Raw genomic sequence first — 72,089 nt, 5'->3', positions numbered from 1 at the left:
ATGCTGAGCGTGTCTCGCTGAGCTGGAGGGCTAGGAATCATCTCACATCCGTCATGGAGGCTGGTTGTAGGGTCAATCTCGGTACTGTGGCGAATGGCCCTGTTATCACACAGCTTTACATTCGCCGCGCTGCCTCTGCTCAAAGGCAGCGAAAAACAGGGCTGGAAGACAACCAAAAATAGAGACGCCCAATTAGAACTGCTCCCGAAGCTTTGATGGAATTAGCAGTGAAAAGGGGGCTTGCATAACCCACCCTCCCAGAAAAACGACACAAAATGTGCAGACGGCATATGCAACGCTTGTCCTATTTACTCGAAAAAAAACAAGTCCTGTGTCACTTCTCTGGTGCCATGAAATAAACTAGACTAAACAAGATATCTTCCTCTCCCGTGTTATCTCTTCTGAAAATGGAGTTTTGGATTTCACACGCATTGAGTTTGACTTCTGATAATGTGTTCAGGAATTGGTGTTTAGTCTACATATATGAATGTATGCCTCCTGTCTTATATCCTCCACATCAGCAGTAGCCTGGCTGCCTATTTCAATTATGTCATATGGAAACTTTATTTCCAAGCAGTCGGTTCTTAAGCCTCCATGGTTCCCAAATATCAAACTAAAGACACCAGCAATGTTTCACCAGCAAAGCAGATTTTGAAGAATATGAAATGTGCTATGGATGCTTTTAAATGTTCAGGACCATGAATAAAAATGATGATAATAATAAAAAAAAGCTAACTAAAGCTATGCATCATAAAATGTCACCTAATCTTTTTTCCAACCGAGTCACAAACTCATGATAAACATGACATTTGTGATAAAAACTTAAAGGTGCATTATGTAATAAATCTAAAGCAACTGGCCATAAAATCCTCCTAATATGTCACAGAGACTCAGGAATAATGTTCATATAACAAACTGAACTCACCAACAACAACAGTACAGACAAAATATTTGCATTAAAAAAAATCTTTTGCAGACTGTAAATCATGTTTATGTTTTGAAATCATGTTTTGGCATGTGGCGCCACCTACCGCCGTCTACCAATCATTGCAGTCAGTAGAGTCTCAGCTGCCGAGCAACCATGGGTTGCCAGTTGCGTCAGAAAACGAAACCTAAAAGACCTCTGTAAGTCTCTAATCTCTTTAAAAAAAAAGGTTATTTCATGCCAAAATGCAAATATGAAACGATTTTACCTTTGCTAACAAGTGGACACACATTACTGAGCAGCCGAAAGCTCGACTGCTGACTCACATGGGTGTCAACAGAAGAAACAACTCAACTGAAATGCAAATAAACCCCCCCCACAAAAAAAAAAAAACCTAATGCAACAACAGGCAAGGTGTGATTTGTGAATTTCAATTAAGTTGCTGCTCCGACTGCATGGTTTTTCTCTTTTTTGTTAGCTTTTAGATGCGCCTTCAAAAAAGTTACATTAACACACCTAGAGCACTAAAATTTGTCAGTACTTTCCATGCATACAGTTTTTGTCATGATACAACTTCATTTTATGGTCTAAAAACACAACAATAATGAATAGTTTTCAATAATACTTCATGCAAACCGGATATTTTTTGGTTTGATTATTGCAGCCTGGTACAGAGTATGTGAAAGATTAGAAGAAACATGTATTTATATGCATTACTATTTTTTTTGCAATGTCATAATTTATAAAAAAAAACAAAGAAACATGCACAACTTGGGATACAGTTTTAACAATGTGCATGAAAAAAGGATAAAATATTCCGGAAATTAAAAATTAACATGGTTTTATGTAACTTGTTTTATTGGCGTCATTGATTTTTACACTTTTAATATACTCGATATATTGTCTCTTATGTGTTTTCCATTTTATGTTTGATGATCTTTTACATATTTCATTATTTTTGTTTGTTTTTTAAGGGCTTCATTAATACAATTGGATTGATAACTGCATTTAAGACTTCTCATTCAAACTTGTTTTTACAAAATATTTAAACGGCATATTTCTTGTCACTTGAGGGTGAACCTGAAACAAAGATGTTACTATTTTATTGTAGCATAACAACAGAAGCTAAGAAAGTTCCTAAACTTAATTTCCAAACAAAGGGATTCTGTTTTATGATTAATCAGTTGTGAAGTTGGTACATCTTATCCCCAATAACAACAAATAACAAGTGAGGCAATTCAAGATAATGAGGGGTTAAATGGTTTAAGTGGAGCAACTACTCTCCTGATCGCTACACCCAAAAAAAAACCAGAGAGAGGGGGGAGAAAGAGAGGAGTTGGTGATTGTTTGGAGCTCTATAATGGAGTCGGGAGGGGGGGGGGGAGCAGTCAGCGTGGAGTAAGTTGTGGGGACGAAAGAGTGCCGCTGAGCATGCCTAATCGGACAGGACAGATTTTGGTTATTGTAGAACCGAGCACGGACAATAGAAAGTGAATGAAAATGCCCCAGCTCAGAGCTGCAAGAGAGAATTTATTTCTCTTAAACTTTTTTTCAATAATGGAAGCGAGCAAGCGTGACCAAAGTTTGCATAGCTGACATGCAGGTGAGCGGCACCGCGGCTCCGACTAAGAATGCCACGGCTGTTACCCTTCAGTGCTCTGCCAAGTCTCTATTTGTCACAATTATTTCTATGATATGGCGTAAAAAGCCTATTTTTAACCCTAACCCTCGGCCGCTGTATTTGACCATCAGCCCAATGCCATCTCGTGCCTGTTGCTCTCATCTGACGCGTTCAGTCAGACCCACAGACTAATTTTTTTGTGCTTAATTCACAATTAAACCATGTGTTTGACTGCTCATCTACAGGCCAGTGTCTCAAGAAATAACCCTCATTTATTCAGGGCTCAGTCTCACAGAGCAGAAGGCTCTATTTCGCAAGAATATCCTTTACATGGAGCACAGTTCAGTCTTAAATTGGCAAAGTGAACCACTTTGTTTGGACGAGAATGTCTTATGAGAGTAAAGAAAATCTATCAAAAATATTTCCCCTGCATGATTTTACCATGATTTTTCTTTCTGTCCATCATGGCAAAACAGCCTGGCAACACCTTTGAATGCAGACATCTGTGACTATGTTTTGAAAAGGTTTATATAGAGAGAATAAGAAGAGAGACTCACTACCTGTGTCTTAATTCAGGGGCAAGGACGCATAGACTATGGGGGCTGAACTATAATGAGAGGTCTAAGCAGGATTTGTGTGTCCCGTTATTGCCGTCGCCTATAGCAACAGAGTTGCAGCTGGACACGGCCGATAACGCGACACCAAAAGCAGTTTTAAAGCCATTTGTTTCTGCAGTGCATGACTTTTGCTCATTTATCTTGTTGCTGACATTTTTATTCCGTCCCTCTTTGTTCTTCATGAACAAAAATAATGTGTTGTTTGTAACGCTGTGTCCCTGACTGAGGGAGAGGGAGTGAGAAAGGACCCCCCCCCCCCCCCCACACGCACACACACACACACACACACACACACACACACACACACACACACTGCTGGGTTTAGGGGTCACACTCCAACCTGTTTGCAGCCGTCTCACTTTACCAGCGCCATGTTGCCTTCATCTGCCTCGACATCACAGTAATCACGTTTTTGTGCGCAGCGTGGCTCAATTAATTCAGTGATTAATGCAAATGAAAACACTCTTGTATTGTAATAATAATTGCAAATATAGTCTTGTGAATTCCACTTGGGGGAAATCTGCGTCAACGTATACCATTGCATTATATGCAGAGCCGGACAGTAACGGAGTACATTTACTTGAGTACAGTACAATTTTGAGGGATCTGTACTTTACTTGAGTATCATTTTTGGGGAGTACTCATGACTTAACTCAAGGCCATTTGAGAGGCAAATATTTACTCTGCACTCCAATACATTTCTATCCATATCTGTAAGTACTTGTGGATGCAAAAAATCCATTAAAACTCTAGCAGAGGTTTGTCAGAGCGTTGCCATTGTGCTATTGCCTTGTGGGCAAGTGAGAAATGTTAAATAAAGTAATGTAAAAGGTAAAAAAGGTGAAAATGACTTGATTTTACTTTCAATTCCTTTTACATTCTTCAAGGTATTAACATTAACATTTGTCATAACTCCATGTAGGACATTTCTATATGTAAATGTAAGCACTGTGGCAGTACTGCAATATTTCGAAAATGTACTCTTGATACTCAAGTACTTTTAAAAACAAGTACTTCAGTACTTTTACTTAAGTAGACATCTGACTGTAGTACTTTTACTTGTACTTGAGTAAAATTTAGCAAGGGGTATCTGTACTTTTACTCAAGTAATGAAGTCTGTCCGCCTCTGATTATATGTTACAAACAACCGACAGTTACACTACGCAATAACATCATAATCTAAAAACCTGCACGTACAAACGCCTGCATGAACGCAAACTCGCGTTGTGTTGCCTGCTCTCAGCAGTAATTTAGCAGTCTCTGCGATGTGATCTGACAGGGCCAACATGATGGGCTAATGACTGGGTTGACAAGCGTGATCAATGTATTATTATTATTTATTTATTTTTTGGCTCTTTCAGAACGTGTGCACGTGCACATGCGTGCGCACGCAGACGATCAGAGAAGATGTTAATTACTGCGATGGAGAGATTGAGCGAGAGAAAGCCTGTCACGTTAGTCCCCAGGTGGCATTGACAATAGAAGGCGATTTACCTGAAGGATATGAGAGAAATAATTATGCCTTCGAAAAAAAAAGAGGGAGGGAAAAGGATGTCAGAGCTTGCACATCAATGTCCTGTTCTTGACGTGGATGTTAACCTCTGTTACAGTTTGCACTACCGCTGCATTTTGCGAAACACGGAATGAAACTGCTTGCACTTTAATTTTGAGAGAGAGAAAGAGAGAAAAGGTTTTAAAAGCATAAACTTGCAGGATTTTTACTCTAATTCAACAGCTTCAGAGTCATTGTGATGGTTAAATGGCTTGTGCAGGGAGATTGGAGGCACTCCGGAGTCTCAGATCTTGCAAGAAATGGCACTACACATGGCTATAACCATATAATGACAAAATAAGTGTGACCAAATAGTGCCACAGAAAGGATTTTACTTCACTAAACCGTCCCATAGTTGTGTACTTTCTGTCTCTCTTATCGTACACATCACAGAGACCTACTGAAACGTGAAGGAGACCTGCCGAAACACAAAATAAAAAAAAAGAGGCAGGCGACTCGAGATGAATCGCAAGATCAAATGAGATAAGATGAAACGAACGAAACGCCCATTGATTCTGTAAAAACCCCTCCAAAAAAATGTACTGATGTCTTCACGAGTGAGACGACAAGAACAATATAACGCGTCAGCAAGAGATGACAGCAACACAACGCTGTTGAGAATGTTGAACGTTTTTAGCTTCTTAACAACAGGGCCAGAGTCTCCAAGGAGCTCACAGGGCCTTATCTGCAAATCACGTCCTGTCCCTCTAATCACCGCCGATGTGATAACTGAATTATCGGTTTCCTCTGATCTTTCCATCTGATTTAAAAAAAAAAAAAAAAAAAAAAAAACTGCACCGCTTCCTCCTCTCCGGGGCACAATTCAACTCCAGTAAACCGCCATTTCCCCGGCCTTACATCTGCACCCCAGCTCCGATCGTATCTCCACAGTTTAGCGAGGGGAACAGGAGAGAGATCACAGAGTCAATTGGCTGTCATGAGACATTGGTTTGGAGCCAGCCATGAAAACCAATGATTGTAATGTATGTCATGGCTCATAAGCAGCACAAATTTGAATACTGTGCTAAAAGGGCCAGAGGAGATCTAAGCAGGAGAGACGGGGACATTCAAGTCAAGTCATTTGTGATCACGGAGATCGGGACTTTGATTAAAACACTTTTGCTATAACAAAAAAAAAAAAAACACATCTCAGCATTTCACTACATGCTATGTAACACAATTTAGTTATTTGACATTTGATAAGGGTCATTTTTGTTTTGGTACTTCTGCACTGAATATTTTCATATTAAATAAATCGGGATATACGCAGATTGTATACAGAACATGCAGAATGTACATGACATCGTAGATTTGTGTTTTTAAGGCATTGTGCAACACTGACTGAATGGAATAACAATGTCTTTAATATTGTAAGTTTACTCAAAGAGATGAGGACAAAATGATGCAAGAGTTAATTCAGGTAAGTTATCAGTCTTGGGGAAAAAGGCAGGTTCACAAAGGTATTAATAACGCAGAGCCAGAAAAACCCTGTTACCGTTAATTTAAAAAGGAGTCATATACAACAAAGTAACATGGGAACGTTTACCAAGGAACTGGAAAAACAAACTGACAGGAACTAAAAGGAAAAAACAGACTTAAAAGAAGGGGAAGATAATGAAACACACGTGAAACCAATTAAGAACTGGTGTTCAGGGTAATCAGGGAAAACGCAAGGGCAGAAGGAAAAGTCATGACAGACAAAGAAATGTATGACAAATTAAACGTAAACAAAAACCACCCAAAAGTACAGAACAAATGAAAATCCAAAGTCCAAGAAAATAAAACAATGTCCAATTTAGGAAAAAAGCTAATCATGACATCACTGCTCTGTGTTTACTTTATTGTATCTTATTTTATTTTAGAACAAACCACTGTTAAGAATCATGAACATCAACATGGCACTTGGTGGAGATAAAAAAATAAATAAAAAATGCTACAGTTGAGCTACAGCGCTCCACCTTTTTCATCCTCTATAAAGGAAAGACGCGGAGTGATATCAGATAAGCAGTTAATTAATCATGAATGATTTAAGGGCCCTGCAGAGGGAGGTTGTCAAACACTTTTTCTTCATCTCCTTTTTTTCGTTTGTTCACTTTTTCAGGAAAATACAGACATGGTGAACTTGAAGGTGAACAGGAAATTGTCTGAAAGATAAATAAAGAGAACGGGGGCAGTCCAAGGCTGGAGGGGAATTGGACTCGTAACCAGAGGGTTGCCGGTTCAAACCCCTGCTGGGTCAAGGGCTGGAGCGAAGCACCCAATCCCCATTGCTCATTGTTAATTTGACACTCTATAGTGTGTCCACTGTAGCAAGGATAAATGGGAGGGTTGTGTCAAGGTCGTTGGACCTAAAACTCTCTGCCAAATCAAATATGCAGAACAGGATATTCCCCCGATGCATACATCATAATATTTATTTCAATGGAATGTGCTCAATGCTAACATGAACGCAGAATAACATTAAAAACTAAAAACAGTCCCAACAGCACACATACCCTCCCCCCCTCCTTTGATCCGAAACTTTTAATAAACACAGGCAGGGATTGACTTCAGTGGCAGCAAGCTGCTCTCATCACTTTGCCGCGCCAAAGCTCTTTCTGTCAGCAGAACATCTGAGGCACCCAGCACAGAGGAGAATTACATCAGCTCTGAAGATGAAGCTTTTCTGTCAGATAGTCCATGACGGAGTCTCAGAGTGGTCCCAGAGTGCTCCGTGGGTGACCTCAGACTGATTCAGTGAAAGTAAGTAAAATCGCACTTGAATGAAAAATTGAAAAGTTGCACTGGCAGTGTGTGGGAACAGTCTGTGGCAAATTAGGGCAACAAATCACACATCAAGTAAAAATCAGCTTTGTAAATAGTCAGCTTTTTTGGATTCCATGCCCTGTAAGATCTATTTCATTTTGAAAATCGTTCAAATATTCAGCCTACAGATATTATTCATGAGCCCAATGTGTGATCTCTCCCTGTTAAAAAGACAGTTTCTCTCATTTGGAGAAGTTTTTACATCTTTCCAACTGCTGCGACCGTTTTGTAATTGAGTACAGTCATCCATCCATGCCCATACAGCATCCATTCATACTGATTTATCTATGAGGGTGGGCGGATGGGCGGACAAATGGGGGAAGCACACCTTTCCGAAGTGGACATTGTCCAGATTACACTCTTAGAAATAAGGGTTCCAAACGGGTTCTTCTACAAGGGCTGAGGTTCTACCTGGAACCATTTGCTTCTTTTCCGAAGAAAGGGTTTTTCAAGGGTTCTTGGTAACACTAATGGTTCCAGTAAGAACCATTTTGATCCAGAGAACACTTAAAAACCCCTTTCCTGAATAAAGGGGTTTAAAAGGGTTCTTGGTGGGAACCCTCCAAAAGGGTTCCAGGTAGAACCTTTTTATAAACCTGGAACCCTTTTGGAGAGCCAAAAAGGGTTCTCCTATGAGGACAATTTCTAAGAGTGTAGATCCAGGTGGAAGAGAGTGCAGAGGAAAGAGGTTCCAGTGAGGGTGACGGGACCTGACCGTGACTACAACTGTTGCCTTATAGCAAAAAGGATTGGTTGTACGTTCCCCACATGTGTGCGTGGGCTTTCTCCGGGTACTCCGGTTACCTCCTCCAGTCCAAAAACATACATAGGTTAACTGGTGTGAATGTGAGAGTAAATGGTTGTTCATCTCATGCATGTTGGCCCTGAAATGGACTGGTAACCTGTCCAGGGTGTACCCCCGCCGGCCCCAGTGGCCCCTGTGACCCTCATATGGAGGATAGAGTGGTAAATTAATGAATATCCCATAAAGCTGCTATAACACAGGCATGTCCAAGTAATGTAAAATACTTACATGGGGGGGGGGGGGGTCACCTCATACAAAAACTGTACACAATCTATACCCGTGCTGCGTAAAGAATGATCAGAATGTGTTCTTTGTCGAGCAGATGGTTGCAATTCTGCCAGCACTAACTGGCGCTAAGTGATTATGTGCAACGATAAGTTGCGTCTCAGTTGAAAGCCTATCATTAGGGCTTTAATTGGAGCAGTAGCCAGGGTTGGTGACACAGTCTGCCACAGATTCCTATACCCATGGGGGGGGAGGGGGTTGGGGGTCTCACACTGTGTCTTTTTCTGTCAGTCACGTGGTGCACATGTGTAGCATATGAATTTATTTTTTCCCTTTCGTGTAAAGCTTGTTATACACAAACTCAGCGACACACACACACGCACACACACAGAGAGAGTCTTTCTCACATGCAAACACACAGATGGCAGTGTCAACGACTGGGGGCAAGCAGCGTCGCCTTGTGTGGTCGTGGTGTCTAGACTAAGCGCGTCCTTGACGGCATTCACAAATGAGATGGCTGGCAAGAGGGCAATGACGACTCTCATGAACTAAAGCACTGTTTATTGGACTCGAGAGAATGAGAAACTCATGCAAAGTATTTTGCTCGTTACACAACCGCAAAATGCACGGTCACTGTGACGGACAGAGACCGGCGTCTCCGTACAGCAGAGACAGTGACTCACACAAAGACAAAAAATGAGAAGAGTAAACTGTTCTGTGCGTTTGACCCGTGTATAAGAACAGTGCTACCATCCACACAAAGGACAAGTGGATAGTGGGCTCTGCAGTGACTGGCCTAGTTTTTGTGGATGCAGGTGGATTAATAAAACATGGCCGGGAATAGATGTAGCACCCGAGGCCTGATTGAAAAGTCAGAGGAGGACATGGTTGCCTTGTGAAATTTTCTGTGTCTTTGCTTAGGACTTACAGGTAGAGTAGACCTATATATAACATATGTACCGTCAAGTGTTAACAAGACAAAAAATTTTATAAATTAAATGTACCACTTAAACATCACAGTCGTTTATCAAGCAAAAAAAAAGACCTAATCTTAAACAAATCACTTGTTCAGTTCACTTCACTTAATTTCGACCTTCTTTGCTTCTCCCACACTTTCTCTGCACGTCTCTTTAAGTTGACTTTGAATGCACAAGGCACCAGCAAGCATCCTTATTAAAAGAATATAGAGTTAAACTGAATGCCATCAATACCATTAAACTGTAAAAGTCAATCAGCGTCCTTAGGGCCTAGCAACTGACCGCTGCTAGAACAACGCTGTTAGAATGTGCCTGCACAGCACAGTGTCACACTGTGTCGGGGCAGGGAGGCACAGCTGTCTTTATATCAGATTAACATAAACAAAAAGCATATTGCAAACAGTGGATCACTCTGTTTGACCCATCAAAGAGGAATTTAAACGGGTATAGAAAGTGTGCTTCTTAAACAGTCACTCTAGTCACACCTTTCCCACATGCAAGTGCACTTTGTTTTATTTAAATTTACATTTAAGTGGACTCGCTGACATGTCAGTAAAAAACGGACTTTCTGCGTTTTTTTCCCTGGAACCGTTCTTGAAAAGGCCCCGATTCCACACTTCACGTAGACTTAAAGAATGTGACCTCTGAACGTCCAAATGCAGTATGTGATAACATGAAGTTAACCTAATACCTTATTGAAACAAATCTGACTGATGGACGTCATTTCAGACAGCTTGGGTGTGCCTCCTCCGCTGGACCGAGCTATCCAAACACCTCGAGCTGTTTGAATTAATGATGGACGCACAGTAACCAACGGGAGAAAATGAAGATGGATGACCTGGCTATGGAAAACATTCCTCGGTCAAAAGTCACACTCACATGCTACCTCTAACTCACTCAACCCAAAAACCCTACGCACTAGATTGAATGTATGGAAGTCAGTGTTGGAAAGTTAAAGCTTATTCTTGTCGCAAAGCTCATATGTTTTAAACGCAATTGTACGTAATGCGATCACGATCATCATCATCCCCATGATGCCATTACTGCTGCTGTTCTGCGACGATATCTCAGAGTCATCTTGTGTCCTATTACATTTCCACATAGGGAAGGTCATGGCAACATGTGTAGACGTGTTCTGCTCTCCTCTTTGACGTGGAAAAATAAATGTATCAGCAATATGTGCAAGGTTGCAATTTCCAGTAATTTGTTAGGGAAAAGGACGTACAGCTCAGGACTCCATGGGGAGAAGTCAGCCTTCACTTGTTCTCCTTTTGCCTCTCCTCTTTCTTTTTTTTTCTATTTTGTCTCCGTCTTCTTTTTCTTTTTGCCTGTATAGCTATATGACCCTCACTAAATGCACTATGGACAATTACCAATCTGAAGCCTGATGATAGGAAACCCAGAAATGTTCCATTGTGTATATATTTCTGCTCTCCAAATGGCTATGCTATTGCTGTAATTGCTTTGCTTTTAGTACAGTGCTTCATATTTACAGTGTACCCTCTGGTCTAAATGAATAAATATTGTTAAAATTCTGTATAATTTTACTGTTGAGGACTATTAGTGTGAATCATAACAGTTAGCTGTCAGGGTATGCATTACAAGATTTTCTTTATGTCTAATTTTTGTAACGAATACTTTTTTCCTGAGAGCAAAAACTGCACATCTTCTGTCTCCTTATATGGCTCCACTCAGCTATGAGTCTCCCTCTTGCAAACACACCCTCATGTGTTCCTTCATCATCATAAATACCTCCCTATGACGGGAATGGGCGAGTATATCATGGGCTGCTTGAGTTGTGACCAAATGGGTGAGGTTTTCTTGATAGTGCAATGGATATTCAGTGGAAAGGAAATTATAATAAAATCGAGGCTATTTTGTTGACACATCTGCCGTGGGTTACTACGCGATGGCTGCTCTGACAATGATGACATATTGACAAAAGCTCCACAGAATACTCTATCGCTTCGCTACAGGCTTGGGGCAAGAGATTTCTGCTTTGGGGTTTCGTCGGGGGAAATCTAGACAGGGTTGATGACGCCTCCGGGCCTCTTGGATGAGGATGGATGGGGACATTTTGCTGTCAGTGGTGAGGAGGCCTATCTAGTTCTGTCAGAAGTCCATGTGGGAAAGAGGAGACACATGGGACCTGATCTCAATCGGCAAATGTAGTCCTCCTTACTTGATTTCCTCATCATCCTCATCTGTGGCTTTTTTTTTGTGTCGAGGAGTGGTTTTCTCGTGGCTGCCTGTAGTCGTTAAAGAAATTGACCATTCGTCAATCATCAATTGTTTTGTAGAAAGGGATTTCTCACTGCTTTTCCACAGGAGGTATAGGTGCAAATAGTCATGGGAGCCAGTTTAGATGATTGGGGAAAAACCTAAAAGAGGTCTGTATCAGATGGTCATCGATTTACCTGTCTTTCTCTGCCTGTTTGTGTTGTTCAGGGCTGACAGACGCACGACAGGGGCTGGAATGCAAAGCACTGTCCACAGGGTCCCATATCAGTCAATGTGACCTTCTTGGGCACAGATTGTTCTCCACGACTTCACCCTCCTGCATCTCCCACCCCGCACAGCCTACAGTGCTGACTGGCTGAATGTGGACTCTCAGCACCCACGGCGTTGATGTAATCACTGTTCATTATCTGGATGTCTTTTGAAAAGATAATACAGCTAATACAATAATGTGGAGTACTCGAGCTTGTCAGAGTACAGTACATTTACCACCCACTGGCATGACATTGAGTTGCTGAGCCACTCCTCTGTGAACCATTAAACTCAGTCCTCGAGTGTCTTAGGGAAGAGGGCGAAACAAGCAGCGGATTTAATAAACGAATACGGCTGTCTGGGGAATTCGTGTCTGGAATGTTTTCATTTTGTCCAACTGAGGACTGGTTCGCTAATTGGGTTACGTGGCCTCAGCGAGGAAGCTGTCAAGCTTCAGAGGTTTTTATTTGTTGCGTGGCCGTCAGATTACAGCCCAGGGCGCTGACCCTTGGTGTGACGCCCCCATGAGGCCCTTTAAGGGTACAGCTGTGTGAGGAATCAGTGCAGAAGCCCTACTTTCACAGGATATCCCAGGTTGTGGTGGCAAGGTGACAGAAGCAGGAAGAGGTCACACAGCTTATTATGAGACGGTTTTACAGTTTATGCTTCTCTAATCTGCTTGTTATGGATCAAAGATCCAGTGTTATTGTTTTAAATATTCAAACATCCTGATCGTTTTCTGGACTGCAAATACATACACACTCATAAATACATAGAGTTAATTCAGATTGAACAAGCGTAGTTCTGTTCAATCACAAAGCGGTTCTGAAAACTATCTTGGTTGTACTGTCACTATGCCGCTGTCTTTGTCCCTTGTGTCCCCTTCTGGTACACGATCTGTCCTCACGTCCTCCTTCACAACACATCCATGAACCTTCTCTGTGGTCTTCCTCTTCTCCTCCTGCCAAGCAGCTCCACCTTCAACAACCTTTGTCCAACATATTCACCTTCCCTCCTCTGCACATGACTAAAACATCTCAACCTTGCCTCTCTTACTTAATTTCCAAACCGTTCAACCTGAGCCTGTCCATCCTGGTCACTCCCAACGTAAATCTCAGTATCTTCAGCTCTGTCACCTCCAGCTCCACCTCCTGTCTTTTAGACAGTGCCATAGCAGGCCTCACTACCACCTTTCCTTTCACTTTTGATGCTACCCTTCTGTCACACATCCCATCGTCTCCACCCTGCCTGCACTCACCTCTTTTGTCCACTGCTTTGGATGGTTGACCGCAGGTATTTCGAGCCACTTCCACAGCCTCTTCTTCTTACATCTTCACCGCACTACCTGACTCACTGTTATACGCACACAAGGGATTCTGTCTTTCTCCTACCAACCTTCATTCCTCTTTTCTCCAGTGCATACCTCCACCCACGTCACGAAACTAATGTACATTTGTTAATTATGCTGCATTTGCTATATGGAAATGTTTGCCCGTGAGCTTAAAAATTGAATGAGTCAAGGATAATGATATAGCTTAACATTGATTTTTTTTTTTTTGGTTCTACTGACTTTGAACAAAGTCCGTAGAGCTGCTGTAATTATGAAGCCACCCTACAGGCCCAAATGTTGGGATTTTACCAGATGTGGTCCACCTGCTGGGATGAGGACAGTGACTTATGGCCAACAGGTCAGAGCATCTTTCTTCCTGTCCCTTGCCTTGTAAAGATACAAACCACCGGGGTAGAGACAGGACACATACCACAGCTACTAATGGCATACACATGGCCAGCTACTGACAACACAGCGGATGTGTTTGCATCTGTGAATATGATATCAAAAAAACACATAAAAAATATTTAAGACGCCAGATGTTGAGCATTATATTCAGAGCAACACCCTTTGTGTAGATGTTAGTGTGGTGCCTCCCTCTTTTTTGGACCCATAATGACAGTGTTATGTAGAGCATGCTCAGTCAAACAATTTAAAGAATGATGACTATTTCTCATGTGAATTATATAAAACGAGCATTTGTGTGGGTATATATATGTGTGCGTAATGCTGTGTGTCTGTCTAAAGGCAACTTCAGTGGTGGTGGCTTCCTGGGGGAATTGAAATTAATGAGTGTAATCAGAAGCACACAGTGAGCCAGGCAAGGGCAATTAATACAAGCAAGGCGAGTGGAGCTGCTGGTTTGCTTGGCCAGGCATGGCTGGAGCCGAAGAGATGAAGGATTAAGATGCAACCACAGGCAATCTCCACAGCTTTTCCATACACAGATGTCCATGGAGGGAAGGCACTGGGAGTCTGGCATCAGAACGCGTCCACCAAATGACCACTTGGTCAGTATGGCCCAAAATGAGCTGGCAGCATTCAGATAACACCATCTTCCCTGTTTAGTAAGCCAGCCAAGAGAAGGCCCTCATCGAGGGCCCCGCACTTCATACAAAAAGGGACTCGCTGTGCAAAGCTGCACAGTGGAGCCTCTATGTTAGAGAGACTGAAACAGAGGAACATAAAGAGATAAACAGAGAGGGAGAGTAGGGGGAAGGGTATTGTGTGCAAGCTCAACTCAAGAACATTTCAAAGTGAGGGAAGTTTTTGTTACTCTCATGTTTGTCTGACTGAAACATCCTTTGATGCAATGCATTCCTTCAAGCATACATTTTGGCTTCAGCGTAAATAAACACATTGAGCCCGACTGCCTGCAGAAAGCGCTCTGCTCGTTTCTGTAATTGATGCTAAATGAGAGTGTCACCGCCCAGGATCTTTTCACTCAGCCCTCGCTTTGTTGCCTTGAATGGCGTTCGGCACCCCAACAGTCTTGCATTTCTCCTGTTTACATGAGATAATGATGCATGTGTAAGAATACACCGTCAGGTCAAGAGAGGGGGCCGGTACGAACCGTGATGACTGCCTTGTTGGTCCAAACCAATTTGCGTTAAAAACGAACCAATGATGTCAGCTCGGACATAATCAAGAGACATGCCATAGAAGCAATCTGTGATGTACACAGAGAATAAGGGCCCCAGCCCTGTAATGTGGTCATGTACCAAAAAAAAAAAGAGAGGCCAAACCTGGTTCTCAACATAAAACAATGCTGTTGAACTCCCTTAATCTCTGTGTAATGTCCTTAAAATGCAAATGTTATTACCTTACTACTTGATGATTTGGAGTCTATAGATCTTTTCAGGAAATGACTGCAGCTTTTTGAGAAGTGACCGGACAAGATATAACAATTTTGTCATCAGGTAAACAATAATTGATAGATATTGAAATTGTCTAGGTAATGACCTCACAGTAAACAACATTGCACCTCCCTGCTCTGCAAAAGATAAAGTACAAGATTGGAAAAATGTGGATTGCTCACTTCATACCGTTGACCTCATTCCCTCCTCCAAGAGGCTTGTTGTTGTTTAAATGCAGTTTTAGTGTGTAGTGCATTATAAAACCCTGCCGAGTTGGAGGGCAAGTCCAACAAAATACCAAAACAACTCTGTCAATCTATGATTGAATTCTCCTCCTAACACGTTTTGTCAGCAGGAGAAATATCATTGCCCATTGATTGATTCTCCTCCCGTGCATAAATCGTAGCCTTTATTGTCCAGAAAGTGCAGACCGTGGAGAGAGTATTGTGTTAAAGCCGTCTCTGACACCATCAGAGTACCAATAAATTACTGACACTTCAATAACTTGTGAAATACGTGCTCTTGCGCCTATGAGAGGCAACAGTTTAAGCGTGTCACTCTTTTTAGAAGCCCATTACTTTAATGGAGAACAGCTCAAACTTGAAAAATTTACAGTTTTACTTGCGGCTGTGGCCAGAGAGAAATTGTCCGGTAACATCAAGTCACTCATATTACTCAAAGGAATTGATTAGTTTACTCACGTAATAAGTTTTAAAAGGATTTTTACCCCCCTTCTTTTGTTGGACTGGGATCAAAGTCTTTCTATATCTAGTGTAGCATGTCTGCCCTCTTCTGGCCTGATGTTGTCATAAGGTCAAATAACGTTGGCTTATTCACACACGGTGTATGATTGGTACAAAGACATGAGTGCTCAGACATATTTGTGGTAGCGTTGAGTAAAAGTGAAAAAGCTAAAAGTGAAAAGTCTAACCAAGATGGGATTATTACTGATTTTGAATGAAAATGTCTGGAACACTTAAAGGAAATCCACGACAAAACCATGGGTGTCCGATTGACCCACTTTTAGAATGACTGTAGACATTTCGAAAGTTTGGCGTTAATGGCTCTGTGGAGCTATTAGACTGTCAGAGAGTGAAAAAGGGCTGTAGCGTGAAGCGTTTAATAACATCATCTTTGATAAGTAATGAAGCCGTTTCTCTGTGTGTGCAAAACTAACTTTCAATGGGTCAAAATCAAAGGAAGAAGTGGAAAAATATGGATTGCAATTAAAGCAGCAGCCTCCATGGTTCACCACCAAAAACGCTATTTCAAAGAGCCACTGATCTACGTTTTCACATGTTTCTTTATGAGAAACACACTACCTTATTAAGGAAGGGTAAGAAAAAAGGGAGGTGGTGGTGGTGGTGGTGGTGGGGGGTGTCTCTTCCGAGGCAAAAACCATCCCCAGACGCTGCTGCAGTGGCAGTTCTTAACCCGTGCGTCAGAGCTGCGCTCGTGGCCAAAAACCGCTTATTAAAACACAGAGAAGCCAAGTGCCATAAAGACAGACGGCAAGTAGCTTGTTATTATTCTTTCTGAGAGGTGAACAGGCTGAGATCAATAGCTACAGTGGTTTTACCTCGCCACAACTATGGCCGCGCAGCTCCGACCCATACAGTCACAGATATTAACTATTCCAGGGGCCTTTGAAAGTGGCTGCCAAGAATAATTTCCCACATGTAACATTTCCCACTAAAGCCACGTAGTTATACTGGCACAGTCTGTACTCGACCAGACCCTGTGTGCCCAGACCGGGATGACAGAGTGGAATCAACGGAAAACCAGAGGCACTCGATGAAAGAATGAGTCCACTTGGAGCTTGTGAAATTGTGCTGCAGATTAATTATTTAGTTTTGTCACATTAATGGGGCTGTAGAGGGAATCTGGTTAAATTCTGTATTTGGTAAATTAAACATAACCAAACATATCAGTCAGAGAGAAAGGGAAAGTGGATTTGAGGACAGAGTTTGTTTTTGGGGGGCTCTCTGTGGCTATCATCATTATCAACATAATACATTTTCTTGTTTCTCTGCACTCTCTACACACAACACTGGTCTGTCCATCTTGGAAGAGCGATCCCTCTTCTGTGGCTGATTTGGGAGTTATTCCTTGCCCAGAAATGGGATCTAAGGAATGAGGAAGTCATTACATGTAATATATGCTCTTATTTCCCCTCAGCCTTTGTCCTGCAGACTGCAGAGCAGATGATGCTGGACCTTCACTGCTGTACTGTCCCGCATGTGATGAGGAATGGAAACCTGCTTCTCTACAAATGTCAAAACACAGGCTCCGATTCCATACATATAGTGTGCAAGTAATATGATATTGTCACCATGAAATAATAAGACTTTCATGTCTAATATGATGAAGGATTTCATCATAACTACAGCTACTGAATATGCCTATATTGATACGAGATGTGTGGGAAGTTGTTAGTCCATATTGACACAAGAAATTAAAATGTTAGCAATGCTATAATGATCATACAGTACAGTTTAATTATTTTTCAATCACTTTATTGAAAAGCATCCAGAAAATAAGCTGTTGCATTGGCTTTGTTAAAAACCTGTTTGTTCTACCGTTTCATCTTGAAAACATGACTGCTGTAAATAATATAATATAAAATATGTATAATATGCCAGGTTTCTAACTTTTAGCCAAATCATTCCAATCCAAATGTGAATTATCAATATCTGTCAAAATAAGAAGATAAATAAAAAAATATATATTCATAAGACCTGCATTTATTTCAATAAGACTTCACAAGTGCCCTTAAAATACTTGCCGACCCCACTGTAAATGTGTAAAACCCATGAACTGGCAAAAAACCCAAAATGACTTAAAGCTGCAGAGTGTAACTTTTTAATATAAATAAATGTCCATTACATTCAAGACATTGCCAAATGAGTTCACACCACGATGATTGAACCTGTCAACTACACAACTCTGGCCATGTTTCCGAATTTAACTGTTTTAAATTTAGTGATGCCTGGCAACATTCCAAAAACTGTAGTCAGGAAGTGATTTGTTTTACGTGCCAACTGAAGCCTGAAGCACAAAATCAGCATAGTGCTACTAAAGTGAGACGGCTGCAAAAGGTTGGAGTGTGACTGAAAATGCCTTGAAACACCCACAAAAAAAAGTAAAAAGTAAAAAGTAAAAAAAAAAGATAACTGCTCATTTCAACTGTGTAATCAAAGTAGTGTTTTAGTAATTACTCAGAAGTCCTCAGAAGGGCAACAGAAGTTATATTTCTGGAGCTTTTAAGAAAGAAAAACATTATAGAAAGGGTATATCTATGTCAGATACTTTGATAAAGCAGAAGTATTTTATATAATCTTTGTATTTAATATGGTATTTATTTACAAGAGCATGTCTGTATTTATATTTTATCTTACAAAAGGCACAGGCCAACAAAGCACAATAGCTTTGCATCACAACACAGTATATTTAAAGCAAGATAAATGATTCCACCACAAGAAGCTGCAGCTGCTGAAGAGAAAAACAATTATGTCACCAATATAATATAGAAAAAAAGTATTTTTGCGAGTAGCTCAACCCAGCCTGTGGAAAAATGTTTCTGGGAAAATGGGATTTGGGGAATTTTGATGAGTAACGAGTGCGAGTGTCATCAGCTGCAGAGAAATTGCAGTTCACGGGAGTTGTAAGTCAATGTCGGTGCTTCCGCCTCTGTCCCACCCAGAGCATCCTGTCCTCTGATCTTCAGGTTGACAAACTTGATCTTCCAGGTGTTATTTTCCAGTGGGGAGCGGATAAGGCCAAATATTTGCTCAAATATTCCCAGGCATACTCCATCTCTGTGGATAGTCCCAGCCACGGCCACCAGCACCAAGCCATGAGGGGAAGCAAGGGTCCTGAGGCCACGGGGCTCCAGATTAGGGCTGAGTAGGAGGTGTTCGTCCTTGGTCAAGGCTAGGAGACGAAGGCTAACCAGTTCAGGACCACTGAACTCGTCCATCTGTTCACCGTCAGCTCTGACAAAGAGAGACACAGCTCTCTGTCATCATTGCTTGGGTTGGTTACTTCAGTTAAATGCAACTATGCGTTTATTTTTTATGTGGTTATTACACTAATGAAGCAGATCAGATCTGATGCTAGTTTTGTCTGTCAGTCAGCGGGTCAGGAGGAATTAGCATACTATGTTGTTTTGAGCAAAAATTGGTTGTTGGTTGGAGCACTTGAGTGATAAACTTTCAGTGTTCCAATACTTCAGCAAACGTGGTCTTATGAACAACTGAGCAAAGCTCAAGGTGAACCCTCTATGTTGACGGTTGATTTAAATTTACCTCCAATCTTACCTGGAGAGCAGACGTAGCTTCACATCTGGCCAGAAGTGTTGCGGTCCCCAGTCTTGAGGTTGCTGGCCTACTGAGGTGTTCTGACTGTTGAGGAGCGGGAAGAACCACCGACAGAACTGCTGGCCGAGGACCTGTGGGTCAAATCCCACCTCATCCTGCAAGTCCGAGGTATCAGATACTGACGCTGCGGGCTGTTTCTCTCTGGCGTTATCCCTCTCTCCTTTATTAACCACAGACTGAAAGAAATGATAAGATGATAAATAGACAGCCATGGACTTCACATATCGTCCAAAATACAACACAAGCACACATTCAAACAAGTTAAACTCATTTTCTTTTTTTTCTTTTCATTTGAGGAATGAGCTCCGTCTCTGGATATTAACTCCCTGCACGCCTCAAAACAGCCAGTCACTAACACGGTCAGATCTCAGTCAAACAACAGGTGAGATTTAATTCCTTAGGTAGCAACATTTGTTAAATGTTGTTAAATGACAACACATCTTTGATATTATGCGATACAGAGGAAATTTGATTCCCGGTTGAAAAACCACAAAGGTATTTGTGTTTGATACCAGCCCAAGCCATGAGGTGATAGTAGTCAATAAGCACTACAATGAACATGTTTCAGAATTAAGTGGCATAACACAGGAATGTAGTTGTACCGCCCATTCTTTCCATGCCAAGTGCCACAGTTTTGCTGGCAATTACCCCAAAAAGTTCAGGTTATGTGACTTAGCCATTTGTGTCTGTACCTTCCCTGACGACCAAAGCTCCAGTGTCCTCTTCACCAACTGGTGTTTCTCACTGTTGGGGGCCATCGCCACACCCTCTTTGGCCAGATGCTTAAAAATGAGGTCACGATGAACCTTCTTCCTTCTCAGAAATTCCTCAGCACTTTTACTGAAAGACAGAATGGTTTCCATAGCCTCTGTACGAACAGATGAAGAGAAGGCCAACATGTGTTAGACAGTTCATTATCTAATCACATCATTTAAGCAAAAGCAGAAGTGAAGTTTACGTTTCGAACAACTTGGAGACAAGTGGGAATGTATCTTAATTTGCTGATAAACGTACATCTTGTGTACAAGTTTAAAAAAAAAAAAGCATAATCTTCATAATAATCATCATAATACAGGGTCAAGCAAGTACAGCTTTGTACTCAGTTACTTTCGATATGGAAATGCTAATACATGGACAATTTGACTACGTAAGGAAATCGAATGTAGCTGAATAAACAAACGTACCTGTGGTGCTTTCCACAACTATCATCCTATTCGTGACCGTGTCACTAAGCGAATACACGTCGGCTTTGGACATGAGCTTTAGTATCGCCGAACAGCCAGCGCGCTCTGTTTCTGACAGTCCTGACATATTTTATGCCAGTTTACAGAGCTCTTCATCCATTCGACGTCCTACTTGAAAATGGTCCGTACGGGAACAAGAACCAGTCTAAAAATGTTCCGCGCGATGGGCCCGTGTTGCCTTTATGGCTGTAAGAAATGTCGACGTCTACACATAAAATGATACGAATGCACATGTTTGGTCCACGTCTTTTCTCTACTGACTCACGTGTTTAGAACTCGTTGTTGAATCGCATTATGTAAAATCTGGAGGAAGAAAAAAAATCAAAACAATATTAAGTAAGAGGTGGCGTAGACGTAAAAGTAGACGTGCTGTCGTGTCTCACAAGATAAACACTAATAATGGTAAATAAATGCGGAATTCAAAATGTGTCAGCTTTTTAAAAGCGGAATACAGTTTACAAGTGGGGTAATTCCCGTTCGCGACCCATAAATAGTATGTAATGTTAGCTGGGGTCACGTGTTCTCGTTTGCTAAAATTACGAGGGACGGTGAAGGCACCATCAGGCGAAGGAGGCAGCAGCAGTGAGGCAGATAACATGGATGAGTCTGCGCAGTGGTGATGACACTGTGCTGTTGTCAATGCAGCAGATTACTTTACCTGCATGTAAACGACCTTCTGCTCGCTAACGGGTTCATTCAAGCAGACTTCCAGTCGGCGTTAGACTCGCTTGACTAATACTTCGTAATTAACAGGACGAAGAGGGGTCTATTCCGATGTATTGAGCGAGTCTAACTCAGAAAGGTAACGTAACGTTATTTTTTTTGTATATATATATATTTGTGAACACAGTAACACTTGCATTAAGCAACGTTGTGCCACAGTTTAGCTCGGACAGCGTTTGGTTAACACCATCGTCAAATTGTTGTGTAATAATTTAATTATTACCAGTTTGTTGTATCGCTATTCACTGAAGTCCCATGCTGAACTGTGTAAAAACGTGGGTAATGTTTGGCACGCTTGCTACTTGGCATAAAATTAGACTCATTCTGTAACAATATATGTCATAACTAGCTTTTACTCTCTCAAATAAATGATGTTTGGGAATTAGCATGCAGATATGTGAGATATAGCCCTCGTTTAAACTTCAGAAAAGGAGAGAAATTGTTTTGGAATGTGGACAAAACCTTGGACCTTCCTTGACCTTTGTTTGCACACGGATATCAACATCAGGAATGCTTTGTTTAGCACTTTATGACTCTTACATTATAAATGCACCACATTTTCAAACAAGGAAATGTTTAGAAATTAGCAAGAAGGAAGTAAAACTAACATTAATAAAGACTGAACATTTGAAAATTAAAAAGGGGAGTGGTTTTTGACTGGAAGAACACATTAAGCAAAAAATATCACAGAATAAATAAGGAAGTGAATGGCTCTGACACTTTACACAGCTTCACCTTCTTTTACATTTACCACAGTCGCAGTATGACAGCACATTACAAAATAAATATGATGACGCTGTAACACAAATATTTACAAACCAGTAACGATGGAGGCATGTTGCACAAATCAATGTCTAAATTGCACAACATATTGCTCCACAAACGCGATTCAAACTGCTCTTGCAAACCATGATATACCCAAGTATCAGTCAGGTTTCTAAATAAATATTCAACCCTTTCCAACTGCAGATGGAGGAATCCGTAGACAAAGCTCTGGGTCGAGTGACAGTGTACTCCATCCAAGGCTGCCCACACTGCTTGCAGGCTAAAGCCACCCTTAAGAAATTGGAAGTGCCAGTATGTGATGTGGATCTGGGCCGGCATCCAGAGCTGAGAGCCACAGTGAAAAAGTTAACGGGACGCAGCACGGTCCCTCAGATCTTCTTCAACGACATACACGTGGGAGGCAACGATGATCTTCAGAAACTGGTAAGAAACATGTAAGCGCTGTTCAAGAGAAATCATTACTAACCAGACCTTTATAACCTTGTCCGCTGTGATGATCTGTCTCACTTCATTAGGCTCCTGAGGAGCTTCAGAGGTTGGTAAGTGTGGTTAAGGAAGTGCCTCTTCCAGCAGATGCTCCACCATTGCCAGAGGGGGATCAGTCGGAGGATGAGGCTGGGGATACTGATGGAGGTAAATAAGCAAGTACTAAGTTCATATTACTTTTTCCGTATTACTTAGTGGGAACAGTCACAAACGGTGCAGGAAAACATTTCATCTGCAGTGAGAAATGTCAAGAATACACAGTTAGTAGTGTGCTGAACTTATTTTTCCCAATGTTAGTTTGGGAACTAATTCAGTGTCAGATTAGTTTGGTCTGCTCTGAAGTGTGTGTGGCCTGTAGTTTAAATCCAAAATAGGAGTAAACCTGAGTCAGGAGGGCTTCTTATCTTTGTAAGGAGATAAACCAAAAGCAGTGACTGGTTTTATTGTAAAGTGGGCTTATACAGTATATGGACAGCATTTACATCTCTTGTTGCCCATGTCAACACAGAGAGTTGATGCGAGGGAACTTGATTCTCTGGTTGAAGCACCAGGTTACCTCAGAGTATCTCATTATCCTGCATGTGATCCCTAAGCTCCCTTCTTTGTAAACAGCCAAACTTTCCCCTGGGGGCCAGACACATACACGGCAGTTCCTTGGAGGAATATTACAATGCACTGTTGAGATGAGACTTATTATGAGAAACAGCATCATTAATTCGAGGAAGTCAAGATCAAGTAATAAGGGGGGGGATTTAAATTCTGTAATTGCGCGGTTGCAACATAACCTGTAATTTCAGCACCGACTGCCACACGAACTTGCCAGTGGGTGTTAAAGAGGAGCAGCTATGTTCTGGAAGTCTGGATGTATCGTGTCGTATGATTTTGCAAGTTTAAAAAATATTTGTTTTTTGGGTACGATTTATAGTTCAGCCTTGCTGTTAATGTTAATTTGTTCTGAGATATGATTTATTTAATCCTGCAGTGAAGCTCATTATTTGTTTTTATTAATGCATGATTATGTTTAATATTGGCGTGACCAGTTTGACACAGTTAAAGAACAGTGCGCTTGTCCATCAGTGTAGAAAATGAGCTAAACTATGTTTTACAAAACACAAAATACAAAGCAGGTGACAAGTTAATCCTTTGTCCACAAACCAGAGGCATATTTGTGCACATGCTAGACTGGATATTTCTACACTTTTGTTGTTTGCACAGGGGTGTGAACGTGTGTTTCTCTGTTTGTACATGTGCGGCTTGGCATATCCCTGCCCTCAAAGAGTTTATGTGTGAGAAAGATGAACTGGCCGACCTGGTAGCAGACCTCAAACATGGCAGCGTGATTGGCTGTCAAAGGAAGGGGCTGACTTTGTACAAAAAGAGCTTCTCAGGTGCTGATTTGGTTAAATGGCTGGAGAAAGACAAAGGCATGGGTAAGTAAGGATGTGAAGGACTCTGGACTCGTGATTCATTCAAAGTATAGTCAAACCAAAATGTGTGCTCTACTGACACTGTGGCCATATGTGTGGTAGCCGTGGCCGAGGCCTGTAGCACTGGTCAGGCGTTGTTGGAGAAGAAGTACATGGTCAGTGTGCATGGCAGTGGGCATCAGGATGGCAGTTTTGGAGAAGGGAAAGACTCCATGGACACACTGTACAGGCTGCTGGAGGATGACCCTCATTCAGCCCTCAACGCAGGACAAACTGCAAGTTGCACTCCATTACAGGGTAGGTCAGGACTGAACCAGGCTTTGATCATACACACATCACACTCCGGGATCACGCTTCAGGAAGTGTCCTTGAACTTCCTCTAACCTGCACCTCTTCTTGGCTGTTGGCCTTTTGGTTGGCTTGGGGTTGTGTAAAACGGCAGTGAAGGTTGTGGTGGTAAGAGCTGAAATGGGGTTCATGATATATAGATGCAGTTTGAGCTTGCAAGCTAATCTTGTAAATGTATGCAATATTTAAAACTGCAATTCCCTAAATTTTAAGAAGTGTGGGTGTTACCGAATTGACCCCTAATCCTAACCCATATATATATATTTAAATGCATGTAGTATTGGCACAAAATATTAGCCTATAGGTTTTGGGTGAAATTCAGAATCTGGCCAGTTGGGAAAAAAAGGCTTAAGCTTGAAAATACATATCGTCAAGCCCTATTTCACAACCAGTTCTGCTTTGCTGCCGCTGTGGTGCGGTCTGTTGTCAGATTAATGTTATTTTACTTAATCCTCGGTATGTGTTTTTCTTTCGTGGTGTTTATCGAGGCACATTTTCTGGCTCTGTGTTGTATTTGTAAACTGACTGTTTAACGTCTTCAGTGGCTAACTAACAAGCTAATCTGAGCTGTAGTTACAAGCACTGCTTTACTCCAGTGTGTTTGTGTGTCGTTATGCCCTCTTGCAATTTTTGTGCAATGCTCTTATTTTGTCACAGGAAACATGTCCTAATAATGTGCCTCCCTTCCTCTTTCTGTCCCCTCTCAGCTAGCGAGCTATCGTTGCTTTTACGGGAGATGATTTTGAAGCTGTTCTCTGAGCATCTCTCTGCCGATGGCAAGGTAATGACCTCACTGACTATGGAGGACTTCTGACTCAGATTTGCCGTTCTGTGTGTGTTTCCCCAGATCTGTGACATGGTTCTATGTTATATAAGTCTAAAACACTGGCATTAGTGAAGAATCTGTGTGTGTGTGTGTGTGTGTGCCCCCCACAGTCTGTGGACTACAAGGGCATGTCGGCGAACCCTGCGTTCGAGCGCTACTGTGAGCTAGCCATTCAGCTGCAGAGGGTGGAGCTTCTTTCATTGAGCAGAGAGGAGAAGCTGGCGTTCTTCATCAACATCTACAATGCCTTGGTCATCCACGGGGCCCTACGCCTCGGCGTCCCCACCAACATATGGCAAAGATACAGAGTAGGAACTGCATGCAGAGATGTCGCAAATTATTGTTCTGCAAAAAGCATTTAAAGAAAACTGCACAAAAAACAACTTTTTTTTTGTTCATTTTTGTAGTTCTTCAACTATGTGAGCTACCTGATCGGAGGAGAGGTTTTCACATTACAGGACATCGAGAACGGTGTTCTGAGAGGGAACAGAAAAGGTCTTGCGCAGTTTTGCAGGCCCTTTTCCAAAACAGACCCACGACTACAAGTATACAGACTCTCTCTTAACTTGTGAACTGGTAACTGAACATCTTAACTCATCCTTTAAATCTATTAAAACTACTAAATTGAACTTCTCTTGTTGTCCACCAGATGGCTCTCCCTCACGTTGAGCCCCTCATTCACTTCGCGTTGAACTGCGGTGCAAAGGGCTGCCCACCGATTAAAACGTACACACCACAGGTGAGCACACTTCACAACAGCTATATCAATATCTACTAAGAGCTTGAAAGGTCTTAAATCAAGTGTGATCTGTCCGAATCTTCTCAGGACATTGACAGCCAGCTCCGCACGGCAGCTGAAGCCTTCCTCGAGAACGACGACGGCTGCGTGGTGGATTCCGGGAAAGGGGAAGTGAGACTCAGCCAGTTATTCAAGTGGTACAAAGCTGACTTCGGAAGCACAGATGAGAACGTATGTTTAAATTGGACTGTTTTATCTGTCTACAAAAAAATACACATTTTAAATCACTGTTTTCGTTTTTTATCCTCCATCTAGCTGCTGAACTGGGTGCTGGAGCACATGAGCGACTCGCCTAAGAAGACGAGCCTGCAGGGCGTCCTGTCTGCAGGGAAAACCAAAGTCACCTTCCTCCCTTATGACTGGAGCTCCAACAGCACCCACTGAGCTCAAACAAACACGTTGACGCTACTTTTTCTTGCATCTGTCCACTTCCTGCTGAGCCGCGTCTACATAAAAACCCACATGGACGGCAATGGGCGTGTTTCGCCAAATACAGCCTCATGCAAAGGTCCCCAGCCTCATGCAAATGTTTTAATGCAAAACCTTTAATCCAAAGAGGAAGGGGCGTGTTTACACTATACCACCGACCACACCCGTCTTGCTGTATTTCAAGATACTGTAAACCCCCACAAGCCATCTTTGGAAGTCGTCTAAAATATAAAAGTTTTTAGTTTTACTGGCTTCATGTTTTGCCGATTTCAGAAAAACGGGATGTTTACAGACGTTTTGTACTGCGACAGCACGTTTATATAATTTGATTTAAAAACACACTTTAAGTGTATTGACTTTGCTTATAATGATTATATAAAACAAACAACAACGTAATTAGTAATTGAGTAATTATTTGAAAAAGTTTCAATCCACTAATATGTTTTTCAGCAACTCAGGGTCAATAGATGATCATGATCCACACGTCCACTCAAGAAAACAGTTTTGGAGCTGCTTCTGTGGAGTGTTTTCACATTTGATCCAAACACACCACCACCCCAAGCCATATCGAAACATTTGAAACTTGCAAACCCCACTAATGCAAGTGTAGTGGACTGCAGATTCTGCACAAAGCTGGTCCGTTATTCCAGCAGCGCTTTCAGTGGCAATGAGGAGAACATGTTTCCCTGTAGAATGAGCATCTTTGTGTTTTTGTAGTATCGAGGCCCTGAGACTTTAAATGACAGCTACTGTGTTCTTGTGTAAAGAGACACAGACAGATGTGGTGTTCAGGCTTCTGCACGTTTTCCTTCTGTCCCTTTGTGTTTTGTTGTTTCTTTGTCTCGCGTCAGTTCGTCGTTAGTTTTGATCCAGGTCTTCCATTTTAAAAGACAAAAGAGGTACAACTGTGATTTTTGCAGTTATTTGTAAAAAAAAAAAGAGAGAGTTATGGAAATATTTAAATGCACTAGAAAACTTGATATCTTATTTGTACCATGTCACTATGAGAAATGTTCACTGTTGGAAAATATTGTTTATGCCAGCATGTGTGCAAAAAAAAAAAACATCCAGTCTTAAAAAATATTTATAACCTCATCATAAGACATGAGTACAATTAAACAGCATTTTGTCGGTATATTTATTTTCCACTTAATCAGGTTACAGTGCCCTTTCTACTTTTTTCACCTTGAAGTTTAAAGTCATTCTCTGTCCTCAAAACATCCATCCAAAGATGAATCCATAATTTGCTGCATCATGCTTTGTCAGCATGTTTTTTTTTTCCATCAGTTGTAAGGAGTGTGTGACTTGGACAAACTACCGTAAAAGGGGTTGTTTTGTTTCCACAATTTTGGATTTGATCTCAGGTTAAAAGACAATGTGAAAGGGAACAATATCCAAGTCATCAGTTGTTGTAAGCATGCGTCACAACTGAAATGCATTTGCTGCATGTTAAAATGTGAAAGTCTCATGTCTTCTCTGCACATTTTCTTTAAACACACACCATCCGTGTCATTGCAACCTTACCTCATGTTCTAGGAAAATCTGATGCAAAATTTTATCGAGAGATATATTTACTCTGTTTACCTCTTTCCTGGTGATATTTCAGCAATATGTTTATGAGTGGTAAATAATATGCAATGCTAAATAAAATAAAGTCTATATCTATTCTGTCGGCCTGCTTTCTCTTTTATACTCCATTGTGTGCAACAATAGCATGATTATCATCCATGACAGTAGACAGAATGATTTGTTTATTCAAACAAATTTAATCACATCATTTCTTAAGAAAAATAGATGAGGAATCATTACCTTTACAAATCCAGGCTATTAACATTTGTACATATAAATAATCAGGTTGAAGTGCACAGTCCCGTAAAAAGACGACAGTAAAAAGTTATCAAACAGATCAACCATCTTAGAAATATATACATAACAAGAGGACCAATGTTAAATATTCTACACAATAAAATACATGACAATGGAGTTACACTGAGTAACAATCATACACTTTGAAATTCAAAGTAAAGTGGTGCTGTGTTAGTTTTAATCTTAACCTACAGTGTGACACTGATTCAGTCTTGGCACTAATACAATGGCGACACGTATGCTGTACAGAGAATTTACGCTACGCCATGAAAGCAGATTAACATGATTTCAGCTTTAATCAGTCTAAAAATTCAGATAACGCTATGAGCAGAAGACGAGTTGTCGGTAAAAAAAAAGAGAGAGATGTGCCTGACCTCAAATAACACACATGTAGCTCATCTTACAGTGCAGAAAGTTGCTGTTATGTGACCATGATTTAAAGTAAATTTCATGTGGGAAAGAACAAAACCACCACATATCCAGTTATTGACATGTCTAATAAACATTGTAAAACACCCTCTTTCGAAAAAACAAAACATGATTTATCTGGAAGACTACACTTTCTCTGTGCTGCTCAACTGTCAATTCATTACTGTGATTTTTTTTATCTTTACAATATTTCATACCGTTAACACTGGCCATAATGTATTTCATGTAAAACCCTTACTGTTAAGTGCAGAGGAGACTTTGTCACCGAGTCTTTACCAGTGAGGCACGAGGAAAACACTGGTTGGAACATTTTGCTCAGCTTTAACTAAGTGTGGATAAACCCAGGTCGCTGTGACGATGCATTTGGGTGCATGCGGCCATGCTCTTTTAGCAGTGTGAATGCAAACGCATTGAAGGATTTGGGTTAATACCTAAGTTTTGTCTCCTTCCAACTATTCAGGAAATATGACAATATGTCAAGTTTAACAAATGCTTATCACTACAACACAGGCATTCTGTAGTTTCACAAAAAATTAATATTGGTTATTGTGATGTTATATCACAGCTGTACATGAATAACTAATACGTTTTTCTATGACGTTTTGGCCAAATTCATTTAAAAAGTCTGAATATTGATTATTATTATCATTATTATTATTATTAGAGCAACACAATGTGAATTTCAACCTTCTATTAATGTCTACAAGAATATGATGATGATACATCAGCTTATAACAAGGTGAATGGCACCCATTGTGTTACTTTAATTACTTCCATCACCCATATTTGAATGTACTAATTTTGACACACCCATACTTGTGATGTTTTGAAGGAAATCAATGTTAAACATTAGTTTAAGCTGTCGAAAGTATTGTTTCTGAAGTTTTATAAATGAATACATTGCTCCAGTTAACCATATTTGGCACGTGTCCTTCCTTTGTTGAAAAACAGGTGTTCAAGAAGTGAATAAAAGTACTGTACGTGTTTTCTTTTATGAAGGCTTCCAGTGTTCTTTTGTGTTCCTGAGCCAGGTGACGAGTGTCAGGGTCAATCCAGCTTCAGCTCCTCTTCATGCACTACTAACCTAAAAAAAAGAAGATTATCCAGTGATTCAATGGTTCAGAGGTATTCATATAATTCGTTGATATACATTTACATTTTATAATCAGTGACTTGTTGTACTTACTATCATCATCTGAATCAAAGCCGAAGAGTGAAGAGCAGTTTTTAAGAGCTTGGTGTTTTGTCAATTCCTCCAAGCTGCTAAAGAAGGACAAACATTTGTCACATCGATGTCTGATCTTCGTCTGGGAGGTCGCGTTAACAACTCCCCGCTCCTTCTCTGGCTCAGTGTCCTTTTTCTTACTGTTCCAGTAAACATTCTTCCTCGGCGCCGCCTCCTCAGTGGACCTCCTCTTGCGCATTGAGAGCACTGATTCATCCAGATAAGTGGAGGGTGGCGGCCGGATGAAGGGGGCTTTGACAAAAGTTGCGTAGGCAGGATCTTCGGGTTTGAAGGTTTTGTGCTCGGTTATGTGTGGCTCTCCCAGTTTCTGCTGGACACCCTCAGCCAAAGTAGACAAACCTTCAAGCTCTTTGACATCCAAAGTGTCCACCGGGGCAGGTATTCTTTTTCGAGGCTTCTTGTCTGGAGAGGTTGCTGCAGCACCGCGAGAGGTAGTGGTGGCACTGACTGACACCTCTTCCTCGTATCCATTGATGGATGTGCTGTCCTCTAAGGGCTCATAATAGACTGTTTTGGACAGGTCGTCACCACTGATTTGATTATTTACATCACAATGCTGCTCGACAATTTTGCTCATTTCCCCATGTTCCTCAAGATTTAAGGCCTCAGCATGACGAGGGGTGGGACTGTCTCTCTGCTCCTTTTTATTCTGCAGCCACAACTCCTCAACCTTTACTCTCTGCTTCCACGGAGCGTCTGCACTTTGGTTTTTCTGTCTACTCGCTGCCAATTCGAGCTCCTCTTTTTGAGGTGCTGGGATGTAGTGTCTCCACTCATGGTCATAGAGGCCAAGAAGGGTGGAGAAGAGCTTTTCACAGTCAGTGAAGGGACACTGGGGTCTGAAGGGCTCATGAGTCCTGATATGGTCCTTTAATTCCTGCTGAGCCATGAAACGCTGGTTGCAGTCTAGATGGTAGCAGAAATGCTGGAGAGGATCATCATGGAACTTCATGTGGTCTTTATAATTCTGGAAAAACTGAAACTGCCTGTTGGAGGAAAGCACAATCAATATAATAAGTTAAAAATTATTTATTACAGGAAAAAAAACATGGATGTGCATTTGTACTACCATGTATGAGTTCTTCATTACAACCACAACTGACAAGTTGTGCAACTGCCTTGTCACTACTCACACATGCATTTTTATTCCACCATTCACATAATTCAATTTGTTTTGAATTACAGATAGCTATTTGTTATTTGCTTTGACTAATAGATTTTTTTTTCTTTTTAGGATGCACTATTTTTTTTCTATTGGTAGTTCAAAGTTAGTCAGTCACATCATTCATATGAAAATAAGCATGTTAGGCTGTGATGCCTGCTTTGTTGTACATCTTACCGGAGGCAGAGGGTGCACTTGTGCTTGGCCCAAACAAACGTCTTCTCCAGCACCTTCTCTTCCTTAATATGGCATTTGATTGCATGCTTCAGTAGTGTGGAACTGGTCCTCAAAAATACTCTATCACAGGTCTCCGAAGGACACAAGTGATACGTGATGTCCGAACTGTAGCCATTTTCGCCCACTGGGTTCTTTTCCCCCTCTTCCTCTTGACCGTCCCTCTCAATCACAGTTGGACTTTTTATAATCACCAGGCCATCTGTGATGACTACCTGCTCATCCTGGAATTCCACCTTCTTAAAAATATTTGAATTTGGACTCTTGCACTTTTTGTGAAGCACAGATGTCTTTTTGATGAGGGTACGGATATTTCTGATGATTCGTTCTTCCCTCTTGAGACTGGAAACTTTAATTTTGCCTCCAGTTTTACGTTCAGGAATTTCCTCTCTAACAATAGAAGTCTGATTTTCAACCTGGGGCTGATTCTGATTTTCCACTTTAACTACTACTCCATTTGCAAGTGGGGTGTCCTCGGTGCTGGGCTTCTGATCAGTGGGCTTTTCTTTGTACATTTCATCAAAGTGGTCCAGAACATGCTTTTTGGCAAAAGAAAACTGTTTAAAGCGTCTTCCACACAGTATACATCTTAGTCTTTTACTCTTGAGGTGTGAAAGAGCGTGCCTCATAATATTCAAGCCTTTATAGTCTTTACGGCAGATGTTGCAATGGTGCGTCATATGGGCAAACTGTCGAGTGCGAAGTAGTCTGTCCTTCCAAGTTCTCTTGGTTTTTGGCTGGAGAATAAAAAAATACACAGAAATTAGACAATTTAGACATTAAAAAGTCAACAGAAGAGCTAATAAACCCCCGAACATGATGCATCAGAACAATTATCCGCTTTCATTACTGGTAGGAAATTACATTCATTATCAGATCACTTGGATTATAGAATAAAAACTGACCTCAGTATTTGAGACTTCTGTTTCCATGGGGTGTTCCTGTTCTGCATCTCCATTAATCTCATCTGGTGCTGAGGATTCTTGCAATTCTTCACCGTCAGGATTTCTAAAGTTAAGAGAGTAGCAGTGTTGCAGTTCTATTGGACAGTCAATTAGCTCCAAGAGTGGTCCATCGAGCTCAGGATCCCCTTCAACAGCAGGAATCTTACTCGGAGGACCTTCATTAAGCTTAGAGTCCAGCTGTGTTTCAGAATCCTCTTGTGTGTGTTCACTGTCGCTGATCATGTCAGTATCTTTCACAGGTCCACTTTCATTTCCAAGGTCTCTTAATGACTCAAGCTGATTCTCTTTTTCTTCACTCTTTGGTTTAAGTTCATTTTCCAGATGAGGCATATCCAGCTCTTTGTCTTCTGTGTCAGTTTTCTCCTCAAAACCAGATTCATCTCCAGAAAGGACAATTTCATTATCAGGGTAAGAGAATTCCACTCTGACTAAAGGCTTCCTTCCCCGTTTCTTTCCTTTAACTTTGACCAACTTCTCTAGGACCGTCTGTACCTGCTCCAGCTTTGGAAGGCCTTGTAACCACCGTCTCTTCCGACCCTTCCTTTTCAAAATTTGGCTCTTCACACATCTAGACAAATACTCTCTCTTGCGGTTAAGAGGGAGCTTTACAGATGCAGAACTGTCCATTTTAGTTTGACTGCGTCTTAGTGAATACGTGGGCTTGTTCGCCGGCAAGGTGGATTGTAGATTGTATTTAAACTCTGGGTCATCACCAGGTTCTGCCTCATCATCAGACAAAGCATGTTTTCTCTTTCGCAGCCTTCTCCGCCATTTTCTCCTCTTCAAAGGAGCATTATTTGACGGAGAAACACACTTCCTTGCCTCTTCATCTACAATCTGCTCTTCTGGAGGGTCTTGGTTCACAAAAGTAACTTCAGTGCACTGGGGAACACTGACATCTTGGGTGCATGGCTCATTCAAACAATTTGTTGACAGCTCTTGACTGTATACATTCTCTTCTTCTATCATCTCATTTAGAACAGCAGCCTTCAGGACGCTGTCACTTATCAACTCCAAGCAATGGGACCTGATGGCGAGGATGTTCCAAAACTCAGGGTCAAAGCACAGGCGCTGCTTCAACATCTGGAAAACAAATACATAAAGCGTTATGTACAGGCTCATAAATACCACATATTCTACGATGCTCAAGACATTCCCCCCTTATCTAACCTGCAAAATATGAACTCGAACATTGGTCCGAACATGGCTGCTGTGGGGATGCTGGTCCTGGTCCGGATGCATGTAAAGAATGCAGACAGTTCGGTAAGCCTCCAGGCTGCGTTCTTGACAGAAGACCAGCAGAGCACACGCTCGACAGATCTCCAGATCATGTGGTAGAAGGAAGGCGATAGTCTTGCAGACCAACGATCGGGTAACAGAATCCGCCTGCATGTCACACAGGTGCAAAGCCCTGGCACAAAGCTCAACACAGACCTCAATTCCATCACCACCACCCTGTACAAAAAAAAAAAAAAAAAAAAAATATTATTTCTTGAACATGAATCTATACCCGGTACAATAAAACAAAACATCTTAATCCAGTCAGGGACTCCTTGTATTTCTAAATTCTGTCAAGTTTTTTTTAATTGGCAATTACTCTGTATAATATGTAATAAAGTCTGTTTGGCAAACAGCAAATGTATAATTTTAAAATGTATTCTTAAAAATGTGCAAAAAGGGAATGGGGTTTCTGATGGAAGGTACGAGATTCTGAATAAGATTCCTTTTAGTACAAAATATTACCAACTTGACAAACTATGTTTCAGATGCAAGCTTAAAAAGTGCACTGAATCATTATTAATCCCTTTATTTGTAAGAAGCACAACGGGGAAAAAGATGAGAGAGAGCGTTACATCTCACCTCTGTGGTGACCAGTTTGATGAAAGGAAAGATGGCTCTGACATTGGTAGCAGAGGAGGCCAATGTTAAGCACTCGGCCAGGAAGCCTTGTCTTGAGGAATGAGCCCTAAGATGCAGCCTGCTCCAGATAAACACCAGATCCCTACAGGAAGACAGTGAGTCAAATACATTGTGTTATGTTATATTGTCATGAAACAAAAACAGTTAGTACAATCAGCATATTTCAAATCTTTTCTCACAGGATGCACCAACCATGCCCTGTGCCTACTGTACAAGCCTCTGGGGTTGCTGCAGTTGGTCAGGTCTAGGTTCAGCAAAATTAAGTGCCCAAAGAATGAGGTCAGCTGACTACCTCGCCATACTCAATGACCAGATTATTCCATCAATGGATTTTTCTTTCTTCCCTGATGGCTAGGGCATATTCCAAGATGACAATGCCAGGATTCATTGGGCTCAAATTGTGAAAGAGTGGTTCGGGGAGCATGAGACATCATTTTCACACATGGATTGGCCACCACAGAGCCCAGACCTAAATCCCATTGAGAATCTTTGGGATGTGCTGGAGAAGGCTTTGCTCAGTGTTCCGACTCTCCCATAATCAATATAAGGTCTTGGTGAAAAATGAATGTAACACTGGACTGAAATAAATGTTGTGACATTGCAGAAGCTTATCAAAACAATGCCACAGTGAATGAGTGCCGTAATCAAAGATAAAGGCGGCCCAACGAAATATGTGTACGAGTGTGTGACCCTTTTTTTAGGTGGCAATTTTTTGGGGGCCATGGAGTGTATAAACATGATGTCTGAAAAATATACTTACCAGATGTAATACATGTCTCCATTGTGTAGATACTGGGTAAGGAAAGCTTTACACATTGACAACAGGAGCTCATCTTTTTCCACACGCTCCGTGTTGCAGATGATCTCAACTGCATCACGACTATCTATCACTGCCATCTGAGGAAGACATGCAGAGGCACACATGAAAAAAAAAAAAACACACACTAGAAGCTAAATTAAAATGTATTACAAGTGATGAAAGCTACCAGAAATAGGTGAAAATATGTTACATGTGTATTGTTAAATGTTATTAGTGTCGATATATTATTACAGAATGTATTTATTTTAATAGTAAGGCAATACTAGCCTTATTATTAAAATAAATACATTCTGTAACATATGCATTTACAATTTCCACTACAGTTGTTACTGGTGGATTTGTATATTTCAATTATTTATATTCATCTCATCCTCTGCTATGTTAAAGTACAACCACATTCATTTATACTATCTCCCTTATTTTTTTCCATGAAGGCTAATCCCCTTTGCTTTGTTTGTGCTGCTGATCTTCTCCTCCTACCTCCTTGTGAAGATGCTCATGAAGAGAGGCCTTGTAGAGGCAGGTCAGGTAGGCCTGATGGAAGAACAGGTGCTTGCCAGCCTCACCATTTTCCAGGCAGCTTTTAGAAAGGGCCATAGCCTCCTGTAGTTTTTCACAGGCCTGCAGATAACGAACCCGCAGCTCCAAGAATACAGGCAACTCTGAGCTTAGGTATTCCTCAACTACAGGGGGGAATAATGTGTTAATATATATATCAAGTTATTGGAGTATTAATGCACAAATCTAAAAATATTTAATATAGGCACTATACTATGTTTGTAAAAGACACTTTCAAAATCACTTGTATCTAAGGAAACAAAAAATATTTTAATGCATTTCTGCTCTTCTGTGGAACACACAGGAACATGTTTTTGAAATTAAGATGTAACAAAACCAAAACAGACAACAAAAACAACTGCAGGGAGCATGACATGATCCAGGAAACTGAAATATGGGACAAATGATCGGAGTCTCCAGTAAATGTCATGTTTATAGAAAAGATCAGCATTCAAACAACAGTACAGAACAAAACAGTAGCAGCTTCACTACCAATTTTAACAATGCCTTCTATTATATATGATAATGAGCTCACCGTCTTTTGATTGCAAGTCTACCTCCTTCAAGATTCTTTGCAACACTGGATTCTCCCATGGTCCTCCTGCTTTGATGACCAGTTTCACTTGCTGAAAGTAGCCATTTCTGTGCCTCAGGAGCTGAGAGTGACACTCCTGCAAAGAGTAGTAAAATTGATTTACAAGACTTTCCTTTAAATAAATAAATAAAGAAAAAGGTGCAACTTTGAATATTAAGACACTAAGGTCCAAAATGACCAAGTGAAACAAAGCAAACAATAAAGTACTTTTATTTAGACTAGAACTGTGTGGAAAAGTTCATAATCGTTAACACTGAGCACATTTAATGGTAGACAGCAGCTAGGTCTTTTACGGTCTGTGAAAGAAGCGAGCAAAGGATAAGATGATGGGTCAGTTTTGTCACCTGAAAGGAATCAAGGATGTCTTTTAAAGGGTCTTCCACAAATTCTTCTTTGCTAAAAAACAGCATCAGTTCAAAAAAGCTCCTGTAAGACAATGAGGAGGGAAAAAACAGTTAATCAAAAACAACAGTGAGAAAAAACATAAGGGTGTTTAGTGACATTTACAGGTCCATTATTTACAAATTTGTGTCTTGAATTTATGCTTAATCTGAATATTTTTTTCATACTAAAATTATTTCCCCACATTTATGTTAATGGAAATGAAAGGTTTAAAGGTGAGGTTCATAGCTCTTGCTTTCTAGTAACAGTTACTCAGATAAGAGTGGTGAATATAGGATGAATATCACATATTCAGTATCTAAATTCCAAGTTAAGTACTTACAAGGCCAAACTACTGAGAACATAGTGGATGTGCTGACAGTCATCAGGGAAGGCAGCAGTGGCTTTGGTGAAACTGCACAACGCTGTACGCAGCACCATCAGTTGAGGGAGAGGAACTTGCCATTGCCCTGTGTACTCCTCAACCAGCTGTGGAACAAGAACACAGAACACCACAAAACAATAATGTTACTTTAATAATACAACAAGAATTACTGGTCGTGGGCAGGAATGCAGGTGTGTGGAGAGGTAGTGGTAGGTGGAATGCAAGGTAACTACGTGGTATTCATATTCCTTATCATACCTACTGTAGCGTATCTGTTGTGATAGTAGCCCAACCCTACGTGTACTCATTTGTATGTTTTATATTTATACAAAGACTCAATCCTACTTGTAATCATGCATACATGTTTTTTTTATGTATACAAAGTGATGTCCATATATGTAACTGTGGTATCTTGAACCTATGATGACCTTTGAGTTTATCCTTAGAGGATTAGTACCTTTGATGATTACATGCTATAATATTATACTGCTAGTCAACTCAGTGCCAAGGGAAGTTAAAGTGATCTTATAACTGCTGGAGCAACTCGCTTGAATAGACGGTACCAGATACTGGTGAGGATGTCGTGCTTCGTGGATCCGTGAGATACAACAATCAGTAACCAGTAATCAGTAATCAGTAACAATCTTAACCAATAATTGGAAAAGCCCTCAATCTTTCTAAAACGCAATGTGGTAATGTATTTCTTTGAGCTCTTCATCATATCAGGCCTGTATTATCTATGTTGGTCCTACAATGGGACTCACTGGCTTTTAATGACTGTTGTCATTGGAAATACATGCTACATAAAACAAGGTTGTGGTTCAAATTTGGTTTAACTCATAAACAGAAAATTCAGTCTCACGGCTCTTTAAACGTGCACTTAGTTATCTTCAGACAAACACGTTATATTATCTGATGGCGAAACATCTCGGGGGTATTAGGCTGACGTCTGAGAGACAATATTGGAGCGCAAAGCATAGAGAATTGTACTCACCGCGTAACTGAGCGTTAACAATAACAGTAGCATACATACAGTTGTAAGTATTCATCTCGTTGATTAGCTTAGCTCAACAGAGTAGCTATAACGCTGTGCATTATCAAACGCACAGCATTATCAAACGCCAGGTATGCCGCTCTGATAACACAATTAATGCTTCGACTAACTTAGCAAGGAGCCCCGTTTATGTTTTCAACTTTCTGCTAACCACTTATATTGTATTTCTAGTGTGCTATGGCATAGCTGGTGCTAGCGACACAACTGCATTAATAACGCTAGTCTGGATGCTAATGCTAACCAGCTAAGCTAGACGCGTCAGCTACAAACAAACCGAATGGGTCAAATACGCAACAAAATGGGGTGTAACTTACCTCACAAAATTCAGAGCAATAGTTTTTGCTCTTCAGCGACGACTCGTCGATGCAATGTCTACTGCACAACGAGTCTAGGGCTGATTCAAGTCCCTCTGTATCTACATCGCTTTCGCTGTCCGCCATACTGATTGCTGTATCCAGCGCATAGTCAAAGTTGCCAGGTTGGTATTGAAGCATCCACCGACCGCCCGCAACAAAATACAACCAACCTGGCAACACTGCAATTGCAAACACGTTTAATAAAATTTAAACGGTTAATTGGAACAAAAAACACTGAAACGACAATTTAAAGGTAAAACCCAGTGGCTGATTAAAGGTGAATTATTTTACAAAGCAACACCGAGGAAAATGTAATGGTCACACGGTACAAGATACTTGGTTTGAGGCAAACAAATAAATAAATAAACAAAAACATTATTTAAAGAATTAACCAATTAAACTATTCATTTACATGGTTTTCTATTTATTTATTTATTTGAACTGCTTTCGTTCAAAAACAGTGTAATTGTGTAATATGTCTTGACAACTGTGTTGACACTTAATGGAGACATTAGCCCCCTTTTTTGATTGGTTTCAAGAGGGTGCAAAAATATAAGAAAAAGGATTTACCACCAAGATTGAATGACAATTCCTAATCCAAACAGTAAGTATCACCATACCTTAAAATTGAAATGGATGGACCAATAAGTAACTTATTGAATGACTGTATATATCATAATTCTATGGATTAATGTTCATTATTTTATGGGATGAAAAAGTACAATTGAGTTTGAGATTTATTTGTGCATCAGGTGTTAATTTAAATATCCACAATGTTGTTGTTTTTCTCTATTTTATAAAAATGACAATCTTACAAGTAAATTTGAATCTATAATTTGCTTTAACTTTCCGACTCAGTGAGCCAAAACCACCAGGATGAATTTGGGATGAACCTTTCCTCCAAGAACAGCACAGTATCTTAAAAGCCAGAAAAAGAAAGATGGCTTTGCCTGGTCTGTGTCTGGCATACAGTATCTGCATGGATGTTCCCTAGGGAGCGTTCACTCACTTTTGCTGCAGTTGTAGCTTGTGCACCTTGGAGACGGATTTGGCAGCAGCCCTTCAGAGCACAGTAAGTTTGTGATGTAACATCACTGCATGCACATGGACACTGCAGCTTACATGTTGTATAGATGGGCTGACAGTTTGGTTCCTGGCAGTGATTTTAGTGGAAATGGGATACATAGAGAGTATAGGTTGGAATTTAAGGGGTATGATTCTTTAGATTTTCAAAAAAAGACAGAGATATGATATGAATGATGTAAATATTTACCTAACAGCCATTTCCTAAAACATATGATAAGCATGACTTACAACAGGCTTTATGTGCACTGGGTAAACAAGAACATTTTCACTATCACATTATATATCACAGTATATGTGATCAAAACAATCAAACGAACAGCACCTCCATGGGTTTCTTTGTTGTGTCTGTGAAAGAAAGCAGTTAGATTCATTACAGCAACCAACAGGCTGCAGTTTTTTCTGCTAGCCACAGGGGGGTGCCATCACATCAGACTGAGGTTTGTTCATTCAACAGCAGAATGTTAGCAGAGTGATTAACACCATGTGATTCCAAAAGCCAGTAACGCATTCAGATTATCAATGGATTGTCTTTTATTGCTGTGACTCTCTTTACATGCACATAGCAGGTGTGCTGTTCTCATCTCAAAACACCAAATAAACACTTGGAATAGCAGCAATGACTCGGAGAGAAAGGGGGGGTCATCGTTCAGATGTGGAATGTTTATTAGTGATGATTAAGACAGAAAGACAAAGAAACAGCATACAAATACTGGACATACTTTCAGAGATGTATGTAGTGCTGCACTCTGCGTATTATTTCCTTAGCATACAGTACACCCTCTCAATTGACTCATCCATATTTTCATCAATTTATCATGTGCCCTCTTGGAGGCAGTAAAGAAACAGTAGTTCTATTCCAAGTACTTGAGTGGGAGTAATGTAATGAGGATTTCTCCACCAGTGGTTTATCACAGCCATTAACCAAATGCTGGCTATAGTGTGGGAATGAGATGGGATGGTGTGTCAATGGTAATGGTTTCAAGACAAATACAATAGTACATACTCAAACTTAAAAACTGAAAACATATTTAAATGAACGTAATGACTTGTGCAAACATATCAATTTGAGAGGCTTCACAGAACCTGTAAACTTTACAACTTCTTCAACGATTAGATGCGTTTGTTCTGCATGTTTTTTTTACATTTCAGTGTTCACAATGGTATGAATTTGGCCCCGGATCATAAAACATTTCCCTCACACTTAAGGCATTCTTATATGGTGCCATCCATCTTTTTTCAGTATTTATACTGTATGATAATGTGAGGTTTATGAAAAGGAAGTGAAAACTTACCACTTTTCAAATTGTCAAACCATTATTTTAGCTTCAACAAGCAACATTTTATTTTTATTTTATAAGGTATTTGTTGACATGGTTTGCAGTTCTGAATACATGCCACATCCAAAAAAAACCGACCTCGGTTAAAATGATCACGGTGACAGTCAGTCAGGTAGAAGTCACGCAACCCAACCCATAACGTCATACGAAGAAAACTTAATGCTGTGGTATTTCACACACGTCCAGCCTGCAGATTTTTAGCAACATAGAGGGGAGGACATTAGAAGGAAGAGACATAATAGACTGCACTCTTTAGACCTTTAAATGGAGCTGTTCACAAAAAGGTCAGCAATGGCCTTTATCAAAACCCCAACTTGTCAGTGTCCCTTCACATTTGCACACCACTTAACATCAATGAGATCTCAGGCTGTTCTATTAATAGCAGGACCTGGATTTCAATGTGGAACTTAACTGCAAAGCTCATTTCAGAGCTAGTGCCATTTAGGTTGTTGAAATGCCTGGTGGAGTGTCTGGAAAGCAGAGTCAGTCCTTTCCTGTATGAGATTATTCTCTCTCAGGCCCATTATAGTCATTATTTTTTGACCACCAGCCATTTACCTGTACCCTCCCCTTTATGTGTTTACTTGTTGCCATGTATAATTGCGACCCATCAGAGGTAATGGCTGCACCTTACTAGTCTTTGGAAGGCTTTTTTAAAGTCTTCATTAAAGATGGTGTAGATGAGGGGGTTGATCAGTGAGTTGAGATATCCCAGCCATGTCAGAAAGTCAGCCATCTCCATGGAAGTGCTGCACGAACTGCAGGTGTTCACAATCACCTCTTTGACAAAAAAGGGCAACCAACAGATGACAAAGGCCCCTATTATCAACCCCAGGGTGGAAGCTGCTTTGCGTTCACGTGAGCCAGAGATCCGAGGTCCTTGGTAAAACTGGCTCCGACGTGATTCACTACGCGACTCTTGCCGGCGCTTCTTGCAGTGGAAAGTCTTCGCTGAGACACGCACCCGTTCCCGTGGAGGTTCCTCAGTTGAAGGTTCAGAGATAGACTTTTCTGGTGGGTTTATGGGGTCTGGACTTTTAGGCCCCCCATCGCCATCACCGTCTCCCGCAGGGTAGGATGAAGGGATCACGCTCCCATTGGTCATGCACGAGTGACGGCTGGCTCGGCTGGCCTCCCTGCGCATATAAAGGGTCTGAGCAGCCCGGTAGATTTTGTAGTAGAGGATGAGGATGAGCAGCAGGGGTATGTAAAACGCTCCAAGGGTAGAGTACAAGGTGAAGGCTATGTGATGGTGCATGATGATGCACTGGTCTTTGTGGTCTGCATCCCCGCTGTAGTACCGCCACAGAAGAGGGGGAAGTGAGATGAGTATGGACAAAAACCACACCACCGCTACCATCGCTCCAGCCCTGGCACCCGTGCGTTTGCGCGAATACTCCACCGCGTCAGTAATGGCCCTGTAACGGTCAATGGCAATCGTAGCAAGGTGTAGAATGGAGCACGTGCAACAGGTGATATCCACGCTCAGCCAGATGGTACACACCACCTGGCCCATGACCCATCGCTCTTTTTGGATGTACACAATACTGAAGGGCATGACCAGCACGGCCACCAGCAGGTCAGTCACTGCTAATGAGCAGATGAGGTAGTTGGCTGGATGGTGCAACTTGCGGGTCACTGCGATAGCCGTGATCACCAGGCAGTTGAAGAACGTTGTCAGGATGGCGAGCACAGACAGGGTCAGTGTAAGCAGTGTCTTACTGGGAGGAAGCTTATTGGACTCCAAAGAGTCGTAACCACTGCTGCTTGTGGCAAACACCTCATCAGTGGAATTGAGGAAATCCATTCTGCAGTTAGAAGGTAAAGACAATGGTGCATTAGAATCTGAAACAAATCTTGGGAAATTGAGCTGTCAAAAATGACTTCATTAGGAGACAATTTCTTGTGAAACTGTGCATATTGTTTGTTTTTTAATCAGTTCTTAATCTGACATGGAATTTAAAAAAATATCCTGCGTGTTGTTCTTTGGTGTCTTTGTGGTTTGTCCAAGTGGATGAAAGAAAAGTTTGACTTCAAAATGTGCTCTTTAGTGATAACCTTATTTGTTCAAGGTCTTATGGAGGGAAATGGCTGACAGCCACTGATATGTTTTCTTCACATTTGCACACAAAAGTTTACCTGACTCGGCTGTAGCTTTAGAGTGGCGGCATCCAGTTGGTTCAGTGTGCAGCAGAGAGCCTGCTTTGATCTGTCCTTCCTGCCAGCTCTGCCATCACATTACCCCGTCACTCACCAACACCTAGAGAGAGTGACAGAGAGAGGGAGCGAGAGAGAGTGAAATCGCAAAAGAGAAAGAGAAAGGAGACATGAAAAAAAAATCCACCAAGGACAAGTGTGGTTATACAACAGTAAAGAAATCACTGCAGATGCAGTTATAGTCATTACTTTCATGTCTTACTGTATTTCACTTAATTCATGTAAAGTCCACCCTTCCATATCCACATAATGTATAATTATTATCGATGAATTGATCGACTGATTAGTTTAAATTGAAATGCTCAGGTATGGCTGTCATGGCAGCTTTCATTCACTCGCATTGCATTACTTAGTATCCTGAAGACATGTGTGGGAGCTGTTGCTATAGAAACACATGAACTACAGTAGTTTTACTTAATGCGTTGATGGAGCAGAGGCAGCCAAACTCTGACCATCAGGTCCCTACGGACATTGTCCAATACCCAGATGGTATCTCCAGAGGTAGGTGAGTACGTGAACAGTTCACTTAACCCTCCGACATGGCAAAGTGCCTGTTGATATAAATCATAGTGAATACACTTCACTTATCAAATCAGTTTGCAGCATTGGACCCCAGGTAACCATTATTCATAGTTAATTGTACATTACAATGAAAAGCTCTCAGCGTTATTTGTAAAAATCTAATGTGAAATGATTGCGTTTGCACTAACATTATACCGTTGACCCTCTTATGTAATACGCAGTTGAAATTTAAGAGCAGTGCAGAGGCATATGATGTGTATTCATTCAAGGTGTGGGCACTGGTCATCCCTTTGCCAGACTGATTCATTGTTTACTGTTTAATTTATTTTTTATTATTTCTAGTGTGTATGACACATTTACTGGCACAAACTGACCTATTTGGATTGCGACCGTGAAGTAAATCAATAAAAAAGCTATTAGTTTCTTTATAACTGTGATTCTAGTGTTTAAGAGAGGAAAAAAAAAATCCTGTTCTAATGTGTTCTAATCCAGTTCTATTCCTCTTTCCTTTTTACTCGTGGATCAATATGGAAGAAAATGGTACTTAATATGCAGATTACTTTGCACAGATAGATAGATGATAATTGCAGCTCCAGTCCTCTTGCACTCTGTTACTGCACTGACAGGTTCTCTGATATGCATTTGAAAAACAGTTATATCTGACAATGTTTTGCAGATCTAAATATATACAGTTCTTAGATATGGGTGTACAGTACATACAGTATATACATACAGGGCGTACGTGCCGTATGACTAAAGGCATGCATGTCGTATGTCAGTGTGAGTTAATAGATAAAGCAGGTTGTGTTGGCGTGCAGTTGTATACCACAAAGAAATAATCTGTTTTTGTCTTGAAATGCTCTAAAACATAGGCCAAATGCTCAAGGCCATCTGAAGATAAGCTCCAGTGAGTCAGGGGGAATGTGCTCTCTGCTTTATTCAGAAACAAAACCCAAAGCCCTCATGTAAATTTCCGTAAAACTGGGAAAACAGCTTTATTCGCTGAGCCACATTGTTTTTTAATTGCACTGCAAGTTGTGTTCCATGTAACGCGTTTATCAATCTACTGTACATCTACAGTATTGGCATATTTTGATTTGCACCCAAATTCAAGGTTATTACGTGAACGGCGGCAGATTTAGGCTAACAAAGCAGACAAAATATTTCAGTATTTCCTCAGCTGTCAGAGATGAGCATAGGTTATTCTGTACACAGGCAGGCAAACTTGACTCTATTTGCCAAACAATGTCAGTCTATCTTTCCGCTCATCATACAAGAAGAGTGCAGCTGCATGTGTAACGTGGAGTAGTACAATGTGTGAAATACAAACAGGCTGGTCCAGGAAGGACATCACGATGCCAAGTGTGGGCTTTGTACGTGTGTGAGGGAGGAGAGTATGGAGCTAATTGTGTAAGTGACAACTCACATTGCTAAAAAAAAAAAAAAAAAAAATGACTATCAACTGTGGAGACGAGCACAAGTGTTCATCTGTTTTCATCTGCTGTCTATTTTATTTGGTGGAGAGAGAGAAAAAAACAATCCAAAAAGCTCAAATTCTTCCACGTTCTAATAATAAAGCCACAAAGTACTTTTTTGTCTTTTCTTACTGAGCAGAAAAAAACATTTTAGTGACTGTTAAAACAAAGGTAAGTGGTTAGTTTTTTGTTTTCTTTAAATCATTATGTAAGTTTTTTTGCTTTTTTTAAATATGCCGTGAAAAAAAATACTGTTGAGTGACATTTTGAGTCATACCCACTGATCCTCTATCATGAAAGGGCGATATCGTGTCCATTGCTATGAGTGGGCCGATCGACTGTCCTGTTCACTTTGCAGCAGTCGCTGGTTTAACTTATTGACCCGCGTTCTTCTTTCAAGCTTGACTGGATCACTTCATGCACACACATTGCCCTTAACCATCTATTTTATCTACCTGCCGCACACAGACAGATATATTAACTGGTGAGATGCCCAGTGGGGACTAGCTTTGATGGAACTGGCACTCGCTGACCAAGTCAAAACATGACGGGCAGATGTGATGCGTCCCCTGTTTGTATCCACTTACCTAGAGGTTTGTACATAAAAGGAACATCTAAAACATTGAGTAGGCCTGTGTGTGACGTTCTGTCAGGGTTTGCTCTTGTGATGTTTTTGGTATTCAGTGCATGTAAAAAGCCATAATGTATGTACAGTATACGTAGGTTTCTGCTGCTGGATCTGGTTTCCTGCTGGGTAGCCGCTGGTTGTGATTGTAATACGTGCCACGAGAGTTTCAGTGTTGACAAGACAAGAGGATAGAATATGGTCCCTGGGCAATACTACTACTTCATCATCTCATGCTACAGTGACTCACTATTACAGTACTCAAAGGATGGACTGGGGCTTTCTGGCATGCCGTGGTGTCGATTTCCATTGGCGAAGACAGCTGTTGACTGGCAAAGTCATTAAGTTTGAGGTAACTGACAAAGGCCGATGGCCCCTTCAAAAGTCTGAGTGCAGAAAAAAGAGATGTTTCTCCATTGATTGGTAAATGGTTTGGATTTATATAGCGTCTTTCTAGCATTAATGACCATTTGAAGGTGCTTTACAGTACAGTTTTGCCATTCACACCCAGCAACGTGAGGTTAAAGGCCACATTACACTTCTCCGACTGCTAATGCGTTATCCGACTGCGTACTACGCACTGCAATTTCCCCCCTGATCAGTAGGGGTCGCTACGCAAGGTTGCTGTGCTTTTGGCTACAGCGAGCAATGGCGTCCGAGAGCGAAAGACTTGTTGTTGTTGTTGCAACTGAATAACATTGAAACAGTGGCCGTTTCTCACTTTTCTGTGTCGCGGAACGCAGTTTTAAGATAATTTGACGCAAGAAATTGGCCATTTAGAGTCTAAACATGTGCTGTGTGTATTAAGATATGACGTATTTATAGTTTGGCAGCGACGTTGTTGGCGGTGATCAGCTCCGCCTCTGTGGACGCTCGAGGCTCACTGTGGCCGGCACAGAGCAGCGTTATCTCGGCCTGTCCTGAGGACCAATCGCAACCCTTGCCATCCCCGTTGTCCCTTGACGGAGTGACGGACATTTCGCAGAGGCTCTGCGTAACCTCCATAGAGCACTTTACGCAGGAGTATAAATTGGGCTTAAGTGTCTTTTATGTAGACGAACCCACAACCTTTGAGTTGAAAGACGACTTACTCTGACTTCAAAGTGAGCAATGCAAGACAAGGCTAATTCATTCATTCTAATGTGTTTTACAGAAATCAAAGAAACACCAGATTTTAAGAGAGAAAGTACATATAAACACTTGGCCTAACTTGGATACTAAGCTGTGTTTGTGCTGAATGAAACTTAAGTAAATCCAAGACTCGTAACTAATACACATGTTATGTTGCTCCCCATCTGTTCAGCACAGCAGTTATTCTCAAAAAGGCATCTGTTGTTGTGTTTGTCCATCTCTGATATCACTTCTGCAGCCATTGTTTGTCTGACATCTTTAAACTCAGCTCATCCAAGCTTTCAATAATTTCACGACGTGCTGACTTCACTCCACACACACACACACACACACACGCAACTAAAACTGACCAACCGGACATAGAAGGCAGACATAACAAAAACACCATGAATCACTTACTCATCCCAACTGGTGACGACACTGACACATGTCTCCGAATAGCTTGTGACACCACAATGTGGGAAAACAGCTTACATTACTGACTCGTTGCCACATCGCCGCTGTTTGTACGAGGGTTCAGCGTTGCAGGGGAAAGTGGTGGGGAGCTCGTTTACAAATTAGAACATTTACACAAAGACATGGACTTCACTTGGACTACACGGATCAGAAAGCAAACAAAACACTCTGTCAGAGCAGAGTTCAGTCTCGTCCTGTTCCAGATGATGACAGCAAGATTTCAATCACTGTTAAACGGTCATTTTTTTTCCCCCAGTTGCGCAGCAGTAATATATCGGGAATACGTCAGTGGCACAAGTCGGAGTGAGGAGGCTGAACTTTTAATGGGGGGTTTTGGAGGATCGGATCGGGGGTGAAGCAGATGTAGCCCAGACTGGAGCTGGGTGGGAGAGATCTTAATCGCTTTCTGTCGTGCACTTAAAATTACCCTTTTACCCTGCACCTTACTATACATATTGACTGTCAATGTTACAGGGAACTTGTTGTTCTTGTTGACTCGACTTTATTGACAGTCGATGTGAAAAATGAGAAGCCATTAATGCCCTAATAGGGAACATTGAATCGGGCTGCAGAGGTGAAGTCAGACCTCATAATCACCATCTGTTGCCATTCTGACACAAGACGACAACATCGACAGCCAATGTTCGTAATGGCACGCGATGCTTCATCAATCACCAGTACAGCTAGAGCTGGGCAATATGGCCAAAAAGTAAAAAATAAAATCTAATCTAATTCGTTTTCTCGTGCACAACATACACATACACAACATATATGCAGTCTATACTAAATTATACTGCAAACATTATTAGTATTCCTTCATCTCCCTGCCCTACAATAATTGAACTACAATTTAAAGTTTGTACCAGTTAAATCTATTAGCATTCCCAAAACAGATTACGCTTTCCCTTATTCTCCTCGATAATGGGAATAAGTCCATTAAAGCGTTCGTCTAGTGAGCAAGCAATTGCAGAGATTCTCCTATTTTAATCCACATCGACAAAACAGGTGTGCTACTAAAAGCTCTGGTTTAGTTTGTGAGTTGTGAAAACGCTTGGGTGACTGTTCGAGGTGACTGGCATCGACGGCTTTCTGAATGCATTTTCCGACGATTCCGATTGAATTCCTTTGAAAGCAGCGCGACTGCTATTGTGTTTGCTTTGCGGTCTTTAATGAGGAAAGTGCTGCATCAACGCACATTATCATTAAACATTCCGATCCACACTTTACCTGGATTAAAACACAGAGCCCTACATATCTGGGGGCTGCAAAAGCCCAAAAGCCCTGTGCACGTGGGAGATGGTAGTGTTCTCTCCACAGTATTGTGTTATTACCGGAGAACGCTCCGGCTGCTCGCGCTATCGTTCTCCTGACTCTTGACTGGGTGATTGCAGGATTCTTATACTTTCCAGAGATTTCTCGCTCAGATATCGTCGTTTTCCCTTAGTGGAGGGGATTTTGAAAGAGAAGGTGAAGGGGGAGCAGAGTGCTGCCTGAAATAGGTGCCGATTGGCAGGCTTAAATGTGCGCTCTGCATCCGGCTGGGATGCACTGTGCCCACAAAGATGAAAAAGTAATTCTCTATCGCTCTACATCAGTGAACATCCTGACAACAGCTCGGTCCCAGCAATCCTGTGTCCTCATCTAAATAACTTGGTTACTCAGGGAAACAGCTGAGTGCATCTTATACTGTATTTTATATAGCTGAGTATATTATTGCATATAAAGATAGACTTTTAGATTTGCTTAGAAAGTAAAACATCTATAAGCTATTGCATTGATTGGTTGTGTATTTTTTTAAATTTTAACAAATTAAGGCACTCCAAAATAAACAGTCCCTGCTACTTCGTGTCTCCTCGCGGTGGTGCTGCTCAAATGCATAGACTTCATGCACTTTGTTCTCTATGTTGGGATTAAATAGAGAAATCCTGCACCTTTAACTTCTCACAAATGTTTTGTTTTCTTCACTTAGACATATATTGTGATGTATATGATTGTCTTGCAATGCATTAATTATCACAGAATTGCTGTATCGCGATATTATTGGTATTGGACCATAGATTTGAGTAATTCATACATCTTGTACAAATGTGCTCTGACAAAAAGCCGCTGCTTCCATTAAGGTAAATTAATTAATTAATTTGCAAAAAATTATCTACAAATCAAGTTAATCCAGAGCAGGTGAATTAAATGTAATGTGTGTATCCTTGCTTTTTTTCATGTCATGCAGCTGATGTACATTTTGCATAATTTATGTTTATTTATGTCAACAGTGAGGGGTGTACATCTTTACACAAGCAACATACACGCATGCAAATGTGTTTAATCAGGTGTTCAAGTGAGCTTGACAGCCCATACCTTTTGTTTGTGAGATAAAAAGAAAAAAAATCTGGATTTTTCTGACACACGGTTCTGCGTTTTACTTCATTTACTTCAAAGAAATGTGTTTGCCAACAGTAATTGTCACAAAAAACGCTGAAACCACAGAGAACCATATGGTAATATTAATTAATTAAAGCTCACTATTTAAATATTTAAAATGTGTAGTTTGATGCTATTATTATTGGCATGGTGCCAACATGTTACAGCTAAATGTGTTGCTTTAATGGAAAGGTAACCTCATAACAAGTTAAATTTTAAAGAGGGGACTCAGATAAATGGATATTCTTAGCCTTTAATTGAGTTCTGACTCTGATTTCCGCATATTTTTTTGTGAAATTTAAAAGTCTCTGTCGGAAAACAATTAGCAATCAGATTACTCAATTTAAAATGCCGTTAGCTTTAAACGAAAAACTAACAAACAATCCCCAATCATACACTCATGTAGACATAATCAGCCACATGAATTAAATTAACATGCAACTCATGCATAGTTCCTCAAACCTACAGGAGCTAATAGCTTCTGCCTTTGGTGACTTATTTCCACAAGAGTTGCCCTGTTATGAGGGCACCTTCGTGTAAACGGTAATAACATTGAACCAGGTGGATACGTGCGTTGTCATCTGTATAAAAATGTAAATTAAATTATTGTATCTTGTTTTGATATGCCGCCGAAGCTCTCAACGGAAGCAGATGAATGATTGGAACCTGCAAGGTGAGTCCGCAACAGCCTTCAGCTATTGGAAAATTCCTAAGAATGATTTTTACATAACTGCAGGGGTTGACCAAATCACAAATTACCAATTTGATTACAGCTTTCTGGCTTTCAGAGCTCATGTCCAGCAGGTATTAAGCTCTGGAACAAACTCCCGAGTCCATTAGTCTTTGCTCGGCTCATCACAAGCTGTGCCCGCAGCAGATGCACTGAGAATGTTTGGATGATGAAATGTTAGATGAAAAGCCACTGTCAGCTGGGGTGAGGGGTTCAGAAGTGGAAGGTATTTGCTCGGGCACCACATTACGGCAGCATGTGTGGACTCATGATGAAGAGAAGCATACGTTACTAATTTGTTTAAAATGTGAAAGCTGAATTAGACAACTTTAAAAAAAGAAATCACTATCCACGTTTATATTTATTCCCAAGAAGCCTTTGGAATAATTAGTGATAACACAATGTCAGTCAATGGATGTTTCTTGTTAATGTGACCAATCCAGCCCTTTCTGACCAGAAGCTTAATTTTCCAGTTATTGAATGATGTCAGACAGCAATCTTACAAAATATCAATAATCGACTTCTCTTCACTTGTGTCTTCCATTTTCTGTCAATGATGTGCACGTTTTGACAGCTTCACAGCACAAACCCAGATAATCTATAGCAGCTGTGCACATGACATGAAGTTCTAATTCACAAATACATATGAATATGAATACAGCAGTGCAACATTATCCTGTCAGCATCTCCAACCCTCCCACACAGTACAACGTTAACAGCTACAAAAGTACCTGGGATGAAGTCACTGCACATTCTGATGAGATAAGTAATGGACAAGTGCTGTACAATCAAGTATCTGTCTCTTTTTTTCCCCAAAAGTAAATGTGGCTCAGTTGATGGAATAAAATTGGGTTCTCCACTTTCAACATCAGATAATCTACTCCTCTTTTACAGAACTGTTCAGTTCTCAATTGTCAAATATCCAGACAAAATATCCCCAACACGATATCAGTTACATGAAACTTGAAAGACCTTTCAATTGGAAGTGGACCCACTGTGTAAGTTGTGCAGAGAGAGGGAGGAACAATGCTTCACATTCTGGGAGGATGCAAGATTGCACTCAGCCAGGGAAGATACAGGTGGTGTCATGATAAGGTTCTCACAGCACTGGCAGACATATTGGAGTGGGAGAGACAAAAAAAAAAAACCCAACAGACCCACGAGACACCGGATACATCTATCCAGTTCATCAGGGAGGGACAGAAACTGTCTAGAACGTGAAAGGCCTCCTTAAGAAGGCACGATCATGGGAGGTGAGGGTGGATCTGGGCAGGAAGCAGGAAACAACATAGCGGGACCTTGTCCATTATGGAGGATGCTAGGACTTTAAGGAAGGGAGAGGACGATGGGGACATGCAGGACACTGGAGGAGGCCTCCTGCTGGCTCTGGACTAAGAGGGAGGAGTCGAGCTGGAAGCCAGGGGAAGACGGGCAGTGACATGGCCATCACTGCTGAGGCCGTTGTGGTTAAGGAATCGAAAACACCCAGTGAAACCCGGGTATCACCCAATGACATCTTCTCCTGGCTGAAAGTTACAATCACTGATGTGTGATTGGAAGTGAAGAATCTTCAGTAGATGTATTCAGCAGAAACCACAACTCTATCTAACATGAAACTACACTCTTAGAAATAAGGATTCCAAATTTGTTCTTCTATAAGGGCTGAGGTTCTATCTGGAACCATTGGCGTCTGAAAAACCCTTTCCCGAAGAAAGGGTTTTTCAAAGGTTCTTGGTAACACTAATGGTTGAAATAAGAACCATTTAGATCCATAGAACCCCCTTTCCTGAATGAAGGGTTTTAAAAAGGTTATTGGTGGAACCCTCCAAAAGGGTATAAAGGTTCCACCTGGAGCCAAAAAGGGTTCTCCTATGAGGGCAAGCCGAAGAACCTTATATGGTTCTACTTAGCACTTTTATTTCTAAGAGTGTACAGCATGCATAGGGTATTAAAAGACCTTTTCATTTGTTGGAAGTTTAATTTGGAAGTTTTTTTCCAGCCTGAAGAGCAACAAGCTTCTGGGAAAGCCATTATGAAATTCACATTAAAACCTTCAAATACAGCAGTGCAGACTTTTTTTGGACGTAAACGTTCAAGGCTGGACTTGCTACAACGTCCCCTTGAGCCCTCTCTTGATTCCCTATTCATCAAGCAACAGCCTAACAAATTAGCTTTGATCTATGAACTCTTTCACACGTTCAAAATAATTAAGCGTTCAGTGTTTTTTTGCGTTAATAGCAAGCGACGCAGACACCAGTACAAACATAAATGTAATCAAAAGGGCCTCAAAGAGTCGGCCGTTTTTCGTCTTCCTTTGAAACACTAAACTAATATTTTAGAAGAAAACATGAGCACAGACAGAGTTGTTTTCATAATTAAAATCAGTTCCCTTCAAAAATCAATTGAAATATTTCAAACCTTGACTTCCAAAGACGTCAGATTTATGATAATGCAATTACTTGGACATTCTGTGCACATCCTATTCGAGTGACTATACATACAGGCACATGCTGCATACATGCAGAGTGAAGTATATACATTACCCAGCTGATAAATCTATTCGACAAATATATGTTGTGTTTTTACTTTGGCACCTTTGTAACTTAGGTTTGAAGATAGCTACGATTAACTGTCTGTGCCTGAGAAACTGCGGCAGAAAACGCAGCCTTGAAGAGACAAATAGTGAGTCCTGAGGGCAGCCACTTTGTGTGAGTTATTTGGTTCTGACGCTGATCTATTATTGATAGATACATCAGAGCAAAACAGATGGAATAGCAGTCACAGGATGTAAATACTGAGACCGATGTTTGTTCTTGCAACAGCTCGGACATGTTAATCACATGGTGTTGGACATCACTGACTGTTGTGGCACAGAGAGATTTGTTTTCTCAGATCAGGCTGTGGCGACTTTGTAATGTCACATTATTGCAGTTTCTCAGCAGTAATTGCAGAGCCACAAAATCCACAAATCCTTGATTTTTCGGTTTAGTTTGATGTTACTGCCCAAGCATAAATAACTATGACTATGATTGTATGGATTTGTTGGCTGCTAATGTTTGACTTAATGAGTTACTTATTGTTTGCGTTATATATAAGACATAATGTATGGTTGAGGAGCTCTTTTTTCTTTGTTGGTGATGTAGGGAGTCTGAATTTGTCCTCTTTGACTTTCAGGCCTCTTTATAGGATTAAACTTTGTTGGCAGAACCTATGGTGCAGTCCGTGAACGGCATGGGTCCAGTCCCATCCTCAAGACACACCTTGCATCTTAAGCAAGATGAACAATAGGCTACGACTGGTTTTGTGGGATGTGGGGGACATCGGAGGCCCTTGGTGTCGCTCTTAGGGTTTTGGACTTTTATTCATGTTCCACGAAGAGTCAATTTCACATAAAAAGCCAAAGGGAGAGAGAGCGAGAGACCATCTAGACATAGGCCACTATTAGATGTGCCTCAGTGATGGATGATCTCTTCAGGTCGACTTCAGCCCCTACAGGTTAGACAGAGTACCAGACTAATTCACCTTTACATGGTGAGTTATTGTATAATCCTAGAATTCATTTCTAACAAACAAGACAACAGCCGAATCAAATGGTCGTCCTCCATCTGTCTTATTCTGTATCTCTGTGTGTCTCTGACTGACGTGCAGAGGAGATTCCCTTTGGGCAGTGCTTGTATGTTTGTTTTACGCTGTCTTGGGTTTGAAGACCTCTCAAATGTGTTCAAAGAAAAAAAAAAACAATGAGATCTGTCGAGCATTCTCATACTTCTGGCAACTATCACTGGCATAAATGTGCTTTTTATGCTCATCAGTCATGGACTGGTGACAAATAATTCAACAGTGGTTCCTAAAGGCTATGGGCCTTTCTTTTTTTCTAACGCAGCAGAAACACATTCTTATTGAATGTTCTCTACCGAACAGGCAGAGAGTGAGAGTTAGAGAAGAGTCTGCTCTTTTTATAGAAAGTAAACAAGTAGTAAATATGATTGTTACCATCTATAACATGTCTCTGATGAGCTGTGCACTGTATGTCTGCTTTTTTTTCCCTTTTTTGGTAGTCAGGGCTTAACCAGAGTGAAATAAAAAGGCAAAATGTCATAGGTTTTTTTTGGGGGGGGGGGGGGGGGGGGGTGGCTGTACTTGAAGAGCTTTTTTAGACTCACTGCATTTATCCTAATGAAATTATACAATGAAGTAAAGACAGCTCTGTCACAGGAAAGGACAAACAAATTTAAGAGTAGCAAGGGATCACGGGCAAAGGGTGTGGGGGGGATCCCATTCAATCAAAGCTCTCTACTTTAAAGTGGTGGTATTACTTGTCAGAATGGGTGGTGCAAATAGCTGACAAAAGTCTTACCTAAATCGGTAGTATGAAAACACAAACAGTCGGCTTAAGTAACAATAAACGCTGAGCTGTTCGGAGTTGCCATATACTGACCGTCTAAGCTATAGAAATGAGAAACCTTCTGACATTTAAACAGATTTTTATAATCACATCAATAAACCTTTAAAAATAAGGTTCCCTTAAAGCGCCCCTAGGACTAAAGTTCAAATTAACGCTGTTTTTTGGCCTCGTTACCTCGTTTATGAAGCCCTGAAGTTTCGAAACAAACAGTTGAGAACGCTGTGTTGTATTGTAATCTCGGGCTCAGCGAGATCTCTGAAAAAACCCGTTCTCGTTATGTAACCAGCATTACTCCTGAACAGCAGATACTCCGGGCACATCCGGTTGCGTAAATTGAACCGCAGAAGAAGAAGAACGTCTGTTGTGGAGAAGCCCTTTTTAAACATTGTGTTTAAACAATGTTTTGATAATGAGTAGCAGTGCATCCACCGTTCCAGAAGGGGGAGCTGCGCTTCTGAGAGCTGGTGTGCTGATTACTTCACTTACAGGTTGGCCAATCACAAGACAGTTGTGAAAGCTGTCGTTGGCTGGCCAATCACAACACAGTCTGTCTTCTGGGGGTGAGATTTCAGTCTGAAACAGCGCGACTGACGAGAGCTTCAGTTAGGAGAGATTTCTATTGGCTCGTTTCCAGCAATAAAAACAAGTTAATGTATGTAAGTAGACTTACATATATGTGCCCAGGTCAAAATATAAACACTGGGGTGATCGAGCCTTTGCTGTTGCTGCTCCCAGGCTCTGGAATAAACTCCCTGTTGAGATGCGTCTTATCTCTGACCTGGGCCTCTTCAAATCAAGGCTAAAAACCTATTTATTTAGGATGGCTTTTAATACCGAGTAGTATGGTGACACTTTTTATCTTTTGTCTTCTTATCTTTTATCTGATTCTATCTTATTTTATTTTGCACTATTTTATTGTTTTTATTGTTTTTAATTACTTTTATGTGTTTCCTCTTTATTTATTTATTTCTTGTAAAGCACTTTGGATCACCGAAAGGATTGTTGTAAAGGGCTGTATAAATAAAGTACATTTACATTTACATTTACATTTACATATATGTGCGATAGGACCAATCTATGGGAGCTTTAAAATAAATTATTTATTCCACTTATACCTGCCTCACTAAAGACCACCTGTCAGATCAACTGGAGCACTGTCTTCCCTCTTTGTAAACATTGAACTTCCAATACAACGCTGAGATCCCTGAGGCTATAAACAAAACAAATTTACCTGTGCACACCAGTCTGGTCCAGGGTCAAAACAGTTGTTAAATATCTAAAAGCAAACATGTCCACAGTATTGTGTTTACTCATTGGCTGTCTAGGGTTGTAAAGTTACCAAAGAATCCGTGGCGTGCTGCTGCTGCTCTCTCTGTCTCGTATCCCTTTGGCATATTTGGCTATAAAACCTGCTGCCTGGTGTTAACTGAAGTCACGTCTCACAACTTGTTCACCTTCCCATTTATTTGGAGATGTGCAAATATTGATGTAGAATGCACATTCAAAGTTGTGTGGATGCTTTTATCTTTTATCACTTGGACCATCGTAATGCACTCTGCGAGAATTAGGGGAGAGAGAGGTGTTTTTTTTTGCGAATGCCTGATGTTTGTATCTGATTTTACCGTTTGGGTGAACCCATTTGTATATTTTTGTTTTCCATTTGCTGTCACTAAATGGAAATAATCTTCACTCCATGTAAGAGGAAAGGAAAATGCAGGAAAATTACCTACAGTTGAAAAGGCAGTACATCTTCCTCTGTCTAATGTTTAATCGTGTTTCTTTACAATTCGTCACAGCCAAGCCCTTTTGGTTTAATGGTCCACACCTAAAGCAAAGCAGGTGCATTTAGCATGACACAGTTACTGAAACATGAACCCGGTCTCAGAGTATATCATGAATACAAATGATGGAGTTACAGTTACAGTTTCCTTATAGATAAATGTAAGGATGGTGCAACCTTAATATAAAAGCTCACTTGGCTGAGAGCGCAGGATGAGTGACACTATATGCTTCCTGCTCCTTGGCCTCATATCATCACCAACCATGAGGTGTCCTTCATTTGACTCTGTCACTCACCACTGGGGTCCATTTTTTTCCCCAAGATAATTCCCCTGGTGTAATGAAGAAGTAAGCAAACCAAGTGTGGAGACCTCCTTCAATACTTCATGCCGTTTAATGAAAAGGGTTTTCCGATGCTGCCCCATTTCTGCAAGGAAAACGCTGGCCTTCGAGTACATCAATTAAAAATCCTCCTTATGCTGTTATGTCTGTGCAGTGAGGCGACGTGTGGACCGGCCCACAATCCTGACAATTACACATATATTTACATTCAGTGTCAGCACTGAGTGTCAATGCAGAGAACGCCGTGCCCTTTAAGGTAGGAGGATGTTGGGTGGTGGATGTTCATGCAGAAGAGTGTCCAGTGACAGACCAGCAATTACTAAGTTTTCTAAGGATGTCAACCTAAATCAAGTGTTTTTTATGCTATACATGGAACCAAAACCATATCCTCCACAAGTGTGCATGAATTAGTGATAATGGTGAAACAGCAGATTGTAACAAACCGAGGACTCCTCTGCTCAACCCTTCCTCTTGAAGTCAAGTGCATCAGGCAACTACTGAGGCCTTCTTATTCCAGTAAGGATGTCATTCTTCTTCATTTTGGTCATAAGTGTTTCCCTCAAAACTGTAAACGAATGTTGTGGCTGGTTTGTCTGTTTGGAAGGACATTGCCTTACCTACACACAAAAGACTTATTCTTAGGTATATAAACATGCATAGGTAGTATATTTCATGTTCTGCCAATGAACCTACACTGGAACTTTAATTGTAGCTTTAACCATACCATACAGTGCATTCCAAATGGTCTTTTGTTACAGTAAGGTTGCACAATGGGCACACACTGTATGTTCAGTCATGCGAATGCAAAAAAGCCCGCAAATCACTCATCCCTGTGATTCCTTCATTGTGTATTCTATCACACCAATACAGTCAGGCAAACACACACACACACACACACACACACACACACACTTGAGATACAATGCTCTCCCTCCCTTCATAATTTCTACCACACACACCCTCATTCTTGATCACATTCGATATGAAGCTGTGGCCGGGGCGACCACAGCTTCCCACAGTAAGTGGAACGGTCTGGTCACACAAACACTGTCAATGCAGCACAACTCATCCCCCACCTGGATTCCAGCACAGGTCAAATCAGGAAACATGTTGCTTACTTTAAGCAAAGTCTACACATCCAGATGTCAATTCCATTGTGCAGGCAGATGCATCATGCATCAAGCCCGTGGACATAATGGACATTCCTCAACACACACACACACATATGCAGCCACTGGTTATACTTGGCTCATACACACACACACTGCTGACCCTCCAGAGGAGCGGGGGAATCTCCCTCATCACGACACTATTTCTGTGAGCCAAGGTCTGCTCAGGATCCAGGCGATAGCCAGTCAATACATTGACTGTCATTCTACACAATCCACTACACAGCAGGTACACATCCACTCACCCCCCCCCACACACACACAGAGCCCATCACTCCCACACCCTTATCATAATTAAAACCACCCCTTCATGGTGACTGTGCCTTGTATTTAAAAGGGGAAAACAGTTATTTGCATGTTCATTTAAATGCACAGAATAAACATTTCAGCCCATACTTTATTATTTTATATCAATGAAAGTAGTTATGTCCAGCACCAAGGTGGAGCTTTAACTGCCTATAGATCTAAAATGCACCTTAATTAAGGTATTTTTTCTTTTTTTCCCCCCCAAAAACCAATTAAGCTGTCAACAGCTTATTTACGCCCATGTCAAGTAAAAACCCAATTCCCACATCTCCTATGCAGCCTCTGTCTGGTCTAACTACTTCCAATATTCGGTTCACGGATTCATAACTGCATGTCACTCTCTATATACCTGCAAATAAATGCAGAAAATCAACTTACCCGGCGTCCACTGCAGAGATGAGATGACAGACCAGAACCAGGCGCAGGGAGCGAGAGCGAGAGAGAAGGATATTACATTCCCCACTAGAGCCAATTCACTCACAGCCCAGCGACGTTCGCACCGACACCCGTTTTCTGTATCGATGAAAAAAAAGAAGAGGAGAGAGTGGTGGTGGTGGCGGTGGGCGCGCAAAGACGGGAGCGCGCTTCCCTGGCCATGCACAGACTGAGCTTTAGAGAGGTGCGTCAGTAAGGAGGCGGTGTGAAGAAAAGATAAGATAATAACAGCTCTCTCCAGTAATCACAGCTAATAAGGAGACAATGTTCTGCTGCCAGCCAGCTGACTGTGGCATTATCTGTAAAACTTCATCAGATTAAAAAAAAAAAAAAAAAAAAAAAGTGCGTCTGCGCTTCACTGTGTTTCAAAAAAGGGAGTTTTCTATAAGGAGCAGGTATATATAGTAACAGTCAATGCGTAAATTGCAAACTCCTGCAAACAAAAGTAATGTGGATTTGTTTTCATCATAAAGGAATATTTAATACATGAGAGTTATGAATATGACTTTTAATTGTGGTTTATTTCTAAGGATAAATACACTCTTAGAAATTAAAAGTAGAGCCTAAGTAGAACCATATAAGGTTCTTCGGCTTGTCCTCACAGGAGAACCCTTTTTGGCTCCAGGTAGAACCTCTGTATAAAGGTTCCACCTGGAACCCTTTTGGAGGGTTCCACCAATAACACTTTTAAAACCCCTTATTCAGGAAAGGGGTTTAAAGGGGTTCTCTGGATCAAAATGGTTCTTACTGGAACCATTAGTGTTACCAAGAACCAAGTTTTTCAGAAGCAAAACCTCAGCCCTTGTAGAAGGACCCTTTTGGAACCCTTATTTCTAACAATAGGTTTGTAGGAGGTGAGGGACATCCAGTCATCTAATCTTTTAGATTAGATGACTTTATCCTCCATACATGAAGGTCGTGGTGTTCGCTGGTGCCAATCCCAGCTGACATAGGGCGAAATGCAGGGTACACCCTGGACTGGTCCATCACAGGGACACATACTGTATAACAGCCATCCACTCCCACACTCGCACCTAGGGTGAATTTAGAGTGTCCAATTTGCCTAATCCCCAAATCTGCATGTTTATGGACTGTGGGAGGAAAGTGGAGAACCCGCAGAAAATCCATACACACACGGGGAGAACAAGCAAAGTCCATGCAGAGAGACCCAGGTCTTGTTTGCTGCAAAGGCAAGAGTGCTAACCAGGATGTGAGGGCGATTAAATCAAATTAAATCTCTCCCAAAACACTTTATACCAAGAAGTCCTGAAGGAAGAAGATCTAGAAAAGTCTCTGTTCGTACCAGATGTTATTGTGAGAAGAAAAGAAACATTAAAAAAGGAATGTATGCATGAGTCAGTCTGAAGTTTGGGAAATGCTGTATTTCAAACACTACACGTTTCTCACATTAACAGTTACTTCACAGTTTCACAGTAACACCGAAAGTGTAAAACGTGTATAGGTTTCACGCAGAGGTGAGAGAAAGGTTCATTTAAGAGTTGAAACAAGTGGGAAGTTATACCAGAAAATGCTTTTATGTAAAAAAAATTTAAATTAAAATAATAATAGCCAGTTGATGTCGTTTACTTGGGGGTTTGGATGATGGTCATAATTATAGGGACTTGGAAAACACTGGTTATGAAATGAGCTGGCTCGTGATGTCTAGTTGGAGGTGTTGTGTTACATTTTCCATCAATCTCACCTCCCTCTGAGCACCGCGCGGCTCTCTCCGCTGCGTATTCGGCTGGATGTTATGTAAATGCGCAGTCACTTTGTTTCCACTAAGGAATCGCCGACTGATGTTTAGATTCCCGTTTAGCAGCGAGGATTGGTTCGAGCTGAGCTGCGGCGGTGAAACGCGGACAGTCGGATGAGATGTGTGGGCTCGTTGCAGTCAAGACTGACAAGACAGATGCCCAAAAAAATCCAACATAAAAAAAAAAAAAAAAATGACTGATTCATGGTGGGTTGGATAAAAAGATGGTGTGGTGAGCATCTGGTTATGTAACTGACATATTCTTTGAGACATGCTGCTGAAAAGTGTCAGATTAAAAAAAAAAAAACCTTTGGAACATAGTTTGATTTAATAAAACTAATATCTCAAGGCCAAAAAGGGAAATAAATGGGTTTTGAGTGGTAGGTTTTTTTTCTGCAGTGCGGTCACATGCCTTGGTTGCAGAGATAAAGCAATATGACGTCTCCTGCCTACTACAACACTTCAGTGAATCCCAAGCCCATATTAGTCACTGGGAAGAAAATGGCTGATACAAATCCTCAGTTTAATTAAGTATCGACAGAGTTCAAACTATTACACGAGGATATAGAGTGTTCAGTATCCTCTTACGCGCTGACAACCTTAACGTGACACTGTATCGTGGAAATGGACGAAAAAACACTGAATTCACTGAATGTCTTGTCAGTCAAAGAGATTTATTTCCAAATGTGTCTGTTAATTTGTTTTGTTTAGTTGTAGAGTTTTTCTTAACGGTGCCATATGTAAGAATGTGGCCAAAAGCTGGTTACTACATTCAAATTCAAAATGCCGAGGTTTTTTAGGTTTCGTTTTATGACGTAACTGGCAACCTATGGTTGCTCGGCAGCTGAGACTCTACCGACTGCAATGATTGGTAGACGGCGGTAGGTGGCGCCACATGCCAAAACATGATTTCAAAACATAAACATGATTTGCAGTCTGCAAAATATTTTTTTTTTAATGCAAATATTTTGTCTGTACTGTTGTTGTTGGTGAGTTCAGTTTGTTATATGAACATTATTCCTGAGTCTCTGTGACATATTAGGAGGATTTTATGGCCAGTTGCTTTAGATTTATTACATAATGCACCTTTAACATTTAATATTGACATTTTGTCCATGAGCAGATGTTGCATTGGTGTACTGCATGCCAACTCCGTGGCACTGTGTTGTGAATGTGCAATAATAATTCAATTCTATTCTGTTCTATTGTAAACACAGAATAAAACAAAAGGGAAAAGTCTGCCTTCCTGGAAAAACATCTGCTCCAGTTGTTCTTGTTCTCCTCCTCGTTGACGACCGTGGGTGGTAAGAGCTCTCGTGTTTCCTGGCAGAATCATGTTGACTAACTCTAAGAAGACACAATACTTCACAGCAGGATTTTTTTTATTTTTGGTTTGTCTCTGTGTCAAACGTGTCTTTTTTTACGAAACGATGGGAGCTCCGCGGACCCCTAAATCAGTTTGACCGAAATGTTTTTTATCAGATCACAAAAACAACCATTTATAATCCAGTGTACAACAAAAATCAAAGCGTGTAAGCGGCTGTAACAGTTATCTCCGAGGAAATGCAAATTTTACAAGCCAACGCTCACTGTGGCAGAACATTTTTTTTTTTTTTTAAATATTGCAGGCTCAACATTAAAATAAGATAGCACCAATACAGAGTTTAAGGGGTCATTTGAAGTGTATTTAAAAAGTAAAGTGTTTGGGAGTAATTCCAGCTTATATGCTTGATAAAAACAACATTAATACATCGATGCTTCAAAGACCTTCATTAGATATAAAGCGGGTTAATATTTCTTCTTATTCTTCTGTAAACCACTGTTATTTTAGTTGCATAAATCTCCATTCACATCTTTAATCTGCAGCCATGTAAGATTTTTGCATCGTTCATATAATCTGACCGGTACACAAATAAGCAATATCTCAATCAATCAATTGATCAATCAATCAAACTTTATTTATATAGTACTTTACATACAAGTCAATGCAACTCAAAGTGCTTCACAGCTGACAACTGGCTGGAAATATGTAATAAAAAAAACAGCAATGGAGGGAAAACACGGGAGACTAAACTACTAATGGGTGATCAAAACAGGAGATAACAAAAGGTAAAAGAGAAATTAAAAATATAAGTAGATTAAACATTAACAGATACAATGGAATGGATAAGTGAACCAGTACTTAAGGTAATAGGTAAATAAATGAATATTAAAATCATTAAATGAGGTAAGAATGGTAAAGGACACTAACGGGTTGACCCAACAATTAAATAAAAAGGTGGGTCTGAAGTTCGTACCTCAAAAAATAATAATGTGATAAAAAACCTGTGGTTTAAAGTCAAGGTCAAGTTTATTTATATTGCACATTTAAAAAACAACCCCTGTCCAAGGTTCTGTACAAGCTTAAATAAAATAAGAAACAATAAAATACAGTAAGGTATAAAAAAAGCAATGAAGACTAAGAATAGATACACATAGCAGCGAACACTGTTACTTGCACCCTAATTAAAATAAGAATAGATAAATGTCAACTGGGATTAAAATCCAAATAAGTAGATCCTGAGCAAATACTTGTGTGTGTCAGTTCCTCTAAAGGTCTTGAATATGCAGTAGTGAGAAATGGATGGTGTTGTGTTTTACACTCTTAGAAATAAGGGTTCCAAAAGGGTTCTTCTACAAGGGCTGAGGTTCTACCTGGACTAATGGTTCCAGTCAGAACCATTTCGATCCAGAGAACCCTTTAAAACCCCCTTTCCTGAATAAAGGAGGAACTGAACTTTTACAGGTCGTGCAGCTTCTGCTCTCCACTTGTGGCCAGACTCCCAATCCACTTGTTGTTGGTTTTTTTGGAAGGGAGTCTTGATCCATCACTGAAGTCATTCATTCATCAAGTCTTATTGACTTTCCTCTCAGCTCAGAAAAACTGCGGCTCCATCCGTCACTGCTAACACAGCCTTCACCTGGACGCCACGAACTGCGTCTGATCATCTCTCCGTCTTCATTGTTTCGCTGTTTTTTTGAGATACGAAAAGCCTCGCACGCAACCTCGCCTCCATTCTCAAATGCAGAGAAACACATAATTAAGATCTCTTCACAGAAAATTACACTCAACCTACTCTTTATGTGTGTATATATATATATACACTGTATATGTCTTATCTTGTCAGTATTGGAGACATTAATTAGCATATTTATTCAATAGTCTTCACTACCTTCATTATCATACATGATGCAAATACGATTTGTGTGGAAAAAATACAGCACGCAGTTGCTATAAAGAAACAAAAAGCAGCAGATACTTAAACTGAGAGAGAAAATGCTCCTATTGATATGAAGTTTGTGATGGTAAAATAAAAAAGTAGAGGATTTGGCAGTGTGCTCCTGCTACTACCGTAGAGCAGACCACCACAAACAAACAGCAGATCTGGATCATTGTGAGTGAATCATTCAGATAACATGGAATTTTTAAATAGCTCACGATAACAGGAGGTTACATCAGTATGGCCTTCGCGCTGATTGAGACTCTTATGTTTTATTCAGTGTCGTTTCCGTGGCCACACAGTGTGTTTTTCATCATCTTCCCAAGATTTTGTATCAATTTGACTATATTTCAGAGCTGCGTTTTTTTTTTTTTTTAAGCATTTTTGGGTGGAATTTTAAAATACAGGGCAAGACAAAGCCAAAAAAAAAACAACAACACTGGCCATGCCTCTTATATATGAGTATATATACATGAGTAATACACATCCTCTGTTCACCTTTTGACTGGTGCGATAAGAATCCAAAAATAACTTTGCATTCATTACGCTGCGGAGGTGGAAGACCCACCAAACATGCAGCATAAGCATGTAGTGGTTTCATATTTTTTTTTCCTCGGTGTGAAGTTGAAATCATTAGTTCCTCAATGTGATGCAACATAGCTATAATGCACACGCACACACACACACACCCATTCCCATACTCCTTTGAGGGTTTCCGATGCCCCCCCTGACTATGTCTTTGAACCACAGAGCAGGGACATGAATTTGCAATGAGACCATTAACTGTGTGGCTGCTCGTCTACACGTTTGACCATCGAGCTTCACGCGTACAGTATAGATGGAAAGCAATTGTGAAGCCGTGAAGAATGATCGCTTTGACCTGTGCGTCGATGTTTATGCCAGCGCTCGCGCTTTGTGCGCGTTTAATCCCAAGTTTGCAGTTGCATGACATCAGATCGGCGAAAGATGCTTAAGTTGTAACATCCCCCCTCCTGCAGAGATGCTGGACTCAGCTCTGGTTGTGACTAGACCTCGTTTCAATCACCAGACTGTATGTACGCGCGTGCGACCGATACACGAAAACAGCTTGAGGGACAGCTTCGTGATCGTTTCAGTTCTTTCTTTTTCGACTCAAACTCACATCGTGACCCTTTGATTACTTGAACCGCTTGTTCTCGAAAACAAGCAAATTAGAGGGTTTCAGGATCAAGGAGCGCTTGATATTTAAATAAACAGCATTCAAATGTAGGTTTTTTCCTGTTTTATTGAACGGCGCACCATTATTTTACACAACAAATCAGCTGTTGCATTTCACCGCCTACACAATTGCATATCAAGAGCAACATAAATAATTTGAACCGAATGTTCCTCGCAGCGTGGGAACCATAGTGAAGGTAGAAAGTGCGAAACAACCTCAGGTCACACTTTTGTAGAAAAGACTAGTTTATTTATTATTCATTTGAAAGCGACAGAGCGAGGCCGTTATGACTTCATCATTTCCTAATCATCACCAGCTTTATGGTGTTGTTCGAGCTGTCAACTCAGGTAGCACCGGGAAGGCTAAGCAACAAAAGCCACTGTGCTCTAAACTGCTTTCTTTTGTTGGAGTCTCAAGAGCAGAACATGCACCACTGATATACTGTTGTTGCCTGGCAATCGCTAATGTGCAACCTGTGGTTAAAGTTGATTTAGATACCTGTTAATCCTTCAAGGGATCTAAACAAAATCAAGGTTCCACAGGGTCTGCAATGTGCTGCACTCAAAAAAGCTAAGCTCTGGTGCGATTCTACTGCATTTCTGGAAAAAAAAAAGCCAAATTCTTAAATTCTTCTATGCAACACTTTGCTCCTTTATCCCCGATATCCCTACACGGATGCTGAGCGAACTCTAATTATGTCGGAGCAAAAAAGCAGTTTGTTATGGTCACTTTGGATCTAATGGTGTTGTTGGTGAAATGTTCAGAAACATGTTCAGCCTTGAACAACTGTCAGTATCAATACTGTAACACCTTATTCAAACACGAGCAGCAAAACAAGCGGCAGCTGCAAAAAAAACAACGCTCTGGACGAAGATGCACTCTCTCACAATTTAAAAGCTTCATAAAACAGAGCGATTGCATTTTATCATATCGTTCTATTAATGTACTCAGGCAGGATTGAAAGAGATGGAATATTTTATTTTTTTTATAGTTCTGATTTGCCCTGGATTGCTCAGACTTGTAATTACGAGCATTTCCAATTAGGCTTGATGGATGGAGCCCGACTGTTGTGACTACTGACCAGTGACGGTTGCTGCACTTTGAAACAGGGGAAGCTCAATTCAGGCCCAGATATTTGAACATACATTCGCCGCAACGTTGGAATAAAAAATATGAAGGAATTAACAACTGGAACGAGGATAAGCGTTAATTATGTTAAAAGCTGTTTTTATTTACAGTGTGTACAAACAGATATGGACTATATCGCCAAGCAAATAGCTCACAATGAGCGGTTTGTTTTTCTGCAACCCTGTCAATCAAAAACTGGTTTCGAGACAGTTCAGACAGTTCCTCCAGTCGTCATGCAGAAGCCCAACACAATTCGTGTTTGACCATTTATTTTATGACATTTTAGAGGAAGCTGAGCTTCCATTGTTCTCTTAGAATCAATCACCTCTGCTACTGACACATCTTTCATGAAACGGCAGATAAACAGTGTTGCCAGATCTCACGAGAGAAACAAGCAACCGGGCCAATGAAAGCAAGCTCAAAATGAGCGGCTTCCCTCTCTCTCTTTCAAAAAAAAAAAAGAAAAACGCCAGCACAATGATCACAAGAGGGACTTAAGGCAGCTTTTATCATAAAACAGATGGGAAATTAACATTTGCTCACTTTTAGACTGTCGGACCAAGTACATTAAACTTTGCACACACTTAAACGTCATCCTGAATCCACAAATTTATCATTGCTTTTTATGCACAAAGTTTTCTCAAATTCCCAACCAGAAAATGAGAAGCAGGGTGTGGGTGGTGAAAAACTCTGCTGTCACCTGTGTGTATGGGGGACGGGGCTTGTGGATGCATCCCATGCAACCCATGGAGCTGGGTACAAGCCCAAATAAATACGCAACTACACTTGAGCAACAAACCCACAACTATTGCGACTACCAATATTTACAAGTGACTTTAGAGAAAAAACAAGCCCAAAAGCACTTATAATACGCATACTTGGCAACTATGCTGGTAAATACTTAAACCTTTAAATTATCTCACTTCAACAGTGTGCTGCATTAAAACTAAGTTCTGCTCGAAGCTTTTCTGTCTCTGTAAGTGGTGATTTGAGCACAGTAACTTTGCTAAGGTGGGAAAACAGCATGCATTTATACTTAAAAGGCAGTAAATACTTGTATACTATAAACCAAAAGTACTGAGGGGCATAGAAACCTATATACTATACCATACCATATATAAACGTTATTGCCATTTCATCCAGCAGTGACGTGATGAACCAACGTGAAGCTCAGCCGTCCCTAGAAACCGTGTCTCTGGGATATTATTATTGTTGTTGTTCACTGGCTAGAGTAGATTAAATTCAGTGTTGAATGAAGTGCTACATTCATTAACATTAGCAGCACTGCCAAGAGGTGGTTGGGGTTGATGGCACGTGTACGATGCACATGGTGACTGTGGCACCAGAGATTACGGAACATCCACACGACCGTGTCGTTATTATGGTTTTGGCAACAAAACACCAGAAATTGTAGTTTACAATATGGTTAAATGTAAGTAAATACACTGTGTCAAGAGTCGCTGTGAACTTTCTGTGTAATAAACGATAGTGCAATATCTGTCACATTAAGTTTAACCAAGTGCTGCAAATGTGTAAACATAATCAGGGAAAAAAATGCAGTTGTCAACATGAGTGGAAACTGTGAGACTGGAAACAAGTGTTTTCTGTAAACATTATGTTTACATTATTACATTATTTGCTGCCCTGTTCAAATTGTACTTCCACTTTATAAGGAATTGTTTAACACAAGAAACATTGCCAGATACTGATTGGGTGATTGAGTGCCATCACTGGAAGAGGCATGAGAAAAAAACGACAAACCGAACAATGCCGAACTATAGATCAATTTAAAAGACTTAAAATCCTGAAAATTCAATTCATTCATTAGGATGTCTTGACTCAACTTGCACCTTACTACAACATCCACAGGATACCTCTGTGGGGAGTCGGTCCCAATACCTGCAGTAGACAAAGGGGTGTGAAAGCACGGCCTGGAGAGGCAGACCCCTTCAACAGACAAAGGGATCTGAAAGGGGTGTTCCTCAGGTATAAATGTTTAGTTCTCACCATGCTCTGGGTCTTTCTTCAGCTACGACCACTTGTGTGTAGATAGACCTTTTCTTTGCAAAGAAAATAAAACCTTGTCGGTCGGCAGAAATCTCTATTTTATTCTTCACCAGCAGCAGCAGCGCATTTCCACAACAGTCAAATACTTATCGACAGCACTGCTTAAAGCTTGCGATCGCAAGCGCCGCTGTATTTCAGTTCAGTGACTGTGTCAGACGGAGTCAGTGCTCCGGTAATGCAGGAAGTACTGAACTAATATTTCATAATAATTGCGTCTAACAACTGCTTTCACTCGTTTGTATATATCGCATGTTTCATGCAGCCGTGCAGTGATAACTCCGCCCATGTTGAGGAGGTACTATATTGTAATGGAAAACCAACCAAACATGTCGAGCCGTGCCAAGGCGTGACGACGCGAGCTGGGAACAGTTAGTGTAAAAACTGTATTATATGACAAATAAATAGGCAGGAAAAGCAAGTTTGGTTTTGGGTAATTTAAGAACCCTAAACTTTAGCTCAGAAGTCTAGACTCCTGATGACAAGAAGACATATTTTTATCTGCAGCAGTGTTCCTGCTAACAGCAGCAGCTCAGCTCAGCTCTGGTAATTACACATCGACACAACTGCAACTGCCTGAGCTGTGACAAAATAATATTAACTCAAAGGTCCACAGGCCGTGAGGGAAGAGACTGTATTTGCAATGAGTAAGAGCTGCACCCTGATAGCCAATCTGTAATGTATATTAAAAATGAAATGGAATCTAATACACCTGTTTATTTTCATTCACTTATTCCCACAGTGGAAAGAGGCAGCGATGGTGTTACACCGCCCTACAAATCATTTTAATGTAATTATGGCTCTAGCTTCTTCTTCTTCTTCTTCTTCTCAGGTAAAGCAGCAGCAGCAGCAAATCTTTCGCTCTGAGACCAAATTTAATCAGTCAAAATTAATTTCATCATATATCAAAATGCAGACACTGAGGGTCGAAAGGGGGCAACGGCACACATTGACCGTCTGGACATTTCAGAAGCATGGCAGTGTACAGGATAATATATACATATATATAGCGTATGTGTGTTTTATATCAAAAATACATTCCAATATAATCAAACACCTTGTAAAACTGCTTCAAGCTAAGCAATCACTTATAATGAAAGGTAAGAATTGCTGAATGTGAGCCTCGCTGATGTAGGTCTGCACAGCATTCATATGTACATGCAGTTAATCAAATTAGCTCTTGGTAACTGCTGCAAATGATTTTTTTCTCCCCTCCAAATATCAATTTTTACTGAGCACAAACCAATCGTAAGATTGCAGGAGGATTCAACCGGGGGCCATTCTGCCTTATGGTGTCTGGCTCTAGTCTGACTTTCACTGGTAATTTTTAGCTGTGTGTCTTTCAGTGTGCCCAAGTTCATTATGGGTCAACCTGATGACTAGAGTCAAAACATAGATCGCGGGTATCTTGTGTCTGAAAGCACTTTTCAGTCAAACCCCACACAAGTCCAAGCCAGATGATACTGTACATTACTGCAGAGTATGGCCTCCACACTCAGTCTCCCCCAGCCGCACTGGAGAGGAGCTTCAGGAAAAAAGGGTAATTGTGGTGGTCGCGCACTTGCAAACAAATATGCACAAAAGCTCACTTGTAGTAATGCTGAGAGGGGATGAGTCATTCTTGGAAAGCACTCACTCAATATCTCGATGGTGACCACGGCAGTGCTCGAAGAATAGGGCAGATAGGTAACAGCAACCTGGTTCTTTTTGACACTGCACAGTGCCATAAATACACTCATGTACTCACTCAATGTGGAAATAAGGTTATCTTTGTATCATTTGATGTTATGTAATGGACACACAAACAAGCCCTGAGAAAAAGTGGTTGCATTATTTTTTTATTTTTTTCCTCCTCGGGTGCAGAAATAATTCTTCCATTGTTGTTTCCTTTAGCACACATTTTGTGCCACCTGGCATTCTTTCTTTATTTCTTTCTAAATATGGTCAGTCATCCTGAGTGAGTCATTACAGCGTTCTCATACACTTCAAATTTCACAAGGTCATATTTAATTGACACTTCCATGCAGGGGTTTGAATAAATATCATGGCGAGGCATTTTGCTATTTAAAGATGCGTAGTAATAGGGTACGAGCCCTGAAGCGGTAAAAATGAGATCCCGGTTTTGACAAAATGCCAACATTTCACAATGATTTTTTTAAATGTTGGAAACCAGTGGCATAGGGCACTAATAATCATAATCTGAAGGGTCTGTGCTTATCTTGCTCCAGAACAATAAGCAAGCTGCATAGAGATAAAAAACCCCAAGGTGGATTTTCTGCCTGCTGGAGCAGTTTTGCAGTAATTTGGCCAAAATCTGTCAATACACAAGTTCCAAAGCTGGAATCTGCTGTGACAACAAGCGGCAGCTCTGTGTGTGACGGCTCCAGCAGATGGATTTACAAACCCACACCTCGCAAACTCCTCTTATTGTCCTCCAGTAACTTTCTGCCCTCGAATGTGTTCATTCAAGGAGTCACACAATTTCATTCAGGCTGCTTTCAAGTTCCCTTAGGCTTTTAGACTCATTTACTTCAAAATTTGACTTTTCCTCTCCACAGTGGTACTGTTGGCTTTACTCGCTCTGCTTTGATGGTGTTGTTTTCAATAGTGGCAGGCAGCTGTTAAAGCTAAAAAAAAAGAAAAAGAAAAGTATTAAATTTGAACAACAACAAGTGCACACTACACGTCTGAGTGACTGTCGGCTGAACATAGCGGGGCATGAAGAGGGCAACTACATGATAGAACTATGTAATTTCAAAGAGACTCAGGCCTATAAGCTCAACCAAGTCATCTTTATATAAAGGCTCAACATGGATGACTGCCATCCTGTATGCAAGAACATGTGTGAACATCACAACAAACAAATCCACAGCATAGTCAGCCACACAGGATAGGTGTCCAAACAGAAGTCACCAGGCAGCTGCCGCCATATTACGGGCACTGTCGGTGCATAGAGTGGTTAATTTGCCACTTACTTTCCACTTGTTGAAGTCGAAGGATGCCGAAGAATTCCTCTGCACAGGTCTCGGCAATTAGTATTATCTGTTCCGCTCAGCTTCTTAAAATGAAACCTTCCCTCCAGCAATCCCTCACCGCTCTCCGTCTTCAGCTACTATCGCTCTTGTCTCTCCTCTCTGACTGACTGTTTCGTGCGGATAATTCTTGGCTTGCTTGTCAGAGGTCAACACACACCAAAAGTAAATAATCAGGCTGTCAAACTCACGAACTGGTAACAAGCAACAACACTTGAGCAACAAGCCCCTAAAAAAACCCACACTGCATTAAATCGCGACGATTGACAGTCCCGCGTATAAAGGCAACAAGTTCATTCACTCAACCTGTCACATAATCAAGAGCAAATAAGCAAATAAGGTTTTTTTCCTTCCAACATTCCAACACGTCAGTCATTATGTTCTTTATTTACAGACGGGCTCAAACTCAATTGTCTCAGCATGATTTGAATTCCCTAAAGATGCCTCTGCTCATCTTGTAGCTTCTCCTTTCACCTGTCTGCACTGATCTGTAAACACAGACTGGGTCATGACAAAGTCGTACCCAAATAAATTTCTCAGTCCAGAATCTGGCAGGTAATTTGTTTGCTTTATTCATTTGAAGCCGTCTTCCTTTCT

At 40.9% G+C, this 72,089-nt stretch overlaps 4 protein-coding genes across 4 annotated transcripts; 1 reads left to right on the top strand and 3 right to left on the bottom strand.

Annotated features, from left to right (window-relative positions):
* Window positions 1-18,754: 18,754 nt before the first annotated feature.
* Window positions 18,755-20,893, bottom strand: cUnh3orf38 (chromosome Un C3orf38 homolog; the record flags this gene model as incomplete). The annotated part of the gene is made up of 4 exons (XM_083908349.1): window positions 18,755-19,198; window positions 19,523-19,758; window positions 20,275-20,450; window positions 20,767-20,893. 4 exons carry the CDS (start codon window positions 20,891-20,893, stop codon window positions 18,835-18,837), a joined length of 903 nt encoding a protein of 300 aa, XP_083764475.1. The 3' UTR covers window positions 18,755-18,834.
* Window positions 20,894-21,479: 586 nt separating this feature from the next.
* Window positions 21,480-28,309, top strand: LOC310943343 (uncharacterized protein). The gene is made up of 11 exons (XM_083908888.1): window positions 21,480-21,628; window positions 22,519-22,758; window positions 22,851-22,968; window positions 24,099-24,251; window positions 24,351-24,545; window positions 25,304-25,377; window positions 25,533-25,730; window positions 25,830-25,967; window positions 26,072-26,161; window positions 26,249-26,392; window positions 26,477-28,309. The coding sequence occupies exons 2-11, from the start codon at window positions 22,519-22,521 to the stop codon at window positions 26,603-26,605; spliced, it is 1,479 nt and encodes a 492-aa protein (XP_083765014.1). The 5' UTR covers window positions 21,480-21,628; the 3' UTR covers window positions 26,606-28,309.
* A 166-nt stretch (window positions 28,310-28,475) lies between these two features.
* znf654 (zinc finger protein 654) lies at window positions 28,476-38,705 on the bottom strand (the record flags this gene model as incomplete). Its single annotated transcript, XM_083908852.1, has 12 exons — window positions 28,476-30,029; window positions 30,132-31,177; window positions 31,531-32,324; window positions 32,493-33,635; window positions 33,723-34,007; window positions 34,413-34,554; window positions 35,233-35,369; window positions 35,773-35,975; window positions 36,386-36,521; window positions 36,790-36,871; window positions 37,170-37,315; window positions 38,580-38,705. The coding sequence occupies 12 exons, from the start codon at window positions 38,703-38,705 to the stop codon at window positions 30,025-30,027; spliced, it is 4,245 nt and encodes a 1,414-aa protein (XP_083764978.1). The 3' UTR covers window positions 28,476-30,024.
* Window positions 38,706-41,654: 2,949 nt separating this feature from the next.
* htr1fa (5-hydroxytryptamine (serotonin) receptor 1Fa) lies at window positions 41,655-42,851 on the bottom strand (the record flags this gene model as incomplete). Its single annotated transcript, XM_083909025.1, has 1 exon — window positions 41,655-42,851. One exon carries the CDS (start codon window positions 42,849-42,851, stop codon window positions 41,655-41,657), a length of 1,197 nt encoding a protein of 398 aa, XP_083765151.1.
* Between the last annotated feature and the right edge of the window lie 29,238 nt (window positions 42,852-72,089).

This window comes from Microchirus variegatus (assembly GCF_963457635.1).
Source record: "Microchirus variegatus genome assembly, chromosome: 22".
NCBI classification, from domain to species: Eukaryota; Metazoa; Chordata; class Actinopteri; order Pleuronectiformes; family Soleidae; genus Microchirus; species Microchirus variegatus.
Note: the sequence above shows the minus strand (reverse complement) of the source record. Positions and strands in the feature narration are given on the sequence as shown.

Bases quoted from the DNA above. Each gene is read 5' to 3' on its own strand.
- LOC310943343 (XM_083908888.1), top strand. From the start codon at position 22,519: ATGGAGGAATCCGTAGACAAAGCTCTGGGTCGAGTGACAGTGTACTCC. The intron at 22,969-24,098 runs GTAAATAAGCAA...CTGCCCTCAAAG, and splicing joins GGCTGGGGATACTGATGGAG to AGTTTATGTGTGAGAAAGAT. The intron at 24,252-24,350 runs GTAAGTAAGGAT...TATGTGTGGTAG, and splicing joins GGAGAAAGACAAAGGCATGG to CCGTGGCCGAGGCCTGTAGC.